This window comes from Psammomys obesus, unplaced genomic scaffold, assembly GCF_907164565.1.
Source record: "Psammomys obesus unplaced genomic scaffold, mPsaObe1.curated_primary_1811, whole genome shotgun sequence".
NCBI classification, from domain to species: Eukaryota; Metazoa; Chordata; class Mammalia; order Rodentia; family Muridae; genus Psammomys; species Psammomys obesus.
The window spans coordinates 10,101,544-10,170,243 of record NW_026592510.1 but is presented as its reverse complement, the minus strand read 5'-3'; the positions used below and the strand labels follow the sequence as shown (position 1 = coordinate 10,170,243).

General features: G+C 42.6%; 1 protein-coding gene across 2 annotated transcripts; it reads right to left on the bottom strand.

Annotated features, from left to right (window-relative positions):
- Positions 1–31,540: 31,540 nt before the first annotated feature.
- On the bottom strand, positions 31,541–66,852 carry Pum3 (pumilio RNA binding family member 3). Of its 2 annotated transcripts, none has more exons than XM_055614084.1 (18): positions 66,799–66,852; positions 64,017–64,108; positions 62,778–62,996; positions 60,798–60,933; positions 60,159–60,234; positions 59,377–59,470; positions 58,575–58,641; positions 57,397–57,571; positions 56,094–56,197; positions 54,688–54,766; positions 52,357–52,455; positions 51,515–51,568; positions 47,560–47,640; positions 41,123–41,265; positions 40,249–40,471; positions 37,751–37,838; positions 35,366–35,456; positions 31,541–31,802 (listed from the first exon to the last, which is right to left on the bottom strand). In XM_055614084.1, the coding sequence occupies exons 2-18, from the start codon at positions 64,099–64,101 to the stop codon at positions 31,670–31,672; spliced, it is 1,947 nt and encodes a 648-aa protein (XP_055470059.1). In that variant the 5' UTR covers positions 64,102–64,108; positions 66,799–66,852; the 3' UTR covers positions 31,541–31,669. The 2 variants fall into 2 exon arrangements, with proteins under 2 accessions (XP_055470059.1, XP_055470058.1); XM_055614083.1 differs by lacking the exon at positions 66,799–66,852 and adding an exon at positions 66,600–66,767.
- Between the last annotated feature and the right edge of the window lie 1,848 nt (positions 66,853–68,700).

The following is a 68,700-nucleotide window of genomic DNA, read 5'->3' as shown; positions in this document are numbered from 1 at the left end:
AGAAGAAGAAGAAGAAGAAGAAGAAGAAGAAGAAGAAGAAGAAGAAGCTGGTCTCTATTCCATCAGTGTCAAGATTAGCAAACAGACTTGGGGATGAAACTTGGATGATTTGCCTAGCGTATGAAAGGCATGGGACATGATCCCCAGCAATGAAAGTGTGTGTTGGGGGGTGGGGAGGATAGGGAGGGAAGAGAGCAAGTGAATGAAAAGGTGCTGAAGAGCCATTCTAGATCAAGAGACTGAAAAAAACCGTGATGGTTCCCCCAGCCCCCACACACACACAAAATGTAGAGCACACTTCCAAAAGATGATGACATTAGAAAAGAGTTTTTAGAAAGTAATAAAAGGGCTGGAGAAATGTCTCAGTGGTTCAGAGCACTTGCTGCTCTTCCAGAAGACCTGAGTTTGGTTCCTAGTACCCACACGGCAGCTCACAACTATCTGTAACTCTAGTTCCAAGGGATCTTATGCCTCTGGCCTCTCTAGGCTCCTCAACTCACATACACACATCCACATGCAGATGTACACGCCTATACATAATTTTAAAAGAAATAAAGTGTTTCCATGATATATCCCCTCACCCTCCTACCCTGTGAGGGGTCAATAAGATACCTTATAGAACCAAGAAATAGGTGGCGTCTCAGTCCTGTGCTTCTCAGCCTCCAGGGTGGGGAGTGCTTCCTGTTGTTTAGAAGTTTCCTGTATGGGATACTTTGCTATAGCAGCCTACATGAAGAAGATAGAAACATAACAAAAAATGCAAGGTCTGATTCCTGTCAGGACTTCCGGACTATAGAAAAAGCAGCATTGTGAATGGAACTGGAGAATATCACAGTGGCTGAAGCAAGGCAGACACAGAAAAGCAAACACCGTTCCAAGCGTTCTCACTCACAGAAATATGGGATGAAACAGGGGTTAGCAGAGATGGTGAGGGGAATAGAGGGAGATTAGGAGGAGGTTTGAAGGACTGGGAAGGATGCTGAGAGAAAGTAGTAGGGGCGCCAAGAGCAGAAGGGTGGAGGTCATAACCAATACACGACGTGTACATATACAGAACAAACACGCTTGATTCTATTAGTCTGTACAATTAATGTTAATTATAACAGTGAAGAGCAAAAAGGCAAATGAAATGTTTTGGGATAAAGGGGCATATCTCCACAACTTTAAAGTGGTTTAAATATGCAGCTCCGTTTACAGAAAGGTGGATAAATAAGTCTGGCAATACAAATAGGGCAGTCCCTCACAGTCACCCTGCCTGTAGAGTAGGAGGGTGGGACAGTTTTTCCTGTAGCAGGGGCTCCAAACGAGGCTCCATTGAGTAGATAAAGAAGGGAAAAAAAAGATAGATTACAGGAAGTTAAGACTGTAAACATATCAGGAGCTACACCAACTGCAGACATAATGAAGTGGAAGAGAAGCAAGCAGACAACGCTGAAAGTAAGAGGGAAGACGGGATAATCTCGGTGGAGATGGCAGCTACTGAATCAATGAGAGAGAAACTAATGACACAGAGGCAATCAAACTGTGTCATAAGTGGTCACTTAAATTAGAAATTTCCATAGATAAAGAGTAGAAAAATGCACAAAATGCATACATATATAAAACAATCTTCAGATTAATGGGGCAAGCCAGAAGCAAGGACATTTTGGATATAGCTTACTTCACCATTGATAATTAAAAGCTTAACATGCAGACAGAAAACAAGCCTTTCAGAGGCTGAGCTTTAGCCATGCTCCAGACTTCTGGACAGCACAATTTTAATACCAGAAAATAGGGAAGATTTTACAAAGTCCTGAGGAAAAGAAAGTGTGATTTGGTGATGTCATATCTAGCCAGGAGGTCACTTCAAATTTAAAGCGTGTATTTCAATACATGAAAGAACTCAGCAAGTGCAGGGCCAGTATATAGTAACCTGAAACCAGTACCCTGCTAATTTACAGAGATAGATGCTAACAGAACTCAAAAATGAAGACACAGAAATGAGACTAAAGACCTTATCAGATTCAGTGAGTACCAAAATAATAACAGGCAGTAATGGGAATAAGGGCTGTAGACAGAATGGAATGGTTATTTATGTGACAGCAAAATATACAGTAGTAGTGAGTAAAGATACATATATGCATGTATGTGTACAAACATATAAACACACAGGAACAAATGTAACAAGAGCAGAGATCTGTAGCAGGGTAGCGACAAATGTAAATTCAAATGACATGTTCCCGTAACATAAAGGCAATTGACTCAACTGAGAAAGACCCCTGAAGGAGGGGGGTCAGTGGGAAGGGGTGAAGGTGGTGAATGTGAAAAAAATAAGTTAAATGTGTGTGTGTACGTGTGTGTGAAAATGTCCTAATGAAGTCATTACATATGCTAATAAGATGCTGTTATAGACCTCTGATGCCCATGTTTCTTATGATTACTTTTTAAAACTTAAATAATCATTCTCTTATAGATAAAAATTACTCAGAAGTCTAATTATTTTTTTTTCTTATTTAAACTTTTCTGCTATTTTGACAGGCTTTAATATTTTTCTTCTAAAAAAAATCACATAGAGCAGGATGCTTTTAAAAAATATCGTTACCATTCAATAGACTTTGTCTTCAGATTGCCTGTGTTTATCAGGAAGTGTTTGACCAAGCTGGGTGTGGTGGAGCACGCCTGTAATCTCAGCATTTCTTTGGGAGGCTGAGGCAGAAGTACCTTGAATTCAAGACTAGCATGGATACACAGCAAAGCTGAAGCCAGTCTGTGTTCCAAAATAAGGCTATATAAAATAGATAAATAATTAAAAATTCAACCAATATTAATAGTGAATATTTCTGAGCATCATGTTCTGGTGATTATTTTTAAGCATTGATCTTTGTGCTACCCTTAGTTCTTTGTATTCTCTACAAAAAGCATGCATTTTTTTTCTTTTTGTTTTTTTTTACTAAAACAACAAAATTGATTTTCCTTTAAAAGAGAAAAATGCCTGGAAATACATGAGACGAGATGTTAAGCATGGGAAATCAGTATAAGATGAGTGTTTGTGGCCATCAAGTTATTATTTACAGTTTTTTAAGCAACTTTTTTTCATTTCAATTTGTTTTATTATTTGTTTTGTTTTGTTGCAACAGTGTCTCACTAAACATCTCTGGCTGTCCTTACACTCACTTTATAGACCATTCAGCTTTGAACTCAGATGTCTGCCTGCCTCTACCAACTGAGTGCTAGAACTGTAAACATTATTAGCATGTACCAGCATACCTGACTCTATTCTTTACAGTTACTTCATTTATTTATTTTTTTGAGAGAAACAGCACATGAGAGAGAGACAGATGAGAAAAAGAAGTTTGAATGCTGAAGATGGAATTCAGTGGTATGTATGAAACCCTTGTTCAATCCCAGTACCACACAAAATGGGGAAAAGACACCCAAACCCCCGAATTAGTTTCTGTTTCCAACATTTTTCAGGAAAAGATGAGTAGGCCCACGCACCCACATTTGGGCCAGCATAACTTCATGAACTGCTGGGCTGGGCACTGCTAGCTCTCTAACGCTGTGCACCTCACCATAATTCCGCTTTTGGTTTCAGGCTCCCAACACAACTTTCTGATCATAAATGGACTCTGTGTGTGGTTTCCCTACAGGGAGAAGATGAACAGATGTTAAGCATGCAAGGGCAAGCAAGACCCAGTTTGTCTTGTTCGGTGCTGTGGCCACAGCATCTGGTGCTCGGCAGACGCTCTGTGACTTTTTAGAGGCTGAACCTCGGCTTTGATCTGCTTGAAAGTTACACATACCTAAGGCAAATCAGTAAATTGCCATTCTGGGTTACTGACTGGGCTCTGCTTCCACCCGCCTCTCTCCTCTCTGAAAGATTGACCCTCTGGTCAGTGACAGGATTATGACTCACAGTTTACAAAGCTGCCAGCCCAGGAATTTTCCTGACAGAGCCAAGGTCATGTCTCCCTGGAGCGGGGGTTTGTCTGCAAGCTGGAGTACCTCGGAAGCTTTTGTTTTTGTCTCACTTCTCAAACTGCTGGGCAGGGCACCAACTGCCAGGTTTACTCTGTGTGTGCTTGTTTATATAAGATAGGATAACTTCTTTTTATAATTTTAACTTCTCTTTACTACTGTTTGTGACTGAGATAAGATAAAAAGTTTGTTTGGTTTTTTTTTTAACTATGCTTTTCTTGATTTTGGTCTATTTGAATCTCTTGACCAAGTGGGAAGGGTATCATTTTGCTACTTCAGGATCAAATCAAGAATTATGAGACGACTCCAACAAAGTGGTTTTTGTTATTGTTGTTAGTGTTTTGTGTGTGTGTGTGTTTTTTTTTTTTTTTAATTTGGAAGTTGAGGGATTGAGCTTGTGCTGAGAGACAGAGCAAGAGGGCGAAAGTGGTTTGTTGGAGCTAATGAGATGGAAGTGGCACTCTCTGGGAAGAGAGAACAAGCCTTGTGCGTCTGATAGCTGCTGCCTGACCTGAGTCTCCGAGGGAGGGTGCAGAAGGGCTAAGTGGTGTGGTGCCTAAGTGCTGCGCTTCAGAATAACATTAAAGGGTGAGGGGCCACTAAAAAGATTTCCCTGAGTCCCCTGGCCGGGAAGAGTGTCTTTCAGATGCCTGAATTATCTATTGGTCCAGTCAGAACCTGTGGCAATAGAAATGGCCACCAAATATCTAGAGCAAAGCTCCATTCATCAACTGGTACCAGGTACACTAAGGATTTGTATGTTGGTTATTTGGTAGCAATCCCCAGAGCCCTGATAACGCTAATCTGATGAGAGGTTGAATTTTCCTCAGAAAACAATCGTCTTACATTTCTGAGATATAGACATATCCTTATGGGCGGCCAAGAGCTGGAAAAGTGTTATGTTTGTGGTTGTTTTTCCCTCTGCCGTGTTTGCAAATGTTTTCTACTTTTACAGTGTCAGTGGTGGTATCCTGTGTCTCCCCTATGCTGCCCAACTGGCCATGAACCATACCCAAGTCCTGCTGAAGGTCAGAGCAAAGCATCCAAGGACAGAGAAGGACTCCAAGGCTGATCAGGCAAAAGTAAAGAAGGACAGACCACTAAGGAATATGCCCACATGGCCCATACTGACGCAGTGGTTTCTGAGGTACAGACAGCCGTGACAATGAAGGGAATGACTCAAGAGTATGGCCCAAGGAACAAAAGCTCTAGACAAGGCCTGAGTCCCCTAGATCTACAGAGTGTGTCTGCAGTGATAGACAGGTGTGAGCAGCCTGTGAGGAGCCCAGACTTACCCACACCAATGCTGGAGATTGTGTGAGCTTTGCCACCATGCCTGACCATCCCTCAGGGGCGGATAGACAGCCTCCTTGTGCGGATCAATGAGGACAATGGTCAACGCAGCCAGTTTCCAGAAAGTGCCTCTGCTGTGGGCAAAAGCTCTGTGTAGCCAGGGAGACCCACCATGTCAGGGAGGGCTGCCCTGAGGAAGTAGTGTGGCCTGGGCAGGTGCTGCCTCCTCCTGTGCCCTCTGACATACTGCAGGCTTCTGCCACTCCTCCAGTGTTTGCCTTTCCCTGACCCTGCATTCCTGCCCTGGCTCCTCCTGAAGTGCCAGGCCAGGCACCTCAGAACCGAACCTTAGCTGGAGGAGTGGTGGTGTCCTGGTGTTAAATTTGCACACGTACGTGGGTGACATCTATGGTTCTGGGCCACAGCTGGAACATGGCAGGCTCTGCTTTGTCCTCTGCCTGTTTCACGACATATTTACAATTTTTTTTTTTTTAAAAAAGCTATTTAAGTCATTGATTCCATGTGAATATCATTATGTAAATAATATTAGGGCTTTGGTTTTCAATTGGTGTTGAAATGGGGAGTCACTTCAGGGTCTTGAGCAAAAATGTGATGATCTGATTTATTCATAAAAGGATTACTCATGACACTAATTAAAATAAATTGTGTGGCTCACAAAGAGGGTGAGGAGGGAGAGGATGGGGAGGGGAGGGAAGGAAGGGAAAGAGAGGGATGCCCATCAGCAGGAAAATGGCTGTTATGCCAGAGGCCTGGGAAGGATTTTAGCAAGGTATTACTGAGTATAGAGAAGGCATATTAGCATCTATTTTAATAAGACAAATAACCAGCCAGCGAAGGAGGAGAAACGACAGGTAGAGAAAACCATGCTGTATCTTCTTGGAAAGCAGACATGACCTACCCCCACTGCATCTTTTTTCTAAACTACACGTGTTTGTGTGTGCTCCCATACCCAGTGATGGGGAGCGGTCCCCAAGTCTCTGGCATGGCAGGCAAGTGAGCAATGGCTCGGAAAATCTAATGGAAGATCTGTGGTCAATAGGCTCAGGGGCACTGAAAGCTGAGCCAGGGAGGACACAAGCTGGCATACACTACACAGAGTGAATTTTTAGATAATCATTTTCTTCCTAATGTCATTTACATAATGATATTCATACATAATTGATAAAATCTGACGAAAAAATCCCTATTTCTAAAAGTGTACTATTATTATTTACAATTTATTCACTTTGTATCCCACTTGTAGCCCCTTCCCTCATCTCCTCCCAGTTCCACCCTCCCTCCCTCTTCCTCCCCTAACCCTTTTCTCTAGTCCACTGATAAAGCAAGTCCTCCTCCCCTACTGTCTGACCCTAGCTTATCAGGTCCCATCAGGATGGCCTGGATCCTGTTCCTCTGTGGGCTGGCTAGCTCACTCCACCAGGGAAAAGTGATCAAGGAGCAGGCAACTGAGTTCATGTCAGAGACTGTCTCTTCTTCCCTTACTAGGGAACCCACATGGAGACTGAGCAAGAGGTCTAGGTCCTCTCTATGCACTGCCTTTAGATGATGCATCAGTCTCTGCAATCCCTGTGTTTTATTTTTTTTTGTTTGTTTGTTTGTTTTGTTTTGTTTTTTACCTTTGTTGGTCTCCTTGTGGGGCTCCTGTCCCCTCTAGGTCCTTCTATATCGCTGTTCTTAAGACTCCCTGTGCTCTGTCCAAAGTTTGGCTATGAGTCTCTGCATCCACTTAGATCCCCTGCTGGTTGGAGTCTTTTAGAGAGATCTGTGGTAGACTCCAGTTCTGTTCCTTCTCTCCTATCGCTTCTGGTGTCTATCCTGTTTTCCCTTCTGAATGAGAATTAAGCATCTTTCCTAGGATTCTCCTTGTTTTTAAAATTTATTTTAAATAGGAGAGGAGGTATGACATAGGCCAAGCCCAAATATGGCCTCTTTCTTTTCTTGAGACTTCATCAGTAACCAGTGGATCTTGAGCGTGTGTGTATGTGTGTGTGCGCACACACACACACACACAAACACACACACACTTCTAGACAACATACTGCTAAGGATAGCAATTAGTTTTATCAGCTCTAAATTACCAACATTAAGTTACTAACAGGAAAACAAGCCAATTTCTCTCTCTTCCTCTTCCCCTTCTCTTCCCAGAAGCTGGGGACAGGAGAAGTTTGCTCTTCTATGTCACTCTATGAGGTGCCATAGAAACAGTTAACTAGTGCTTCTCAGGAGCCACTGTTTCACTTAGGCTGTGTCATGGCAAAAACAGCTCCACCAGTCAGAATGTTTAGCTGAACTTCACTGGCAAGGTGTCAGTTAAGAGAAATGAAGATCAATGGACTCAGCAAACACATTAGCCTTCTTTCTCCTTCCATTGTGCTGTTGAATCAGCCATGTAAATCCTTTGAATTGCGAGTGGATGATGACTTGGTTAAATCCACAGCTATGGATCAATGTCATCTCTCCACATTTTACAAGAGGCTTTTGTAATGTCACTAACAATCTCATTGGTGTGCAATGCTTCACTCACAAACACCGTTTGAAACACTCTCATTCCATTTTGCAAACAACTCTGAGGGAGAAATGCCTTCCCTGGCTCTATCTGGTAGAAAAGACAAGACGGTTAAAGTGGCCTGCCCAAGGTCATAGCGTCAGCATGTAAGAAGGAGGGAGGGCCCAGAATCCCTTTTAAATGTTCCTTCCTGGCTTGACAGCCCAGAGGCTTGGTTTGGTTTCCATGTTCATTCCTGAAGGACAGCTGGACTAAGATTTGGGAGAGGAAGAGCTAACTGTATAGGTGGTGCTCAAGAACAGGATTTGGAGTATCAGGGGTATGGCGAAGCTCCTAGACTCCTAAATCTCAGTCAAGGATGAAGCAAGCCATCAGAGATGGGGATGAATGCGCACCCCAGTGCAGTCCTTCAAGCCCCGGAATGCCTCAAACAGATGAAGAAAAGGAAAGAAACAGGAATCGAATCGTTGGCTGGGCATGATGGCACATGTCTTTAACCTCAGCTCTCTAGAGGAGAAGCAGAAGCAGATGGATCTGTGAGTACATGGCCAGCCCGGTCTACATGTCAAGATCTAAACCAATCAGGGTCTACAGAAGAGCCTCTCTGAGACGGGAGTGGATATCGAAAGAGACAGAGAGAGACAGAGACAGAGAGCATCAACAGTGAGTAAAATAATTTGTAATGGGTCAGCTATTAGTAGTTGAGGTCTTAGAGCCTGTTCCTGCTATATGCACCTACACATAATCATAGCAAGCTCAAGGAGAAGAGCCTTAGCGAGGACTTCTGGTGGACTGAGTAGCCCATGGACCTACTGGAGAGCTGAATCCTTCCGGAGAAATTCTAGAAATGAAAGAGGAGTCATAGGCAATGTTAAGAGGGTGCTGTCCAGGTTGGAAATTGACAAACTGAAGGGCTGACAGGGAAGGGCACTTGGCAAAGGAGGGGGAGAAGGAAATACATCATCTCTGCAGCAGTATGCTTTTATCAAAGGGCTATAGAAAATATTGTTTCTGTTGGAATCAGTCTGAAGATTGGAAGAAGATCAGTTTCCTTAAGCAGAGCAGGCCTCTAGAAATATTTGAAATTGAGAATCTGTTGGGGGAAAAAATCAGATACTGGCAAAATTATAAAGAGGAAATGGTAAGGTTATACAAAACTGCAACTCCAGTGGTTTCTAATTTTTCCACTATGTGCAGAACATTTGATGACAGTTAACATACTGGTGGATGCAGTAATGCATACATATTATATTAGCACCTGAGACACTGAGGCAGGAGGATTTGAGTTTGATGCCATTCTGGACTCTATAAATGAGACTCCATCTTAAAAAAGAGTGAGTGGGGGAAGGGAGGAAGGAGACGCTAACGACTGGATGAAGGAACATTGCAGTTTCCAGAGTGGGGAAAAGGAATAGAAAAAAAAAAAAAAAAAGAGTAGTGAGACCATTGCTGTAAAATCAAAACACTAGCCTGGACTGTTTCATGGGTGGTTTGCCGTTCAGAATGAAAGTGATCTTTAGGAGCCAGCATGGATTCCCAAAAACTCAGCCATGGTAAAGATAAAATACTCTCATTTCTTTGTCAAACATGATGAATGGGCTGACAGAATGATGCAAGATACTCGTTATCCTTTTGTTTTTTAATTTCTTCCACACAATATATTTTGATCAAATTTCCCTCCCTCCCACAACTCTTCCCAGATCCTATCCACCTCTCTCCTCACCCAGCTTCATGTTCTTTCTCATTCTAATGAAACAAAAATCAAAACTCAAAACAAATGACAAAAACCAATAAAGACAAAAAAAATTCCAATACAAAACAAAAAGCACACACACAAAACGGAATTCATTTTATGTTGGCTGTGGAGCCTGCCTGCCCTGGAAGGCGGTTGGTATACTCAGTGACACTCCACTGGTGAAAACTGATTTTCCCTTTCTCAGCAGAACTCAGTTGCAAACAGTTTCTTGTTTGGGATGAAACCTTATGTCCATTTCCCTTTCTCAGTGCTGGAATTTTGCCTGGCTTAAACATGTGCAATTTTATACATGCTGTCACTGTGCCTGTGAGTTCATGTGTGTATCAGCCCTGTTTTGTCTGGAAGATGCTGGTTTTGGAGCCACCCACCACCTGTGGCTCTTACAATCTTCCCTCCTCCTCTTCCGCACAGATATCTGAACCTCGAGGGGAGATGCTTTGCTGAAGACGTCCCATTTAGGACTCAGTTCTCCAAAGTCTCTCAACCTTTGCTCACCTGGACATCCTTTTATGTCGGACTTAATGAAAATGAGCTGGCTGTAAGTATGAACAGTTAGATGTGGGGCTTGCTAGACTTTCCCAAACAGAACTGGTTGAAGTACCCATGCCAAGTTGCTAACAGAGGCAGGTTTCCTAATTGATGATTTTGGCTTAGTCTTGGCAAACAAAACAAAACAAGAAACTAGAACTTGACAGATTCACCAAAAGGTAGTATCTTGAATCGGCTTATGAAATCTGACGGCTGCATTTTCAGAGTATCTGCAAGCCCGGAGGCATTACGTCATAGCTCATGTTCTCACAGTGGGGATGTGCAGACTACAAAATTGGAAAGCATGACACATAGGTCTTTTTCTCTTCCCTCCCAAAGAGAACGGGTTAGTAAACCTTTACGAGCACACCACTCCACAGAAAAGCGGTATGTTAGGTCTCTTGAGTGAGGCTCAGATTCGTTTAGACAAGCAGCACCCTACCCCCAGAAATTTGTTCCTCCAAGTAACTTGCTAATGACAAACTTTTTTAGAGACTGTTACTGGACTAGCCCAAGGATAAAACATCCATTGTCACCCAGCCAAAAGTTGAAAACTATTCTTATCTCCCTGAATTGCTAGCTGGAACCATAAACAAAATTCAAGGCTTCCCAGGTCGGCATGACCTTAAAATTCCAAGCCAGTCAGCCACAACAAGCTCGTGCAGTATTGCTACCCTAAAAGGAATGTGCATTTCAAGTAGTCAGTCATGGCAGACAACAAAGCCCTTCATCATTCGAGCATACTCCATGGGTCATATCTACTGTAAGCTGAGCTTATGAACACTTGTAGTTTGGAATTTTTCTGGATTGTAGTCTGTCCTTATCTTATTGCTGCTAGGTAAAGGGCTCTTAGTTTTTGTTTTTCCAGAGGAAGGAATTCAGCAGAGAGAAAGAGAGAGAGAGAGAGAGAGAGAGAGAGAGAGGCTCTTGAGAGATACGAAGAGAGACAGATAGAAAAACAGAGAGAGAGAAAGAGACATAGACACACAGAGACAGAGACAGAAAAAGAAAGAGAGAGACAGAGACACATATACAGAGACAGAGAGAGAAAGAGAGAGCTATCAAGCAGAGGTTTATTTAGCAAAGCACATTCCAAACAACTCAGGAATGGGCTCACTCGGGTGGGCAACAGTGAAAGATGTTGGTCTGTTTTCAGAGGCTTTAATGACTACTTACACGGTGGATGGTATATCCACTGGGGTATAATGATAGCTTTTCCCTCTCGAATTATGGTGGAATGAGTCTCCTTCTTAGGAGTATTTCTTTTCATGATCCTCTTTAAAGGCTCATAAAAAGTGGTCAACACCAAGGTGTCTGAGCTGAAGTGATGGCTCTGCAGTTAAAAGTATGTACTACTCTTACAGAGGACCTGAGTTCAGTTGCCTGCACCCACGTGGTATCCACAGAACCACTCCAGCCCCACGGTATCTATCAGACACTTCCAGCTTCTGTGGGCACCTGCGCTCACTCACATACACACAAACACATGCACACACAAACACACACACATAATTAAAATTAAAACATTACGTTTTAAAGGAAACCTCACAATTTAATAAGGCAGTGCTAGTATTATGAGTTCAGTTGATTGATATGTTAGTTACTTTTCTATTACTGTGATAAAATGTCATGACCCAGACAACTTAGAAGAGAAAGTGTTTGATCAGGCTACAGTGTTCAGAGGGCTACAGTCCATAGTGCCAGAGTAAAAGCACAGCAGCAGGAATATCTGAGAAGTGACATCTCGATCAGCAAGTAGGAAGCAGAGAGAGGCGTGCACTGGGAATGGTGCAAGCCTTTTGACACCTCAGAGCCTACTTCCTGATCCTTCCCAAACAGCTCCCCCAACAGGGAAACAACTACAAGCCTGTGGCAGCCATTCTCATTCAAACCACCACCATTGAGGACAGGATTTTCTTTCTATGGAGCATGATCTGCGCTGGGAAAGACCCTATGGATTTTTCTCTCCTTGTTTATCACGATGTACCTAGTCACTCAAGGAGCTGGCCAAAATAGAGTCTGGGTGGGGCTGAGGCATGCCCTACACACCTGCATAGGAGACCCTCCTCCCTCCTTTTCATGTCTTCCCAGTGACCTATGTTCACATCCTCACAGTAAGTTTGGTCTAGATTTTGTTGTGAGGTAACTCCTTCAGAGAAGGCCTGGACCCTTAAAAGCCTTTAGAGCTGGCAGCTACATGGGGAACGTGCCCAAAACATGCAGCTTTGAGTCTTCACTATTCTTGGTTTTTAAAGCACAAAAACCATATCCTGGGTTGACACACTGCAGTTAACAAGAACAGTTAGCAAGAAGTGGAAATCAAGAAGCCGAAAAGCAAGGTTAGTACATTTAGGGACTTTCCTGGCCGCATCCTGGGACCATTGACTTTGCCTTTGTTCCTGTTTAGGTGGATGGACTAGATCTTCGTTCTGGTTTTGGCAGGTGTTGCTGTCTACAGGCTAGGCTTCAAGGTCTGAATGGACTTCTGTCATGGTGTCAGTTGTGCTAAGGTCTGTGGGTCAGTTGCAGTTTAAACACTAAAAACTGGAATTTTGTGCTTTTGAAAAATTCGTAAGCTTTGCTAAGAATCATTTGGAATTCTTGTGGCCATTTTGGGGATCTTTCCCTGAGATAAAGTAGTTGTTTATTAGAAGTGCCCTTGAGAAAATAAGTTACAAAAATCCACCCACCGCCCACCCAACACCCCCCCCCCAGCAAACCAGGGGATGCATTGTTTAGTTGGCATATAATGATTTCTAAAAGAATTACATTTCACGTTCTGACCCTGGATGTGACTGAGGAAGCATGGCTGAAGGCTCCCATCTCCCTGCAGTCATGTCTAAGTCAGAGTCTCCCCAAAAGCCCAAACAGCTGCAGAAGCTCTTCATCTCAAAGCTGAGCTTTGAAACAACCAATGAGAGGGTAAGGAGCCATTTTGAGCAACGGTGGCCACTCACCGGCTGTGTGGTAATGAGAGATCCAAACACCAAGATATCCAGGGGCTTTGGATTTGTCACATATGCCACTGTGGAGGAAGTGGATGCCACTATGAAGGCAAGACCACACAAGGTGGATGGAAGAAGAGTTGTGAACCCAAGAAAGCCATGTCAAGAGAAGATTCTCAGAGACCAGTTGCCCACTTAGCTGTGAAAAAGATCTTGGTTAGTGGTATTAAAAAGACACCACAGAGCCAGCTGCACTGTAATCCCAGCACTCTGGAAGGCCCCGGGCAGGTGGATCTCTGTGAGTTTGAGGCCAGTCTGGTCTACAAATCAATTCCAGGACAGCCAGTGCTACACAAAAAACAAAGTGCTGATAAATTCAAGGCTAAAATCAGATTGAATGCAGTGGGTGCCCTCACCTATTCTTTATTTACTTCTATTGCCTTATTATTTTGAATATAGTTATCCTTCTGGTTCTTTCTCTTTCTGCATGAACTTCTTCACACCAAATGTCATTTAAAGTAAGGTAATGAACTTGAGGTACCAATGTAAACAGAACTGAATGAAACATTGGTCTCAAGACAAATTCTGAGCCATTGAAAAGTATTTTCTGGACCTGATAAATGGTCAAACTAAATATACAGTCAAATTTGAAGTTCTTTGTGTAAGCTTCAGGAATCCCTGATTCTATCAATCTATCTATATGATAGCCCTGGATTTAGACTGGAATGGTCCCACTAAGACTTTGTAGCGATCCTATGAAACATGTCTCCAAGGATGGATGAATAAGAGGTAGACAAATAATAAAGTACATCTTTCTTTTTTAAATCATGTTTCTTTCTAGACAGGGTTTCTCTATGTAGCCTGTCCTGGCTGGAACTCACAGAGATTTCCCTGCTTCTGCCTCTCTGAGTGCTGTGATTACAGGCATTTAGGCCTGGCTCAGGAAATCTTAAGAACATTATTAGCTCTTTTTTTTAAAGAATATACAGTCCAGTCTTCAATGCACACACACACACACACACACAATCTGCTGTGTGCTATCACATGTACTTAGAGGAAATATTTCAACAGCACTGTGGTCTTATTGGCTGATCTGATGAAGTGGTCTTGTCGTTCCATTTTGTTAATGGACTATATACAGAGATAAGTGATTGATTCAAGAAATATTTGTTAGAATGAATAGTGACTTCCCTGATAGAATTACAACATTTAGCAGAACGTTTTGAGAGGATATTAGGACAAAAGAGGAACCACTGTCAAGCAAATTGATGAGTCTATATTTACAACTGTTCCAAGATATTTGCTCTGATATTTTCACCTCTTGTGTGTGTGAGATGCAGTATACATATATGTATTTGTGTATATAGGAACAAGTGTGTGTGAATTCAGGTATATGTGTGTATGCATGCATGCCCTTGGAGGCCTAAGGTTGAACTCTGGAGTCTTCTTCCATCACTCTTCCTCTCTTCTTTAAGGCAGAGTCTCTCCAATGAACCAGAGCTTTCTGATAATCTTGCCTGCCGGCTTCCTCTGAAGATCCATGACTTTGCCTTTTGAGCAATGGAACTGCAGGTGGGCCACCATTTTCCCTCCATATTCACATGGGTCCTAGAAGGTCTGAACTCTGGTCCTCACATTATTTTGTGACAAACTCCTTAACCATGCAGCCACATCCCAGCCCATTTTCTCAAACTTGAAAAAAACTTGTAGATGATACCTCTTTGGGTGAAGACACTTGTTTTTATTACAAACAGAAAGAACACTGATTCTTAGACTGCCTCTTAAAACCAAAGCTATACAAGAACTCACTCTACAGAGATTTAAATAACAAGGTGATCGGCCCTTGTACCAGTCTGCAATAGTACTCTCTAGCCTGACCATTATAAACAAAAGTCAAAATAAAACAAACAAACAAAATGGACAAGAATGGAAGTTTGCAAGAGATGTTAGAGTTGAAAGTAAAACTGTAGAAAACAAGTAACAGGACAGGAGCCTACCACTGAGGGCCTCTGAAAGTCTCTACCTAGCAGTGTATCAAAGGAGACACTGAGACTCATAACCAAACCTTCAGCAGTGTACAGGGAAGCATATGAAAGAAGGGGGAGTTAGTATGACCTGGAGAGGACAGGAGCTCCACAAGGACCAAATATATCTGGGCACAGGGGTCTTTTATGAGACTGATTCTCCAACCAAGGACCATGTATGGATATAACCTAGAACCCCTGTTCAGATATAGCCCATGGTACCTCAGTATCCAAGTGGGTTTCCCTAGTAAGGGGAACAGGAACTATTTCTGACAAGAACTCAATGGCTGGCTTTTTAACACCCCCCCCCCCAAGGGAGGAGCAGCCCTGGTAGGCCACAGAGGGGCACTTTGCAGTCAGGCCTGAAAATACCTGATAAAACAGGGTCAGATGAAAGGGGAGGATCTCCTATCAGTGGACTTGGAAAGGGGTAGAGAGAAGCTGAGGGAAGGAGGGTGGGATTAGGAGGGAATGAGGGAGTGGGATACAGCTGGGATACAAAGTTAATAAACTGTAACTAATATTAAAAAATAAGAATTTAATTAAAAAAAGAAAGTAAAACTGTTAGTCCAAGATCTATGCATGTGGGGTGTGTACATGTATGTATGCAGGTGTATGTGTGTGCTGAGGCCAGAAGGGAATATGTCCTCCTCTATCACTCTCCAGAATTTTTTTCAGAGCTCAACAACTGGCTAGAATAGCTTGCTAGTGAGCTGTAGGGATCACTCTGTGTTTAACTCTGTCATAGAACTTCCCAAGATAAAGTTCAATTCTCCAAAGTGCACTGCTGAGGTCATGGTGTCAATGCAATAGGAATCTGTGTGTTTCAGGAAGGAAAGGATATTGTCCAAGTTTTCTCTAAAGTAGTGATGGGAACTCCAATGGTGCCTAAGATGTGAAAAGGCCTGTAAGTCCTGGGCACCAAGTTTTATTTGTTGGCCTCTCTCATCTATAAGCTAATTTAAAACCAGCATTCAAAAACCTCTCCTTTGAAAACCATGACACAGGAAGCCCTTTACTAAATTTAAAATGAGTTCACAAAATCCTCCCTTATTAGGACAGACTTCCCTGATTATGGGAGTCTCTTAATAAGCACAGTGACAGAACATGTGGAATTCTTCGTCAGACTCCTAAGAGTGTCTTAATTTGATTTAAACAACAGCCATTCAAAACGGCAATGTTCGGGGGTCAACGTGCAGGAAATAACCGTGGTGTTCATACTGTTCCTGATGGGTGGCGCTGGCCTCTCTTAATACTATTCTCAGTACTACCTTTTTTTCACCCCCTTTTAATAATGTCAAATACGAAGTTTTCCTAATCAAATACTTTGAACACTTGAGTTTTGCTAGGGCATTTCCCCCTCAAGTCTTTAAATTAGAAAAAAAAAAAATCACTTGTCAATATATTTAAGCTCTTTTAAAAAAACACTTTAATGATGCTTTTCTTTAAGCAACACCTAATGAAGTAAGCAATTAAGACTCAGCTGTGTACTAGGAGAATCCTGGATAAACTCACTGCTCAATAAGGAGGAGCTACATGTCCTCATTAGAAAACAAAGTGGCAAATTTCTATCAATAAATCAGAGCCTGTAGTCCTGAATCTGAGACCTGGACAGTCATGCCCATGTATTCTAATGGAGACATGACAATAAATTGAACTGGTCAACTGATTATGTCTCAGATGTGGGGGGCCTTGGCTTGGGTATGTTTCACTCTACCTTCCTACAAGTCATATTGAGAATCATCCTTGAATGAAGTTGAGAAATCTTAAAGCTGTGTTCTATTTAACCACTCCTGGAGTTTAGTATTCAGTTGTTCATACTATACTTCACAAGAGATGTTAAATCACCAGAAGGCTAATGAGGTCGTACTCACACTATGTCAATAAATCAGGAATTGTAGCCCTGAATCTCAGAGACTAGAACCTCAAGTTCATTTATTTACTCTGTTTAGCGGAGAAAAGCTAATTAGCTGATGTGTGCATGAAAGTTTTGTTACTGATCTATGTTATCATAGAATAGCTAAGTCTAGTGATGACCAGTCTGTCCTCAGGAAGGCAAGGCCACCTAGGAAGAGAAGGCAGACCCTCTCTTCTATATTTGTTTTTTGGGGGAGGCTTTTATTATATATCCTTGGCTAGCCTGGAACTCATACTGACCAGGTTAGCCTCAAACTTCTATCAATCCTCTCTCCTCTGCCTCCCAGGTGTCAGCATCATGGGCATACGTTACCATAATCAGTCTTCAGAGTCCCTTTTCCTAAATCACAGTATAACCTGACACACTAACACCACCAAAACAAGAGGGCATTGTTTTACTCAGGGTGTCTGCTGCTGTGATGAAACACTGTGACCAAAAGCCACTCGGGATGAAAAGGGTTTACTTTGCTTACAGTTCCGGATCACAGTCCATCATCAAAGGGGGTCAAAGGAATTCAAGGCAAGAACCAAAGGCAGGAGCTGATGCACAGGCCATGGAGTGTTATTTACTGGCTTGCTCAGCCTTTTTCTTTTTTCTTTTCTTTTCTTTTTTTTTAAATAGAACCTAGAACTACCAGTTCAGGGGTAGTATCACCCAAAATGGGCTGGACCTTCCCACATCAGTCACCAAAAAAATGCCCAACAGTCTTGCCAATAACCTTAGATCTTATGGAGGTATTTTCTCAATTAGAGTGCTGTTTTCTCAGATGACTTCTAGACTGTGTCAAGCTGACATAAAAACTCACCAGCACAAGCATGCTCATGGTTTGGTGGCTTGAAGGTGGCTGACATATTCCTTTGCCTTTGTTTTTGTTTTTTTTAGAAATGTGAATCAAAAATATTCACAAGTTGGGTATAGTGGCATACAACTTTAATCCCAGCACTCTGTAGACAGAGGCAGGCAGATCTCTGTGATTTCAAGGCCAGCCTGGCCTACCAGTGAGTTCCAGGACAGCCAGGGCTATGTAGAGAGACTGTGTCTCAAAAAACAAAACAAACAATTTCTGAGCCATGCTGCATAGAGGATGACTTGCAAAACCCGCCAGGGTCACAAGGCTAACACAGTATTCTCCTGTTTTTTTTCAGTCCCAGATCTTACGACAGTATTGGTCACTCCAAGGCACCATCTATTCAAATCCAGTATGGCACCCTCAGAGATTCACTCCTCATGCAGAAACAGAGAATGAATTCCCAGAGAACAGAACTGAGAATGGAGGCAGAAGGCACAGGGGACCTTCTCAGCTGAGTGAGAGAAAGGACTTTCTGAATGGATGGGGGCTCCTCAGGAGACAGAGAACAAATTCCCTCTACTTGGGGACAAACAGATGAGCAGCTATTCACACAGGCAAAAAGGAGAGGCCATGTAAGTCCCTGCCATGTGGTTCTAACCTGACTGTATGTTCAGGAGAAAACAGTCTCACATAAGGAGACTTTAAAGAACTGTGTTCTTGCTATGGCTATTTCCCAATAATAAATCCCACTGGAGCACTGCCTGCATGATGCTATTTAGGACAGTTAAGGGAGATTTTGGAATGACTGCATTGCCATTTAAATTCATTATCTAATGCTAATTAAAATGATCTGTTTCTCTGTCACCGAGGAAAATCTTGTTAGGGAAACTGATGAACTGCAGCAAGTTGTTAGTGAGCTGGGAACACATGCTCACAGAACTGCCTGCTGAGCACATGTGAGGGAGGTTTCACCTGCCCCTGGCCTTTGGGAGCCATCTGGGCATCTAAAGAACACTCCACTGCACAGCAGAGCTGCCTTTAGCTCTCTAAGCCAAGGACTTTGCTTTCAGCCACCCAACCTCTATGGACGGCTAGACCAGTGGTTTTCAACCTTGAAGCCACAGCAAATTCATCAAGGGTTCTTTAATATCCTGGGTACCAGATCCCCACCCCAGCAATTACACAAGAATCCCTTATAAATAGGGATGAGTTTAAGAGCAGGAGGGATTGAACACTCCTGCATTAAGAGGACCCTGTCATCCTCTATTCCCAGACCGAATGCGGGGAAGCCAATGGCTTTTTTCACAACCCACCTTCAGGTTCAGGCGCTGGCTGGGATGCTTAAGCTTCACTGTCAGTTCAACTGGATTTGGGACCATCTCCTGGGAGACTCACTTTTGGGTATGTTTGTGAGTGCGTTTCCAGAGCTGCTGAACTGAGAATCACCCTGAATGTGGTCAGCAGCATCTTATGGGCTGAGGTCCTAGACCCAATATGAGGGGAAAGGCGCAGCTCAGCAGCAGCACTCCTGTTTCCTGACTGCAGAGGCGTGGGGACCGGCTGCGTCATGACACTCCTGTCACCAAAGCTAGAGCTGTTCCCACCACCCCATTTTCCCCTCCCTATCAAACTGATCCATAATAATTTTTTTTTTTTTTTTATCACAGAAAGAGAAACAGAACAAGCACACTGGCTATCGTCTGACCGGACACATACCACCGGGAGTATCCACTAGGCACCAACTGCCTGTCTTAGTCATCTTTGTCCATGCCTAGCACATCCACGGTCCTCCATGCACATTGGATGCATAAATAGTGTGGAGGTCAGCAACTCAATTTGCAGTTTGCTTTGGCTTTCTGCTTCACTTCGAAGAACATTTTAGCCATTTTGCTGTGCTTACTTTACTCATCAGAACAAGAAGAGGGAGCTATAAACCGTCAGTCACAAGAGATACTTTGTTATTGGCAGGGCATCCTGAACAGGGCAGTGGCTTAAGTGAGAGAGGAGTTACTTCCTATCCTATACAGTCTCCGCTTTCACTAGCACCATCAACATCACCTTGATGCTTGTTAGAAACGTCAGTTCCTATGCTTCAAACCAAATGTGTACAATCAGAAAAGTCCTGGGTAGGATACAGAACTCTTTTTATTGAGTCCTCTATGGATTCAAGAAACACCACCCAGTAAATTTGAGAAGGAGATCATAGCAGAATCAAGAAGCTGCCAGGGACCTGTATTTCTTTCTGCTCACCATTTTCACCACCATGTATGAGCTTTGTCCACGTGATCCAGGGTGGCTGCTCGAGTCCAGTGATCACAGCTGGGTCTAAGGGAGTAAAACGGAGAGAGCTCACCCAACTTTAGCATGACTTTGGGTTAGAACCCAGTACCACATGTGTGTACACCACACACATGAAAAAAAAACCATGCATACAAACAGACACATACATATCGCACACAGATGTATACCCCCAACACAAACATATGCATAATTACACATGCACACCAAACGCACATGAAAAAGAAAAGTCAAGGGCCTATTTCTGGGGTTACGAGAGTAAACAAGTTGTTTCTGTTGAAGCTAGTCATCCAGCAGTGGCAATAAGGAAAGCGAACCTGTGCGCAGCCTATGTATGGAGACGGTCCTTAATTCATTATGCCATGGTGTCTTGGTTCTTCTTCACAGTTCTATGGGGAATTGTCATTCTAATTTTAGGGATTTGAAAAAGGAGCTCAACAAAGTTGTTTTGTTGCTATGATAAAACTCTGACCAAAACTGACTTGTAGGAAGGAGGGAAGGGTTAATTTGGCTTATATACACATCACAGTCCATCACAGAGGGAAGTTGGAACAGGAACTCAAGCAGAGACCATGCAGGGATACTGCTTACTGGCTCTCTTAGCCACTTTTTTTATACAGCCTAGGCCTATCTGCCCAAGGCTGGCACAATTCACAGTGGTCTGGGCCTTCCCAAATTAGTGTGCTGACTAGTTTTATGTCAGCTTGACACAAGCTAGAGTTATCTGAGAGAAGGGAACCTCAACAGAGAAAAATCTTCATAAGGTTGGGTTGTAGGCAGGCCTGCAGGGCATTTTCTTAATCAGCAATTGATGTGGGAGGGCTCAGTCCCTTGTGGCTGCTGCTACCAATAGGCTCGTGAACTTGTATGCTCTAAGAAAGCAGGCTGAGCAAGCCACAAAGAGCAAGCCAGTAAGCAGCAGTCCTCCATGGCCTCTGCATCAGGGTCTGCACCCAGGCTCTGCCCTCCCTGCTCTGCCTGCAGTTTGAATTCCTTTCTTATCTTCCCTGCATGGACTGTGACTTGCAATATCTAAGTCAAATAAACCCTTTCCTCTCCAAGTTGCCTTTAGTTTCATCACAGCCAATATTAACCCTAAGTAAGACAATTAGCAATTTAAAAAGTCTCACAGACATGCTGACAAGCCAGACTGATGGAGACAATCCCTCAATTGAGGTATCTTTTTCCCCAGGTAACTTTGTTTCAAGTTGGCAAAAACTAGCCAGCCCAACACCTGCCCGTGAACGGAAAGCAATGGAGATTTACTGAAAGCATGGAACTGAACATCATCTTCAAGCATGCATCCTTAGCCTCACAGCTATGGTGGAAGAGATGAAGAGGAGGTCCTACTTGGTGCTTTATAATAAACCTCATTTGCAAGAACATCATGACTTAGCCAAGGCTCCTCCCACCTACTCTGTAAATGCCTGGAATGTTCTAATACAACATTTCCAGAGAGCTCTGTAATGGTGCCTGCATAATGAGGAGGGTGGTGCTAGTACAAGGGAGTATGGAGTCTGGACTTTTGTGGATTTAGGATCCTTCTTTTGAAAAGAAATGTTAAATCATGAACACAGTGGTAGCATGGACTCTGAGCGATCCCCAGGAAGGGCTTAATTGGCTTTACAGCCTAAGGCTTTCTTGTCCGGCACTGTCGGCCTGACAGCATCAGGGATACCAGGACCATCACAGTCAGGGACTCAGGGACCCTTTTACCTGGAAGGAACACTGGAGATGACAATGCCGAGTGGTTTTCTAACTTTGGTTTGCTGCTACCTAACTCTATATCTGAGTACATTAAGTGAGGTGGGAGTCCATTGTCCCATCCCTGCCAATATTATCTGGCAGAAACCATAGCTTCAAGGATCAGGTCTGAAAGCCACCTGATGTGTCTGAAGGTTTCCTTCTTATGGTGGACAGAGTGAAAATCCAGAAAGTCTGGCTAACTCAGCCTAAGTCACATGCTTATGTGCTGGGGGAGAGGGCCTAGAACTCTTGTCTACCCACAGATCTCACACTGTACCACAACACTTTGACCCTTAGGCCGCACTTCAAAGCTCTGTATCAAGCTGTTCCCCACCTTATCCCCAGAATAGGGCTATTACTAGAATAAGTAGAATAGAATTACAGCAGCATTACCCCTTCTGTGGGAAAAGTCAGAAAACCTCTCACTCACTGTGGCCCAGGAAGAAGGTGGGTATTCCTCCTGAGCCTCATCACTGGAGGTTACTGCCTTGTACAGGTCTTGTCTGCTCTTACCTCACACTGCACCACTGCCCTACATGCCTGGCACACACAAGAAAGGCAAGAGGCAGAGAAGAAAGCCAGTGGGTGGCATTGGCTCCATGAAACATGAAATACCATTCATCTCTAGACAGCTAGGACCATAGGCCCTAGGACCCCTCAGGACATGTTGAGGAAGTCCACATGCTCACTAAAGTATGCCCTGTGTGGTTTAAGTCACCCGTCAAACATTTACATAATATACATAGTAGAAAATGCAAATGTTGTGCAAATAATTACTTTTTACCCCTTAAGAAAAAGCAAAAATGTCTATACATGTTCTGTATACATATTACATATGTGTATATGCATGCGTGTACATGCCGGGGTGCAAATATTCCTGGTGGGGGTGGGGGCCAGAGGTCACTAACAGCCATCTTCCTCAATTGCTCCATCTGATTTTCTGAAGTGGGGCTTCTTGCTGCACAGGAGCTCAAAACTAGCTGGCCTAAGAGCCTGGCCCCTCCTGTCTTGGCCCCTCCTGTCTTCACCACTCCTCCCCAAGCACCAGGATTTGCAGGATGTCACACTCAGCTTGTCATGTGGATGCTGGGGGATCTGAACTCACGCCCTCATGTTTGTTCAGCAAGCACTTTACCATCTGAGCCACCTCCCCAGGTCCTGTGACATTACAAAATATCTTTTCTGAGGCTCAGGATGTAGCTCGACTCTCAGGGTGCTTGCATAGCATGCATGCGAGAGGCATGCTTTTTATCAGCTGGCTAGTATTCCCTGGGTCTGTGCCCCAGCAACACAGTCAGGGTACGGTGGTCACCCTGTATTCTTAGTCCCTGGAAAGGAGAGGCAGGAGGACTATAAGTTATGGGCTAGCCAGAGATACATGATACAGCCAGAAAACTATTTTTGATCCTTGGTTGGCTGAATCTACATTGACAGAGAGCTGACTACATGAGAATAGAGATAGACTATAATATGCGTAGAGAGGGGGAAGGGAGAAAGGAGGCACGCAGACACTTGCTTTTCTTACTAGCTTTCATTTTTATTGCTGACTGACTTAAATATGAGCTGCAAACTTATTCCTCCCCACTTGCTGGGACTTAGTGTCTTTTTTTTTTTTTTTTTTTTTTTAAATCTGTTTCTGGTCTTGGGCTTAAGTAGCTTCTCCAGAGAGATATTTTAAGTTGCTCTTCATTTTCATAGTTTGCTTGTTGCCCACTTGGGTCCTGAAACCAATGTTCCCTGCTTTTCTTGAGTCAAACAATTCTACTGTAAGTTGTGTATGGGCAAAGCTCCCTGACTTAGGTCTTCTAATAAAGGAGAAAGTCTCCTGCTTTTCTCAATTGTAAAACTTCAAGGAACAAATTTCAAGCCAGCAGGAAGCTTCAATGTTCCTCAGTGTGGTGGTTTGAATAAGAGTGGCCCCCACAGGCTCATGGATTTGAATGTGTGGTTCCCAGCTGATGGACTATTGAGGAAGGATTAGGAGGCATGGCCTTGCTGGATGAGGTGGGCTTGGAAATTTCAAAAGCCCCTGTCAGGCCCAGGCTAGCTCTTTCTGCTGAGTGTGTGTGGATCACATGTGAGCTCTCAGCCACTGCTTCAGCTCCCTGCCTGCCTGCCTGTTGCCATGCTTCCTGTCATGATGATCATGGACTAACCTTCTGAAACTGTAACGAAGGCCCCAACTACACAGTAAAACTGTTCAATAGGCTGCCTTGTCGTGGTGTTTCATCAAGGCAACAGAACAGTAACTAGGGCACTCAGTAACTGAAAATGTCACTCTTAAATATTTTCTTCAAAACAAATTTGAATGTGACCTGAATGCAAGAAAATAGCTTTCTTAGCTCATCAATACCTGAACTGCAGTGGGAAGTTTGCTTTTTTTACTTGGGGATTAGCTATTGTCTGGCTATTACCCTTTACCAGGGCCAAATATTGTCTAGGTTTTGTTGAACCAAAATGTTGCATAGTTACACCTACAGTACCAAACACACAATCTACAAAACACAGCATTGTAATTTGAAGAAAAAAAAAAAATCTTCCATCCTTATACAAGCATACACTGAATCGCAGAGTTACATACAACTTAATACAAAATAAGTGTGATAGTATAGTAAGCTAAAATACAGCGGATTGAAATCACACACACGCGCTCACACACACACAATGAAGGTCCTAGAACGAGATCACATGGGTAAATTCTACCAGCCAACTGATCTCATTCATTCATTCACTTATCAGTTTCTTGAGACAGGGTCTCTCTGTGTAGCCTTGGCTCACTTTGTAGATGAGGCTGGCCTCGAACTCAGAGATCCTCCTGCCTCTGCCCCGCTGAGAGCGCTGCGATTACAGGCATGCACCACAGTGCCGGCATGAAGAAACATGATCAAGATCACCTGCTGGCCAGGTAGCAGGCCCCTATGGTAGCCACATCTCAAAGGAATCCAAGGTTATTTCTGCTACAAAACCACCACCTGGGGTTCTTCCTGTCCTGTCTCTTGGCACTGACTCAAACTTGATCTCTGGAGGCCAAGACTACAAGGCAACTGCAAGGCCTCACTTCTCTGCTGTACCTACACCTCCTGAGCCCAGAAAATGACCTCATGTTACCCCCTTTCTCTTTTCCATGGAAACAGCTTCCCTTTCTAACACATCTAGCTCTGTGCCATCAACATAATGGAGTTGATAGACTTCACCAGGTGTTGTGACAGGCAACAGCTCAAGGTGCTATTTCTATCAAGGTCATTTGCATTTCAAAAGAATTCTATTTGGGCTCAGATCCCCAACTCCTTGACTTCCTAACCCACAGGCAGAAGCGACTGGAGGGGATTGAAGATCTGTTCTTACCTTAGACAATAGCTGAAGCAATGATTGCCTAACTCCAGCGACTCCTGCATGCAGGCAAGGGAAGGCAGAGGTGTTCTGCTTCCAAAGGCTAGAGAGTTTATTCCACTTGCAAATCACAAGTTTCAAAGTTGTCACAGGGCTTTTTGAATTCATTTCCAAACTGCCAGTGATCCTACCTTTATGTAGGAAGCCTGGCCTGTGAACGACCCGGTTGGGCTAGGTCTGTTTTTAAGTGCTTCACATACACAAACTCATTTAATCTTCACAAAGATGGGGCGGTGTGCATTACCTTCAGCTCATCAGTAAGAAACTGAAGCTGAAGGTGCACAAACTTCCCAGGGTCAACCAAAGTGCAGAGCTCAGCTTCAAGTTGTTCTAGGCTGGTGCTCCCAGACCACATCTTTTATTGCCCCTCATTTCACCTGGTTTTCATCTTCAAAGCGGTGTGATCTGTGTGCAAACACGTTTCAGAGGCCATGCTGTCTCACCCTGCTAACCGCTAGGAAGGTCCAGCAATAAAGATTTCGACTGAGAGGTTATTACAGAAAAGCAAACCAGACTACTGCAGAGAGAACAGGGAATGGTGGAATACTGTGCTTTTACACCCTTGAGCCCACGACTCTGTTACATATCACCAAGAAGCAGACACCTATCAAATATCCATCATGTTCATATGTCACTGTTACGATGGAACTGACTTACTATGGCGAAATCTTAAATTATGCAGAATGGAAGTGATGGAGTACAGTAATACCTATGCAAGCAGCTGCAGTCCAGGGTCCAAGGAGCCTGGGATTCTGAGCAGGGAGCATCTTTTCAACATTTTGCTCAGAGCAGCCACAGATGTCAAATGTTCTGGATTCTGACTGGACGCTACTAATTAAGTGGAGTACTTTGTCCACCAACCAATGTCTATTCCCCAAAGATTTCGGGGACCAGAGCTCATGACTCCTAGGTTGGGGCAGGTCATCCGATGGCAAGGTGTCAGATGGACAAACACACACGCCCAAAAGGCTGTTATTTCCAGCAGATCCATGTATAGAATTGGCTTATACACTGAAATGCAAATGGCAGAACGGTTGATCTGGTAAGAAAAGCAGAACTCCTATTTGGTAAATGATTCCCAAAGCGCATGCTCCTTCAGTGATGCTAGTCTTTAAGACTCCCATCTCTGCCGGCTGTTGATGGAGCAACGCCATGTTATGTGTATTCACCAGTAGATGCGCGAACAGGGCTAGAAATATGAGCTTCAAGCACAAGACAGGTTCTACTTAAAAGAAGAGTCTGTTTTCAAGCAGCTGGAAGTGATCTAAAATATCTAAATTATTCATTATGTGTAATTGTAGTCATTAAGAGCACGAAGTCTGACGATTTTCATGACCTTACCAGACCGCTATCACCTCCCACCCAACTACTGAACACACGAGGCAACAAGAGATAATCACATCTTCCCAAGAGGTAATTAAGAACAGAACATGGGCCACATTTCGTATTCCCACATCTTTGCAGCTCTACCCATCTACAGGCTTAACAAACACGCTTACTTGTTAGGTAAGGTTTTGTAAACGACTGAGACATTTTCCTGTTTATGAAAGACCCCAAAGCATCATTCTTTGACAGCTCTGGGAGCAGAGGCGTCAGCAGTGCCTTCCAAGACACTGTTTAGAGTACAGTGTGTCTGCTGGCTAGAGCACAGCACAGCCACTTTGCACTACCCATAAAATGAAGACAAGAGAAACAGCACTCTGGGTGCGACCACACACGTGGAAATCCGGAGAATTCATCCAGACACAGTGCTCAGCTCCTGCAAGCGTGACCTAGATGGTGAGGGAAGACAAACAGAAAAGCTGGGATCAGGTGGGCTGTGCTCTCTGATGGAGAAGCCGCAGCACCCGGGGAGCTCAGCATGTTTATTATAGACAGCTGAACAGGGAGATGGGGTTATTACAGTTTAACTAACTAGGAGGAAGGTTTAGCTAATCACCCTAGGAGCCCTCTCTGGGAGGGCTCTGCAACTCCCACAGGGCTGAGACACTGGCATCACTGACATGACCACACCCATGTCAACAATACACTCACGAAAGATTCTTTCATTCTCTACAAGATAGGATAAGGGGTTTGGGGGCACTTTGGTCCCCTGGCTAAGTAGCATCATGTTTACGTAGCTGTGTTTTGCTTTTGCTTTCTCGGGTGGTTGGTAATGGAACTCCGGGCCTCCTGCATGCTAATTCTCTACCATGAAGCTACTTTACCAGCCCGAAGTGGTGGAGTTTACTGTTTAGTTTACTGTAATTGACTCCATATAAACTGATGTTCTAAGACCCTGTGTTCTCTTTTACTCTTTTTATTTTAGTCTAGGCTGGCTTCAAATCCATGATCCTCCTGCCAAAGCCTCCCAAGTGCTCAGATCACAGGCATGCTCAGAAAAACCAGCCTTCCTTGTGTTCTATTCACCATTATTCTGCACATATACACACACCTCTGTAAGATTTAACTTAAACAAATTTACTCATTTAGTGTGCACGCATGACATAGTCATGTTACAGTGCATGCATGGAGATCACAAAGCAATCTGTGGGAGTTGGTTTTCCTAGGGCCAAGTTGGTCCTAGGAAACTTGGGTTTTTGGGTTTGGTTTCAGATGCACACTGAGCCATCTTGCTGGCCCAAGATTTACTATCAAAAGAGATTAACCTGTTCTAACTAAGATGCGATCTTTATAAAATTTCACTAAAAATATAAAAAGAAATGCTGACTCCTATCTTAAAGAGCCAGTCTTTTGGGTTTGGTCATGCAAGAAGCCATGTCCTCAGCTGAGTGTAGTGGCACACATCTTTAATCCCAGTACTCAGTAGGCAGAGGCACACAGATCTTTTAAGTCTTAGGCCAGATGGTCTACATAGTGAAATTCAAAACAGCCAAAGCTACATAGTGACACACTATGCTTGAAAAAATAAAAAACATAAAAAATAAAAAACAGCCATGTCCTCTGAGCCCCATTATGTAAACACCTACTACATCAGACTTGAAGAAATGGGCATCCCCTTCCTCATGGTCAATGTCTGACTCCTATAAGTCGGTACACATGTGAACTATGATCAACTCAGTTTTCTGATTATGGAAACTCTCAAAAGCTTTAAGCTTACCCATGGAAGAAAGCAAGTCTTTTAGGAAGCCAGGTCTATGGTTTTCATACTTAAAGCCATTTGAAAACTGCTGTTTACAAACTGCTATATCATCTCCGTTCCTTCCATGTACAATGCAGAACTCAGCGTAATGGTATGAACTCACAGGAACAAGGTAAACAGGACTCTACATTTTGTAAACTAAGTTTTGTTCCTAATGCTCAATCCTGGGCAGTGCCAGAGGGAGAACAACTACTGAGACCTAAATTGGTCCTTGAAAACCTGGATGGTGCTGGCTGCAGGTGGATGGCTTAGATCACCAGGAGGCACAGCAGGGTTCCAGACAAAAGGCCCAGTGACATCTGGAGGACCGCACTGAAATAGCAGAATGCCACCCCGCTGCCCACAATGCAGTCAATAGCAAAGAGGACAAGCTGCCTTCTTCTCATGGTCTCACAGGTCTGCAGTATGTATGGAGAAAAAAAAAGTGTCCAATAAAGACCAGATGAAAAAGGAATCAGAAACGTGGCAAAGCAAAGTAAAGCACCCTCCATAAATACAGCATTCCAGGAGACAGATATCATAGTGTAGAGATAAGAAAAACACTTCACTGGAGAGGTTTGGGAGGGGCAGAAAGAGGAGGAAGTAACTCACCAGGAAAGCCAAAGAACTAAAACAAGAAAAGGAAGACAGTTCAAACCAGCATTCACAGATGGGGGTGAGAGGTTAAAGGTTAGACCCACAATTAAAATACAAATAAACAAAGTTCCTAAAAGAAATACCAAGAAAGAAGGGGAAGGAGATGAAAAACCAGATGTGATATAGCTCTGAGAATGAAGGAGTTGGCTTTCCTCATTTAAATGCAAGAGATGCAGTCATATACCTATGCATGTGATCCTGGAATGAAGACACAAGAATTTAAAAAAGCATATCTCTCTCATCAACCTGAAAGCTACCTATGAAATTTCAAGATGGCACTGGGCTCATGTTGCAACTTTACACATTAATGGCTCTAAATTCTGTTATAAAATTAAATTCAAACTATATTTATGAATTCTATATCCAGCTAAACTGTCTAAAAGTCAGAGTAGAGCTTCAGACTTGCCAGCACTCTATTTCACTTTCCATGAATTTTGTCACAGGAAGTCTATCAGAGACTGTAACTCCCTCAGGTAAGAGTGTTAAGAGAAATGGACTTTTCACGGGAGACAATGGAGCAGGAATTGTGGGTGTGCAATTCTCAGGACAAACAAAACATTAATTCTCTCCAGGAGATGGGACCTCAAGTGTTGGGCAGTGTGCAAGGGTAATAGGATTCAGAGCAGAGCCAGCTCATTGGGCTGCAAGTTTCTATAGATCCAATTTACAACCAAAATGGATATAAACGAAAATGGAAGTCTACTTTCCCATGTCATCAGGAGCTCAAGGTTAACACAGCTCCATTTGACTTAGACTGCAGTTCATTACCATGAGTTCTGCTATGTTTCTAATAGTGGTAAAGTGGCAATCTCCAAACACCCTGTCCTCATGGCCCCAGCTGCCAGGCAACTGGATTGTAGATCTGAGTTCTCAGAAGCCCTCCCCAGCAAATCCACCTTTCTTCCAAGATTCCCTAGCTGGACTCTGTCCTTACCCCACTACTGCTCTCCTGCAGAAGACTCGAAGGAAGTATGCATGTGGCTGGATGAGTAACTGCACACATGTGACCCACATGGGACACATCAGGTGGGAGATGGAGTACCTCGAGTGGACACTAGAATAACCTCAAGGAACCACACCAAACAAAAGAGGGAAACAGCTGTAGGGGAGGCGGAACTGCAACCTAGGAGAAGTATTTCATTCTGGTGAGAAGTTCTGCGGGGAGGAAATCTAGAAATAGAAATGTAAAAACCCAAGTAAAATAAAAATGACAGTGACTAATTATAGAAAAAATAAAATGGGAGTGGGTACAAAATGGCAGTATGTCATGATTCAACAACTTATGCGGAACTGCTTTAGCACAGATACAGCTGACGTGGGGCGAGGAAACAGGAGAATGGTGAGGTTCTCAGCATATATTTCCTGCGGCATGAAGTCACAAGTATCTAAATGTATATATTCAAATACACAATAAAAAGCGTGTTTAAAAATCTGCCAGAGCTCAGAACTCACATCATTATGGAGAATTCAAGTTAGGGGTTTAGAGGAGATGCTGCTTTTGCTACAAGCTGCATAAGAATGCTTTTCAAATTGTATTTATCTTTTCACTCTTAAAGAATGAAAAACATAGGCCCCCAACTCTCATCTCTCTGAATGGTCCTTTCTATGGAGAACTCAAACCCAAATCGTGAGAGAGTAATCACACAGAAGCAAAATCAAATTCCCCATTTTCCTCCTCACTCCATGCCCACCTTCCCTAAGAATCCACCCAACAGTGACAGTTGCCAAGCCACTGGAGAAAGCTTAATATACCCCAGCAGGGGAGGGCGGCGGGAGAGTCCCAGAAGCCACCTCAGGAGATCCGGAACTGTGAAGTCAGGACAGGTAAGGCACAACCAACTGCATAAGGCCTCATAGACAAGGTGCCTCATTACATTGCACACACGTTTTCAGGGCTCTGCTATAAGAGCCCATGTGGTCCGCAAACCTCCAGCTTTGCTGAGAGCCAACCAACTTCTAAAATCCAAGCATCCTACCTGCACTCAAACCTCTACACTCTAACATATTTCCACACGTCCCCCCCTTTACTCAGTCTATAGGCTATGATTATTTTAGGGACGGTCTCAAGGGAGAATGCCCTATCAGAAGGTATTTACCTCCAAGGCCCAAATGCAGAGATAAGACCTTTCCAGCAACTTTGACTTGGGCGGAACCATTATCTCCTAATTCCTCTAGGACACTGTCCTCCATTTGTGTGCTGGACTTACCAGAGCAGCTTTCAAAGCAAACCTGATTGAACTCAGTCTGCATAGCGGCTGGAGAAGCCACTGTCCCCACCACAGGCCAACATGGCCACAGGCTGCCTCCATGGCTTCCTGGAGTTTAGGGCACTTTACTGTTCCTGCCACTTTCTCCGTATGACTTTTTCATGTACTTTCTGTCATAACACTCCCCTAAAGTCCACCGCCTCCAGGAAGCCTTCTCAGACTGCTGCTGTCTCCTTTCCTGAATCAAGCCATTTAACCATATTGCACACAGCCGTGGGCCCATCATTTCAGTCTGACTGCTTACCCTTCCACATTGCTGCCACACTGAGATCTGTGCAGCGCTCAACCTGACAGGTCAGACAGTTGACATTAAACAAAGGGTCTCTTTTAGAAAATTTTATATAAATAGGTCCTTTAACAAAGAATACAAGCATAAAGTGTCCAGTTACAGGCATGGTGGATCCTGCCCTTCTCCCTAGGACAATGGGTTCCAGCCTGCTTGTCTGGTACGCCTATGCAGTCAGCTTTTCAAGCAGAGTTTCGACTCCTTTGCTGGTGCTCTTGGTCTTTTTCAAGGTAGGAATCAGGCTTTTCAATCCAGCTTTGACTTTGTTTACAACTTCCTGGTCACAACTCTGCAGAAGGCTGGAGAGAGGAAAAGGATTGAGAAACTTCATAAAAACCCTGAATCTGCAACACAACTCACACCTTCTGTGTAACTCATTCACTACTGAGCCACCCCCTGTACTTTGTACAATTCATTATATAGATTTTTAAACACTCACCAGATGAGAGCCACCAAGATGGCCCAGCAGGTAAAGGTGACTGCCTTCCAAGCCTGCTGACCTGAGCTCCACCCCCCGACACCATGTGGGAGAAGGGGAGAGCTGACTAGCATATCTTGTTCCCTGTTACTCATGTGTGCTGTGTCAAGTGTGTGCATGCCGATGTCCACACCCACTAAACCACTAAATAAACAAATAAATATTGTTTACAAAATAAAATTTCCCCAAATGAATGAGAGCCCACAGTCTACATTCTGAAACCATGGAAATGCTTTATAATCTTGTGGGTGGAGCCACACTCCACCATTGACATTGGTTAGCTTATAGCTGACTTGCATCCTGCCCTACAATTGTTTGGCAGGTGTGGTCGTTTGAAAGAGAATGCCCCCAGCTGCTCATGAACCAAACATGAATGCCCCACAGCTGCTCGTGTACCTGAATGTTTGGTTCCCATCCGTTTAGGGAGGATCGGGGCTGCAGCCTTAAGATTTCAAAAGCCCATGCTCAACCTCTGTCTCCTGTTTGTAGATGAGATGTCAGCTCTCTGCTACTGCCCCAGCACCATGTCTTCCTGCGTGCTACATTGTTCCCCGCCATGACCATCATGGGCTTACTTCTGAAAATGTAAGCTAGACCCCTCCCTTTCCTTTTATTAGTTGCCTTGGTCATGGGTGTCTCTTCACAGCAATAAAACAGTGACTAAGACAAAAAGGTACTGTCTTATCGGGGTGACAATGCCAAAAGCAGAGACCCTGTATTTCACTCATTTATGGACACTGCGGCATTGTATGGATAAAGATGGCCAAGGAATATTTTCTACATAGGTGAAGGCACCCCAGTGAACAGGTGTGGTGGGCAAAGTGTGAGAGGAGAGCTGAGTCTTGGTGATCTTGTCACTGAACTCTGAACCTACAACATGCTGTGGTGCTGAAGTGGAGGACCCTTACCTAAAGTTTTGGCCCTGATTTGGCTAGAAACCTGCCTGCTGCCAGTAACTCAGAGCATTGTGACTGTCTCAGATGCAGTTTTCTGGTCTGGAGAATGGGATTAAGAACAGGATCCTCCTCCCACTCCAGGTTGTTTGCTTTTGGTTAGAGAACTGAATCCGGGTTCTCACACATGCGGTACAGATTCCACCACTGACCATATGCATTTAGGGCTGCACTCTACTGCCTAGTTGAGCCACACTCCCACGAAGCCCATATTCAGGCACTGAGCTAGAGCCCCAGTTCCCCAAGGGTTGGTTTTAAGCTACAGGTTGATGCTTAGTAAACACATAATAAATGTGAACTGTTAAACAGGGCTGTAGGCCACTAGGCCAAAATCAAGTTCTTTAGGATTACAGGTAAATGGCAACCTCTGAAATACATTCTAGAAGATCACTTAGCATTTTTAAAGGCCCCTGGTCCCAGTAACTTCCATCAGTAAAGAGGAAGGTGTGCTAAGAGGAGCGCCAGGCAACATCCAACAGCTCATAGGAGGTGCCAACAGGTGCTAGTAGAGCACCCTGAAATGAACTGGTGGCTCAGTGACCTGTTAACACCCTGCTAAACAGCCACATACCACACAGTATAGTGCATGTTAACAGCTATTAAGTATGTGCTACACACAGACATCGTAAAAGGCATTCTACATGCCTTGCTTTCATAAAAACTTTCGGGTTATTAACTTTTTGTTTTATAACTCAGAAAAGCCAGAAAAGCTCAATGACTCTCCAGGCCACACTGCCGGTGGCCTGTGCTCCAAGGTGCGAGAGAACTGTACTTCACAAGCGATGTCTCAACCAGCACACACGCTTTCTCTTTCCACTCAAAACGCTCTTTCAGTAATAGAATAGTGACTTCGAAGAACAAAAAACAAACACAGCATTAAATATTCCCCAAAGAAACCACACATACTAATTAAAAATGTAAACTGGCAGGGAATTCTGGCAAACACATGCCATTCAAGTAGTCACCAAACAAGATCACTGCATTTGAAGCCACGTAACAGTTCAACTTCTGTTTAGCACCTCAAATACTATGTGTCTCCACACAGTTACAGGCAGAGGTCCACAAGAAGCGCGCTGGGTCGTTCTTATGTCTGCGATCTATCCAAGGGAGCACTGACTGATGAGCAAACTTTACACATTAATTTCATGGCATCAGTGAAATTTCCAGCTAGTTAAGCAGAATGAAAGCATGTGTCAGTAGGCATTAACATTCTAAAGGCCTGGTAGAGAAATGCAAGACATAAAAGTTCCAGTCGTAGCTAATGGGTTCTGACTCCTGAACATCATCTGGAATATTAACTCAATTTACTAAGAAACAGACAGCCTAGTCTACATACAAAAAAAGATGACTGACTTAAAATGAATTCTCAAGCATCTACAGTATATCAAATTGTATATTGGAATATTGAGCCTAATGACTGCAAACAACACAGTTAAGTTGCACAGCAAGTTCCACAAGTAAGGTGGAAGCTTCAAACTGGAGTACCCATTTTCTCATTGTTGGTAAATGTGCTGACTGGTCACTGGGAAAAGGAAATGCCTCCATCAGATTGCCCATGGATCACTTTATTGTTAACTTATGTGAGGGTCCAGAAACACGGTGGCAAGTACCATCCCTGGCAGGTGGGCTTGGCCTAAAAGGTAGCTGAAGGTAAACCCGGAGCAAACTAGTCAACAGCATCCATGCACAGTCCCTGCTCCGTGCCCCGAGCTTTTGCCCTGACTTTTCTCAGCAACGGGGTGTGACCCAGGAGCTGGAAGATAAAATAAACCCTTTCCTCCTCAGAGTTGTTTGGCTAGCAAACAAGGACAGCAACATAGCAGAAGAGAACCAGTATCTGATTCAAACAGCATACAGATGTTATAAAATGAACATTTTATTAATGAATCACCAAAGACAAATGAGAGGAAATGAACTATAAAATTAGGCTTGCCTTAAACAGCTCTGTGACACTTTCCAGAGGCATACAACTTACTCATTAAAAAAACTAAAAATAAAAATGTGTGTATATATATGTATATATACACACACACACAAATGTAATAAAACTATGTACATTGTAAATGTCAAAATTCTGTGACCTTTGACACTGAAAAGGTGACAGTTAAATCTGAGGACTAGAGAGCTACATTTGCTTTTAAAGAAAAATTTAAGTCCCATCATTTCATTTGTGTGTGAGTGCACAAAGCTCCTTATGCAGCATGCAAGCGTGGGTCAGAGGAGAACTTGCAAGAGTTAAATCTCTCATTGTGATCACGTGGGTTCTGGAAGTCAAGCTGGGTGGCAAATGCCTTTGTCTCACTAGCCCCGACATGTACTTTTAATGTTTGTCTAGACCATGAGTGATGGAGCAATCCCACGTTACTGGGAATAAATGCTACAAAAAGAGACAAAGGTGAAGAAGTGTGTGTTGCACGGTACACCCACCAACCTGGAGAGAATGATGGCACCTCGATTGATGCTGGCCCAGGACTTGAGGTTCTTCATGCCAACATGCTCTACAAGGGTTTTTGCAAATGAACCTGTAAAGTAGACTGGTACTTAGTGAACATCACATACACACCCCATCCCTCACCCCTGGCCCCTTAAGCCTGTAACAACAGAAAAGTTACTGACACAACTCTCTCCTCTATACACTAAAATTCTAGTACAGACCTAGTACTATGTTAATTCAGCCAATTTCCTTAACTCTGATGCAAATTCCAAACTATTTTTAGCAATAATTACCCAAGAAAAAGAAATTACTTTTAAAAAGCTCACTGGTCACATCTGCCTTCCTTTGTAATATTTAATGATTTAACCTTGACCTACTCAGCAAGTCAATGTTTGACAGTATCACTTCACATGTAGCACAAATCAGTTCCCCTTGCAGAAAAAAATTAATGGCTAGTGGCTAAAGAATGAGCAGTTTGGGTTACTCATGGCAATTTCTCTTTACAGCGTTCTCAGAGCCATAGATGGAAAATAATTAATGCCTGTTGTCTCAATTCTGAAGGCCAAGGTAAGAGGACTGCCATGACTTTCAGGCTAGCCAACTTCCTCCACCCAAACACTGCTTATCTTTAGCTACTCCACAGTGTCGGCACATTCACTGTGCCCTCTGCATGTGTCTCATTCTCAGCCAGTGGGGACATTCTAGTGACTGGGATTAGGTGCAGATGAAAGAAAGGACGACCTACGTCGACTGCAAAAGTCTCAAGTAGGTACAGGGTGCATATAATTAAATCAAAGATACCTGTGAAGTCCACCCAGCCGTTCCTAGTGAATGGCAAGCAGCCAGCGAGGCTGCTGGTCTCCTGAAGGTGATTAAGACAAGCTGTTCTGTACTATGCACATTTCTAGATGTTGTCAGTGCCCCAGTAGGGTGGAATCTAAGGCTTCTGTTGAATCTGGGTGATCTCACTGCCTGGACCAACAGGACATGGCAGAAGTGACATGAGATGACCTCTGAGGACTACACATACAAGTGCTTTGTTGCCTTGGGATACTCAATCTCAGAACCAAGCACTGGGGCTGAGGAAATGAGTCAGTGAGTAGAGTGCTTACTGCATCCCTGAGCTCCAACTCCTCCAACCTATGGAGGTGGTCATTACACACTCACGCCTATACTTCCAGTGTTCCTAGGTGAGAGGAGATGCGGAAACAGGAGAATCCCTCGAAGCACAGGGCCAGCTCGCCTGGCACTCGGGGCAACAGACATCAAAAGACAAGGCCTCTCTCACACAAGGTAGAAGAGGGCTGACATCTAAAGCTGTCCTCTGACCTCCACACATGTACCACAGCATGCCTATGCACGCGTGCGCGCGCACGCGCACACACACACACACACACACACACACACACACACACACACACACGTGCCACAAACAAAAATAAAGAAGAATCAACCACCATACTGAGTGCAAGCCCAAGCAGTGCAGTAAGAGGAAGCGAGGCTGCTGGTTGTCAGCTGACTGACTCTGACAGCCTTGTAACAACTACTCTAACAATGGTGGGCACACTCCACCTCAGCACTCCTCAGCATGGAGCCTTGGGAGGTAAACAGAGTCAAGCACCACTAAACCCCAAAGGACGGCTAAGCAAGCCACTAAGCTCTGAGGTAGCTTGTCACACAGCAACACATAACCCGGACAGACAGACACACTCATCTATGCTGCAGAGCAACAACCACTCCTAGCCCAACAGCCATGTTTTTGAGCTTTCAGCATTTTTATTATGAAAAAAAATCATTAAAAAATTTCTTGGAAATTAACAACTTGTCTAACTCACCTAAACTCTGCATTAACTTTTTCAATAATGAACTGGTTGCTTCACTACATATTTTCTTCAATATTAAAAGCATCTTATTTAAAACTTGCAGAAAAAAAAAAAAAGTCCTTATTTTAAAACTTCAAAGTGGGTGTGGTGGCAGGGAGGCAGAGGCAGGCAGATCTCTGTGAGTTCAAGGTCAGCCTGGTCTACAAAGCATATATAGGATAGCCAAGGCTAACACAGAGAAACCCTGTCTCAAAAAAACCAAAAGAAAACAAAAACTATAAAATACAATTTAGAGTGAGAGGTGGCAGTGCCGTCCTGCAGTAACAGCCTGCCTGGCCACACACACAAATCTGTGACCTCACCTTTCCGGCCACTGTAACACCTAGAACTATGTGCACGGTGGGCAAGCAGCCTAGCACTCAGCTACAGCCCAGCCCTTGAAATTTAATCATTACTTACAGGCATTTCTACAGTTGGCAAATCCCACCTGATCCTAAGTGTCCAGTATAAAGCATAGCAATTCACGTTAAGATAGACAAAAACAAGCTGCACAGCCTACCTTCTCTTCCATTTTCTTTCATCTTTTTATCTTGCTCGATTAACCACTTGAGAACTAGATGTCCTGCAGGATGCTCGGCAACGTGAAGCTACAAGAGACCTCAAAACGTTACTTCACAAGCTACCATCTGCATCTGGTCTACGAGCCTGTCTCCATCCCATGTATAGACATATGCAGTTAAAGTTTTGCAGTTTTAAGAAATCTTTACCCAGAATGCCCATCACATTCCCAGGGAGCAACAAGCACAGCTACGTAGGAGATCACAGCCCCAGCAAGGCAGCGCAGGGACTGATGAGTTTCTGTTTGCACAGCACTACACAATGTTCATTTAAAAACCAGGTGAATCTGTGAACTCTTCCCATGGTAACACATTGTTCTGAGATTTAAAAAAAAAAAAAACCTCTGGGGAGAACACCACATGGTGTTTAAATGACTCACTACAATGACCTAATGAGCAGGCCAAGAAAACATTCTGCAGCTTACTTGCTGGCCTTACCAACTGTTCCCACAGTAACAGCAGTCACCCCTCATTGAGTATGAGAAACAATGAGAACTATGTCCACAGAGAGCAGTATTTTGTCACACATTCATCTGATCTGCTCCAGGAAGCCAGGCCTGAGCTTCAGATCGCAACCCGTATTAGAGATGGAAAGAATCATCGTGCTGTGAGAAAGACGCTGGACTGTTTACTTAACAGGTAGCCCCAACCTGTTTCCTGTAAAAGCCCCACTGTGTTCTCAGGGCCTACATCCTCAAAGGCTTTAAGCAGTCCTGGCCTTCTGGTCACTGTGCCAGAGATTGGTCTGGAAGCAGATGTGACTCAGACTAATTCTAGCTAAAGACTTGGCAGGAAAGCCTGGCCAGAGACCATCTTCCAGCCAATAGGAAAAGGCCTCACTGGCTTCCCTTCCTGCCTGAGACGCTGATGTGAGGAAATGCTGAGGCTATGGAAGCTGGCTATGCCTAGAACCAACACAGAACCAACATGTGGAAAGGTGGTAGAATGGAAGAGCTCAGCAGGGGAGGCAGACCGTGCCCCAGGGCAGCACAACCTTTGCATTGTGGTGATTTAGTGCTGCTGCGTTTTTTTGCAGCCTACGTATTGCTGTCAGAACTACACAGGTCCCTGGGTCTTAAATAAAATGCAGGTGTTAGCATCCAGCTAACATAAAGGTATACATAAAAGTGACATGCACATGTCTCTCCACTGGCTTCCAAACTCTAAGGGCAGGGACCCTGTCATTTCATCTTTTGAATATCTTTTTAAGCATTCCTGACAGATTTATTGCTTTTTCGATTAATGAATGAAAGGCTTAGAACTTGAACAGCTTATTTTATATCCTTGAGCAATGCCAGGGATCATAATGAAAGGCTACTGTATTTAGCACATAAAGGCTTTTGTGAGACTAAGTGACAACAGAGGTCAAAGCTTCAAAAAAAAAAAGAAAATGGTGGTTCCCTGTAACCAGCTGCTAGTTCAGTGCTCCGTGAGCTTACAAGCCAGCACAGGACAAAGGCCCTGTGTGAGCAGCCCTGGCCTCCTTCTTGTTGGCCCACTGACTTCCAACCAGGAGTCTTGGGCTCCATCCCCTTTCCTCAGGGCTGCAGTCCAGTCTCCCCACAACCCACATTCTTATCTATGGTTTTTGTTTGAGCTGCTAACCCTTCAGGACTCAGCTCAGCTCTTTCCATTTCCAGGAAGATTACCTGGGGACAAGCTGGGTATTATAACTTCACAGAACCAACAGTTGTCCTTCATAGTTTTTGTTTCAGTATTAAGTTAAATAATTATTTTACTTAATTAAACAGTGTGTCTTCTAAGAAAGGCCAGCTTTTGGGGTGCTGCTGAGGACAATGCTATCTTCTGTTTAGCACTTACCAGATACATGCAGTCAGTGAACTTAAGATGCAATGTAGACTCAAACCAGGCCCAGGAAAATGCAAACAAGAGTGATCAGAACGCCAAGGATACTGTTTGTTTGAGACGGCCTTGTCTAACTCAGGCAGGCCCTGAACTCCATAGAAAGCGGAGGCTGGCCTCAAACTCCTATTCCTCCTACTTCTATCTCTCAAGTCTAAAACCCAGGTTTGTAGGTATGCACCTGGCTGAGCAGGTCTTTTTTAATGAGGCAAAATTAGGAAAGACTTCTTGGAGAGGTGTGGGCCCTGGGATGAGTTAGGGTTTGCATTCCTGGAGCACAGGGCAATGTACAGAAGGACAGCACTTCACAGCGGAGGAAGCAGCTGCCACAGCAAGCCTGGACTACTCTGGAAAGGCAGTGAAGGGCCAATCGCAGAGAGCCATGAGTCACAGCACGTGTCTTTTGGCACTACAGGACCACTGCATTCCTGAGAAAGATGAGGAATACCACTATGGCACTCTGAACTGACTGTTTTTACATGCGCTACTGGAATTACTGTTAACACTCTATAGTCTCCATGACTCGGGATTTTACCAGCCCTCTCTCCTGCCAGTACTATAATCAACAGTACATCACCTCTCCATCCTTGCCACCAGGATACAGTTCTGCTGCTGCCAAACCTGCGATGGCATCCATGGCAGGCTGAATGTCTCCAGGAACAGTTCCCAGGATGCCAGACACCAGCACACATGCAGATTTATCCAGTACCAGCTCTTGAGCATGGCCTTGCAGGTAGCCCAGCAAGGCCGGAGAGATGGATTCCAAGAGCTCACGCCGTCGGATGGCGGTGTCCTTCTTGCTGTTGGAATACATCAAATGAGGAGGTAAGATGAATGGTCGATCTTGTTATTACAAACCTCTAGGAGCTCATCACAGCCCAAGGCACCATCTAAAGTAATTGTCTGTCCTTCTGCTGAACAGGCGGACAGTGAATGAGTGAAGGCTGCAAGCTGGGCTTCATCTTCCATTCCCAGGCTGTGAACACTATCTGGCATAGAACAAGACTTCAATAAACGAAGCCATTTTCTACACTACAGACATAAGCAAGTAACCCTTCCAAATTCAGCCATCTTAAACCAAATAATGACAAATCATCATGCAAGACTGGGCGTGCTTAGAACACTTTATAGATAATGTTCTCAGGACATTAAAATATATGACACCAGGCGTTTTGAAAGAAAAGCAAAACAAAAATCAAACTACACACTTGAATGCCTACGGTATGTCAGGAAGGAGTGCAGGGGTGTCTTTGTGCCTGATACTGCCATTTCCTTTCAAGGTAGAATCTTGAGACTGTAAAACTACAGGCTTAACAAGGGACCCACCAAAAAGTTTTAGAGAAACAGAGGGAGAGACAGAAATGTCTGGGGGTTTCTTGGGGTCTGGGCTCCTCACAAAGAATCAAGCATGGGCGGCACAGCAAGGCGCCAAGTCATGAGCTGGCCTTTACCTGTGTGCGTTGCCATCACCCTTGTGCAGAAGCTCAATGATCTCTGGGACCGTGTGGGCAGGGTCTCTGGGACTTAGCAGGTACAGCAGGACTTTCCTTCCGTATTTGTCATTTACTATGCTGGGTAAGGAACTGATGATTTCCTAGATAATTAAAACAGAAATCTGCATTGTTATTTACACTCTCAAAGTTCAGTCGGGACTTGATGGGACTGAAGAACACACCGCTGGCTGTTTATTTCACTGAGTTCAATAGCGAATGTGAGGTTAATTCTGATGTGTCTTATTAAAATGCAAAGAACGCACTGAGAACATAGTTGATTCACTACTGTAGCCATCATTATTGAACAACCTGTTCGTATTAACTGATCAAACCCAAGGCATTTTAAAAAGTTAGAAGAGCTACCTCCATTCATCATGAGGACTGTTTCTTGGGCCGCTAGTACTAAGGACAGCACCTGCTGTGATCTGAGCAGACAGTCAATTTGCAAGAGCACTTAATGCAGCATGCACCTTGCTGAAGCACATGCCTCAGAACTTCCCTGCTGGAACACGAGGGAGGACGCTGCTCTCTTAATCACAGAGTAGATGAAGGCTGAGCTGGCTGCTTATTCATAGCAAACGGAGGCTATTTACTACAGTGAAAAAGACAAGCATGGGGAGACAGGAAAATAAACCCAGACAGACTCCAAGAGGGTGCACTCCACACTATGTGAGGTTGGCATCAGCATACCCGGTGGCTAGAAGTGAAGTGACAGGTGACACTGCCCCACCCCAGCTAACACCTAGGTAAATCTACTACAGACAGTCACTGAATTCCTTTATTTAACTTATTTTATTTTTAGAGACAAGTTCGTCTAGGCAGCCTAAAAGGTCTTGAGCTCAATGCCAGGGTGACCAGTGAGCCACAATGCCCCCAACTGCTAACAGAAAAAATGAAATGGAAATTCATCCTTTACTTTGTTATATTTTTGCTTCCTGTGACAACCTTTTGAAATGTTCAAATCCACACACAACTAAGCCTAAGTTACCTGGAGCAACAGAGAGAACTCATTCACTTGCTAAATTGCCAGGATCAGAAGCAGGCACCTGACTAGTCCTGATCCTGACTCCGTGTCTGTCAGAGCTAAAGAAAGTGCACACCCTCCTCTGAAGAGAAGAAGTTCGCTTAAGACGACAAATATTCAGGTCTGTTAGGTACTTTTTTAGGAACTGAAACAAACAAAAAAATTGTATATAGGGATTTTGTCTACACGTATGTGTATGGAGAACATGTATGCAGTGCACACAGAAGACAAAAGAGGGCATCGATGCCCTGGCATTACAGTTACCACATTATGAACTGCAACATGGGTTCTGCATATTGAACCTGGGTCTTCTGGAAAAGCAGGCAGTGCTCTTAAGCACTAAGCCAGACTGGCCCAGTCTGCTTTCAAAAACACACACACAAACCAAAAAAAAACCCTATTTACTACTAAATTAGTGTTTTTAATACAAGGGATTAAACCAAAAGGTCAGGTATCAACCACAGGATCACAATACAGTAGAAATCAGAATTGCATGTTTGTTGTTAAGCAAATCCCAGGCTTCCCTCAACTTCTGCACTCGTCTCTGCACCTCTGATACCTTGACGGTAGCTAGCGCTGGCTGCATGCTGAAACAGAACCAGACACTACCGAGTGCTGTGCATCTACCAGGCTGAATGACCGTCCTCTCAACACTATGTCCAGGTTCCAGAACTACAATGCCCATCCTGCTCTCCGAATTAATTACCTCGAAAGAAGCAAAGGTCACAGCATGATTTCCACACAAAACACAAAGGCTTTCAGAAATAGGTCTAGCCACTTCAAAAATGTGTCTATAATTTCAAAGACACTGGGAAATAATGTGAACTTAAAATTTCAGTAATAAAAGGGAAAACAGAGAGAAAAGAAAAAATATACAGAATTTATTAGAGTATAGAGTTCTTTTTATATAATTTCAAGATAAACAAGCCCCAGAGAAGCATTACTATCTTGCTTTTGATAATAAGATATTTAAGGACCCAAACATAGGGACCTACAGTATGTCCTCAGCATATCTAAACTGATGGCTTTTCATGGCATAATGGGGAAAGGTAGGAGGCACCAAATCACTGATAGACTGCACTGACAGGCCCCATACATTAAGAACCACTGTCCTGGCACAGCCAGTATGTGTAACGTCTGTAATAGACACATTCAGTTCATTGGCCCTGACCAAGCAGGGCCAATGAACTTGGCATTAAGAGGGCTAGTGGTTCAAAACAAAGGTCCACAGAGGCAATGGAGCTAGAATGTACACACATTTTCCCTGAGGACAGAGACAGAACAAGCAACAGAACTTGAGACATGAGCCTGTAGTAAACACACTGCTATGATAGGTTACATTAGGGAAAGAAAAAAAAAAAAAAAAAAAAAAAAAACACCTGTCAACTACTTTAGACACAGGGAGCTAAAACCTAGCAGAATAGGCAAGAGAACTAATGGAAAGCTAAAAATGAGTAGACAAATAATAGACACCAACAGAAGAACTGAGGGAAGGCTACATGACTAGGAAGCCTGAGTACTTAAAAAATATGACTTTATTCCAAAGTCTACCTTTTGGCTGCACTCAGGGCATTCACTCTCTCCAGGCTCAGCTCCCCTCCCTCTCTATTGAATACCTAGCTCATCTCACTCCTGTAAGCAGCCGGTCCATGGGCATTCTAAGTTTCAAGTACCATCAGATCACAGTTAACTGGTAAATATGAATGAAAATAACCTAAGGAAAATCTCAAAGGAGAGGTAGATATCGCTGAGAGATCAGAGAGCACCACCTAGCAATGGGGCTTAGGACACTAAGAGTGTTTAACAGCCTATAATTCAACCTGACATTTTGGTAAAGTCAATTACTCTCAAAAGAAATCCCAGCAACATTGGGGTTTCCTAGTGCCAAGGTGGGAAATACTGTCACAGGACTCCATTGCTTAGTTTTGACTGTCAAATCTGACACAACCCAGAATCATCTGGGAATAGTCTTACTGAGGAATTAGCAAGATCAGGATGACCTGTGAGCAAACTGTCTTGCCTGTTAATTGATATAGGAAGACCAGTCCATTTTTGGGAAACATCATTCCCTAGGTAGAGTGTACTGACTGGTATAAGGAAAAAAACTAGCTTACTACAAGCAAGAATCTACACTTTTATTCTGTCAGTGACGGCAGATGTGATGGTTAGAGTTCTTCCCCTGAGTTCTCTACAATAAAGGGCTGAACCTGTAAATTGTAAGCCAAATATTTCTTCTCCAAGGTTGCATTTTTTTTTAACTTGGGTTTTATGTTATTTTTTAATTAATTATTTATTTATTGGGTTTTTTTGTTTTTTGTTTTTTGTTTTTTATTTTTGCAGCTATAGAAATGAAACTAGAACACACACATGTGATTAAGAATTTTATGGAATAGCAAAACCCAATAAAAATGAAAGCATGATTTTTGGGGCTTCTCTGTTTTATTTTGTTTGCTTGCTTTTGGTTTCCAATGCTAGGGACTGAAGCCAAGCCTCTTCTGTGCTGCCCAAGTGCTCTACCAACAAACTACATACAAACTCTTCCCAAAATAGTTTGGTTTTGGTTTTTGAGACAGAGTTTCGTGTATTCGAAGACTGGCCTCAAAGCTGCTCTGTGGCCAGGGATAACCTTGACCTTCCTATTCTCCTGTCTTCACCCTCTTACTTAGATGCTGGAATTACTAAAAGCCTATACCACCATGCCTGGTGTATGTGGTGCTGGGCATGCAGCCCATGGCTTCACAGATACTAGACAAGCCCTCTACCGCATACACTACATATCCGAGGTCCAAAAATAGTTTTTAAGATTGTAAGAAACACTAACCACCATGAAGCTAACAAGTAAGCTTCAGTGTATTCACTAGTCGACCACTTCCTATTTGGCACTGAAAACAGCAAATGAAATACACAAAGGTGAGAAAATTATGGACCATAGGTGAAATCTTGCCTGGGCCCACTTTCTACCCATCAAGTTATGTTTTTCCTCTCTTCTCTTTTTTTACATTGCAAAGCATTCTTTAACAGTATAAACAAACAAGACAAACCAAATATAGCTCATAAGGCCCCAAATCATTACTCTCTAGGGCTTTACAAAAAAGAAGTGAAGCCTCAACTCTGTCCAGTTTTACTTTTTTAAGTTTTTTCAAACAATAGTATCTTACTCTTCAGCCCAGGCTGGCCTCCAAATTCATGGCAATCTTCCAGTCTTGGCTTCTCAAGTGATAGGATTAGGGGCGTGAGCTGCTATGACAAGCCAGGTTTGACTTCTTTGTGTCACGTGATGGAAGACTAAGTACTCGGATACTGCTCTTTTTGACTTGGATAAGGCATGTAAAATATACATTAATACTTGTTCATTCTCATGCAGCAATTGGCTCGCTACCCCACACTCCTTAGGAGCATCGCTATCAAACGAGCCAGAGCACACCAGAATACATGGATCACATTTTATTTATAAGTATGTTCATTGTGGAAAGGGAGTAGATGAGAAACAGCTTGAATTTAGTTTCAAAGGTGAAAGAAAGGTGTAGCTGAGCAGGATGAGATTTCAACTTGACATTCTGGGAAGTTGAAATCTATGGATTTCATCATTCTAGATGCCCTGAATGGAGTACTTGGCAATGTGTAACTTTCCCTGGCTAGTTTTAAAAAGCACTGCAACAGAGGCTTTGGTGGATGGGTGGGAAAATACAAGAGCAATGACCACAGCTTTATCACTAACTTTGGAGCTTAATGATAGACAGAACTGGTAGAGCATTTCTCACTGAGAGGCATGTCTGTGAGAGCTGCCCAAAGTTAGTCTTTAGGAATGCGGGTCCCACAGCTGTGGGTTTCAAACAGATAAGCAAAAGAAATGAAAATGGTTTCAACAGCAAGTTGAAGTGAGATAAATCACTAGAAAAGACTAACCCCGCAGATAATTCTGGCAAGTCTTGAAGGGTGATTGTTTCCCTTGAAATCCATTTGGAACAGTAATGCACATTTTCAGTTTTGTGAAATATTACACAAAAGCAAACTTTCAATAGGCCAGCCAGTTTCCATTTTTGTGAAATAGCTTTATTCATTGCCAATTCTACAGCTTCACATCTCTGTCACAGGAATTAAAAACAACACTATTGCTTGGAGTCAAAGGGTACTAAAGTCACAAGGAACATGTCAAAATACTTAACCCGTGACACAAAATCTTGCCAACTCGTTCCTTCCCACAATCCCGTCCCCACAAAAGTCATCACAACTTTAAAGTAGTCAAGAACAAATTTGAAAAGTGACAGCAGGGGCTTGAGAAATTCACAAATGGGATTTACAGCTGCCATCTAGGAAAATAGCTCCCTTCCCCCACCAGGGATAAATTTGTAAACATCCAGCTACCCTCACCCTGGACTAGAGCGACCACAGCTCCCCAACCTTAAACACAGGCATTTCTCTGCTGACACTGTAGGAGTCTCATTTGTCAGTAAGTCTTTTCCAAGGCTCCATTCATGTGCAAACACAACAGCTTATGCGATTTTTCAGGTGAACAATTTGTGTTTACAAAGACTAGGCAGTTTTCAAAACATTCCAGTTTTGGTCACCATTGCCAATACTGCAATTTCTCTTCTCCACTTGGGTAATCTCTACCTTGTCATTCAATATGAGTACATCCTACATACAGGGAAGATATGGCTACACAATCAAACTGACAAAAGAGGAGGCTCACAGAAGAGAGGGAAGACAGACAGTTCTGACTACAATGTCTCCTTTGGAGTGGCCTTTCCAAGAGTTCTGCAAGTCAAGTACAGAGGTAAAGACACTTACTCAAATATTACCATCTAGGGATCACTGTTTTAGAACGGAGTAACTGCTAAGAGGTAAGAAGGAAGTTGATATTTCATTTAGCAACACCATTTAACATGATTCTAGAAAAGCTTTTGATGATGTTACAAGCACAACTGAGTGAGTTTTGGTGCTGTCACCTCCACTAGCGTAACCTAGTACACAGGAAGGATAGACTGGATGACTGCAGAGGCTTGCTTGCCCACAGGACATGTGTTAAACTGAACAATCTCTAAACGAGGCAATCACCAGCCAAATCCAAGCACAGCTTTGCTAAAAAATAAACCCAAGCAACCTTAATCCAACGTAGAAATGACTAGTCTGACTTTAATCGTGGTCATTTAGGTGTTTATAACAATTGTTATCGAGTTACAAGGTTGCGGTTCACACAGGAACAGAACTGACCTCTAAATTAATATATAACCAAGGCAAATAAATGACTGGTCATAGAAAATATGCACAGAAAGCACAGATCAAAGTGATTATATAACATGTGTGAAATTAAACTCCAACACCAGCCACTGGCCAATGTAATCAATTCAAGCCCATCCAAATTACTTACAGATATGATTATCTGCTTCACAAGCTTGGTATCATCGATACAATCAAAAGCCGCCAGCAGAACCAAGTGAGAGTACTGGCCCTATAAGAAAGGGGAGACAGAAAGGTTAAAAACATTGCAGAGAAGGCTGCCAAAACGGTTCTTGTGGGTAAAGGCACTTGCTGCCAAGGCTGATGATGGCCTGAGTTCAATCTCCAAAACCCACATGGTGGAAGAACAGCTCTCCCAAGTAGTCCTCTGACAACTACACATGTCCTCTGACACCTATCACCCATTCCCTACCCAATAAACTAGATGACTTAATAAAATAAAAAATTTAATGAGACAAAGTAAGAGCAAGCCCTAGAATGCTGAACATAGCATATACATTTAATCCTAGCATTTCTGAGGCAGGTAGATCTCTGTGAAGAGGCAAACATTACCATGACACAGTCAGAACCAGCCTAATAAAGAAGACAAAGAAAAAACAAACAAACAAACAAAAAAGGTGTCCCTCGTATATACCGTACCCATAGTCAACCCTAACCTCATGCAAACAAGGTGAATCAAAGCCACTCAGATAAACTAGCTAATTACAGTCTAGAGCTAAGGTCAGTTTAGAGAGAGAGAAAGAGAGAAAAGAAAAAAGAAACACAGAAGCATGTCATCAAACAGTCCAAAAAGTAGGATGCAACATCAAACCACGCACACAGTTAAAGAATGGCTACTTGAAAATTTTAAATGAGACAATTAAATGAACAATTAATTGCTGGGTGGGAAATGGATGCATACATAACTACATAAACTATTCACTATTTAAATCACCAAAAAAATGTTATTTCAGGTATGAATATATATATATATATATATATATATACACACACACATTCACAAACACATGTAAACAGAAAATTCTAGAAGGCAAAACATAGTCACCCCTGAGTCAAAGACTACAAATTATTTTTATTGCATTTTGTCCAATTGCATTTACTATATATTGTCTAATTTCTTTGAAAATAACTGCATATACAAATATCAAAAACAAAACACCAAGCCATGTACAAATATTAGACCAGAGCTGGACACAGGGGTGCAACCCTATAACCCTAGTACTGGGGAGAGACGGGAAGACTGCTCTAAAATCCACAAGTTCCAAAACAGACAGATAGACAAACATTCCCTCTAAATCTACAGTAACAAAAACATGCAAACTATATAAAACATAGTGACCATGAGAACTAGATCAAAGTCACTGCTTTTAAAAATACAAATCAATACACACAAACATCCTGTGTATCTACAATTAGCTATTAAAATTGAACTGTTCCTATACTGGTGTCTGATACTGCTTGGGGCGTTGGAGGAGCCCCTACACAACTGTAAAACCCAAAGAACCCAGATTTCAGAGTTTATAACATATTCCAATGGGATCTCAGACGGCGTGCCTTGGGGGAGAGGGAAGGTTTGCTTTAATTCAGGAGAACCAGGGCTGAGGAATATGAAAGGTGCTAAAATTTCAGTCAGAGGCAATGAAGAATTTCCTAATCATGTCTGAAAAACTGGAGGAAATAACTAGTCTAAGACACAAACTATATAAAACCACATATCAACTAAAAACAGAGAAAATATAAGTCCAGCCACAGAAAAGACAAGTGACTTTAAATGCATAAAATGCTTTAGAGAAATAATAAGGACAAATCATAAAACAATGAAATGCATGCTGTTATCTTATAGGCAAGGGTAAAACAAAATATCAGCTGAGGAAAAGCAGGCATCTTTACACTGGCTAGAATGTAAAGTGGTTTGCTTCTTTGGAAAGCACTTAGCACCATCATTACAACATGCATGTACGATCTCACCCAGCACCTTTAGGTGTAGGGATTTATCTTGGACAGGCCTCCACAAAGTTCACACACATACAAAATGTTTGCTGGAATACTACAATTTAAAGACTCTGGAAACAACTTGTATATCTAACAGAAGGGACTGGTTTTGTGACGACCGGTAGAGCCATGCAATGGAGTACTGGAAAGTCATTGTGAGTGTGGCCAGCTCATGTGTATGTATTGAAAAGTGACTACTGAAATGATTGAAGGAAACGGGATAGTGCACACAATTTCTATACAGAAACTGGTCCACAACTCAGTTCAAAATGCAGACACAGTAGTGATGATCCTTTCTGCTGAAGTTCCGCAATCATTCCATATTAATTATACACTTGGGCAACAGGCAACTCCACAATGACATCTGGAAACTGAACATGCTTCTCTCAGCAGCAAACACACAGATGATCTAATAACACCTTCATCTGACATTCAGACTCCCATAAGTACTCCAAAATAATTCCATTCAAGACACTAAGGCAGACCTAATCAAGGCCTCAGAGGAAATCTCAGTAATATTGGAATTAAGATTGAAATAATAAAATAAAAATTAAAAAAAAAAAAAAAACCCAAACCCAACAATAACATTTGGGATTCTAAATAACCGACAGTTCAAATCTACTGGGTTATATTTGTTTATCTCCACCTGCAAAGGTAATTCTTGAACTAAAATGATGTGTGATCTCTAGGCACTGTTGCCAAACTAGGATAAAGGCTCTCAAAAATGAATTGGTCAATTACATCATGTAGTCAAATTCTAAAATTCTTTTAAAGTCTAATTTTATTATTTAAAGAGTCCCTTCCTGTGGTTAAAAGCACTGTCTGCTCTTCCAGAAGCTCTGAGTTCAATTCCCAGCAACCATGTGATGGCTCACAACCATCTACACTGAGATCTGATGTTCTCTTCTGGCATGCAGGTGTACATGCAGAGAGAGCACTCATCCATAAAATAAATAAATCTTTTTTTAAAAGTGCCTTACTAATAGTTTAGATAGAACTTTCTATTAGCATCTTGTTTTTACATTACTCAATGCTAATTTAAGAATTTCAACTACATGTCATATGGAGACTTAAGCAATAGGGAACTGTAAATGGAATATTCTTGTGTATCACACTTACAGAAAAGTTAGCTGTCTACCAAATGGCTGCATACGAACTCCTGTCACTCCCAAAGCCACAGCAGACGACCTGCATCATACGGCACCTGTCCTGCCTTGGTCTCAACAACACTTGCTGAATTAAGAAGTATCTGATAAATCTACTGAACTATATAATTAAAATTACATGACTACCACATAAAACCGATTTTGAGCATTACTTTATAGTGCTAGAACGGAAAATTACTCACCATCTACAAACATACAAACTTGTAGTATTTTCACTATTGTGTGGATGGTAATGTAAGTGTGTGCGCGCACACATGCGCACATGTGAGCCTGCCTTTGCCCGCACGTGTGGCCGCCAGAGATCAACTTTAAGTGCTTTATCCACTGAGCTATTTCCCACCTAGAAACAACTAATCCAGTAAAAAATCTTTTGTAGCTAATACTAATTCTCCAACAGATTGCAAGGAGTTACAATATTGAATGTTTAATAGCTCAACTTTCATGACTACACTGTAAATTTATGCCAAGAAAAGACAAATTTTAACTTATTAAGATTCTGGTGGTAGCAAAAACCAGTATCAAGTTTCTGAACTATAATCTCACATTATTTACTTAGATACATATACGGCTTAAACAAGCAGCTGAATCCCATGTTTAGTTACCATGTCTGGAGACACTCATTAAAGCAGGAATAAATACCAGTCTTTATACATCACAACCAAATAGGGCGTAGGATGACATGCAGAGAAGGGGCGTTTGCCCAGAACATAGGACGTCCTTTCTTTGATCTCTAACAAAAAACATATACATACACATACAATTCATAAAGAGACAAACTGTAGTATGACCCCTATTTTTGTAGAAAGTAATCTAGAAAAATGGACAGAAAAAAATGTAACAGACAAATTTTCGGTAGTTTTCAAATCTCCCCAGTGGACAAAGTCCTCGGCTGTCACTGACTTTCAGAAGCAGCTCTGTTGTACTCACATTGGCCACCTTTTCAACATACGTCTTCATTGTTTTCACGATCACTTTCCTGTCCTAAAAAGAAAACAACTGCCTCAGTAAACTTTTATTTATACATTAAGCTTTATTTCAAGCTAATATTTTATGTATTACATTTTAATCAGCATCGCTGCTTCATCGGTGAAATGAGAAGTTATAAAGCAGAATGAAACACAGTGCAGTGTGAGCCAAAAAATCCCTATGAGGAGCTCTGTAACCTTCAACTTATATCACGCCATTTAGGCACATAGTTTGTGGAACTATGCAAACGTAGTGAAGTCACCTCTACAACCACCTCTCTCCTAATGTCTGACAGTCCTTCAAAAAAAGCTAGCATACGGATGTGCTTAACAGATGTTTGTGCAATAGTTAAATTTGCAGTACGTAAAACCCAGATCAAATACAACTACCATTAAAAGATGGAATATGTAATATTCTATGATCAAGATAGGTGGTCAACTTTTTCTCAGTACTTAATACACACAGGAACCAAAGGGTGCATTAACTATTAATTATCTCTTCCTTCTTCCCACTCTCAATACGTCCATTAAATGAAGACTAAAAGAACAGAACACAGGTCCCCAAACCCTCGTAAGCCAAAGCTGAGCATAAGTGTGTCAGAGGATCTCTTTCTAACCTTCAGGGAAGCCTTGGGTCTCTACTGAAGAGGAGAATACAAGGCCCAGAAAAGATGCCAAAGCCCTGGGATGCCCTAAGCTTCCAAAAGATAATGCTTATGTACAACAGGGAACCAAAGGCTACTGAATCAAAGCTAAGGGGTCATCAAGACCAGACTACAGGCAAGCCATGGCTCAGACACTCACCTTGGGGGTACCATGCCACAGGCAGTGCATGGCCACTCTGGCGCCATCGTGAGTGTGGGCTAGGTACACCACTGCTTCCCGGATGGCTTCAATCAGCTCCTAGAGAACAGAGGGGTCAGTTTCAGATTTTCCCTTGTCTGTGTACATGAGAACAGGGCAGAGAATGAAGAGGGAGCGCAGGCAACACAGCAGGCTTTAATTCCAGTCTTTTCCATCAAAAGCAGCAAATAACGTTGCTAGCTAATTTCTAACAACATAATGGATTTTTCCCTGTATCTATGTTTACAAGTACTCACAGGTGACATGTGATATATTCTAATGAGGGCAGAAACAGAAAGCCAGGGGGTAGCGGTGCTAAGGGAGTGTTTAACAGAACAGCTGGGGAGAGAAAATGCCCTTCTAAATGTGTATACAACAAATACAACCAAAAATCATCCTGACTGAAGTGTCTGAGTTTTAATTTAGCACAGGACTGGATCTTCACAGGTCATATGAATTGTTTACCAAAAAAAAAAAAAAAAACTCAATGAAATCTCTGTGCTAACATTTAGGATAGGTCTTTACTCACAATTAACGTTTATGTTAAAAAAAATTAATTTCTTATTTTTAAAGTATGAGTACCCGGGATATAAACGAATTCTGTAACCTAATAGCTACAGGGATCCCAAATTAAAATTTTAGGTAAACAAATACAAAGTCTGAAAAGAGGAAGGGCTGCATTTCACCTGAAAGTACCATCCTCCCCCAGGATGAATCTTAACAACAGATTTCAGGTCACATATCTCAACTGAAGAATTTCTCCAAAAATGCTCCACAATAAATGGGGTGTTTAAATCATAGCTTCCCCCTTCAGGGCTTAGGGGACATTGCGGAAGAAAGGGCGGAAAGTTTTTAAGAGCCATAGCTTAAACATCCCAGGGCAAACAGTCTTCTGGACGGGACTGGGCCAGACAGGACCACTGCGTCCAGGAACTCATAGCAGCTGTGGTGGCCAGTCAACATTCCAGCATGGGGGAGGGGCGGCACTGCACAAGCCCCCAAACAGCTGCTCGCTCTTAGTATGGCCAGTGGATGGCCCCACAGCTGTGAATATATGAGCAGCAAAAATTGAACTCCAAGGGTTACAATTAAAAAAAAAAAAAAAAGACATAAAATTGAGAGAAGGTGAATGAATCTGGGAGGAATGAGGGGGAGAAATGGGGCTTAATATGATCAAAACACATGTACATGTTTGAAATTCTCAAAGAATTAATAGAAAGCTGTTGGGCTAAAAAGTAACACTGGTTCCAGTTGTGCCTCCAAGATCTCTGGAGAAGGGCATGTCATTTTACACCCATTCCAAATATTTGCTGTGACTGAATGCTGCCTTCTCCTGTCACTGAAACACACTAACCACGAAAAACCCCTAAGATACTGAGTTCTGTAGGGAAGAGGAAAATCCCTAAGAGAGCAAGTGCTGTTCTTCTGGTCACAAGCTTTGGAGATGAGGAGCGGGTAGCTGCAAAGAAATTATTCTACATGTTAATTGGGCTTCAAAATCCCCAGCAATGTGTGACAGGCATGTTTGTCAGGAGAAACCAGATGTGTTCTTTCAGTCAGCCCTGGTGATTAGAAAATGAGAGCAAATGAACAATAGCTCACGACTTGATGAGGCAGGCAAAGTTCAAGGAACTAAAGTGTGAATTCTCATTTGTATTCCTACTGCTGACTGGAAGGGCAGCGCAATTACCTTCACTGGTCCTCCACCTTCCATCAGATAAGGTCCAGGCGTTCACGGGCCATTTAGTTTTACATTAAGTATCCTCCCTTAACCTTTTAAAATGGGCATTTTTTTTTTTTTTAATTTAAAACTATCAGAACACTAAGTAATCCTCCAATGTAAGTTACCTTTCAGATTAGATTAGCTATAGAGGACACTCTCTGGATTGTAACTAAAATGTAAAAATTCAGTGGCATTAATAAAACTGGGGTCAATTCTATTATTTTCTGGGGAGGGGGAGGGCATTAAAGAGAAATATTTAGGGGAGATCTGTTCAGCACCTGGTTAGAGGGTTATCTAAGTGAGAAAGGAAGGAACCCTGACATTTCTAAAGAACTATGTACATCAGGGTACCCTTGCAGGGTCCTACATGGCTTTCCCTATACATTTTCATAGCTTGTTTTGTTTTCTGAGACAAGTCTCACACCACAGTCCAGACTGGCTTAGTTACTATGGAGCTCATGCTAACCTCAAATTCATGATTATCATCCTGTCTCAGGCCCCCAAGTGCCAATTATCAAAAGTGTGTGCCACCATGCTAGCTTTACAAAAAACAGAAACCACGAACTTACTGATCGAAGTTTTGGAGGTGCATGGGTAAAAAAGTCCAAGAATACTTTATGAACCAGTGAGTGTTTAATCACAGCCTCCCTGGAAACAGAAAAAACAAACAAACAAAAAAATCAGATTTAGCAAAAGAGCCACCCAAAGACAGGTACCCCATCAGTCCTAAAATCTAAACGAGTGAAGTGGTTTTTACTAAATACACTGTCATGAATCAACTGCATCTTTCAGCCACACTAAGACGTTAAAAAAAATTAGGCTGTGACACTGGGTTAGTGTCATCATAACCGAGACCAGGATACAAATTTCCAGCTCTACAGTGAGATGCTCTAGTCCTAGCATGTTCGACCCCAAAGTCTATCGGCCGCAGGGCCCCCACCTCCAAGTATTGGAGATTTTATTAAAAATTCACATGTACACCAAATTCTTAATAGTGATTTCCTGTCAAGTATTCTTCAAAATGTCTTAGTTCCAAAAATAATTTTAACAGCATTACAATTTGAATGGACTGCAAAAGTGCCACCAGCAGTGACAACCCCTACTTAACCTATGCCTCCTATTGCGATGTGAGGGGAATTCAGTTCAGTGCAGGCTGATGTTCAAGATCAAGGACCTACATATTCACATGCAAACACACTGCAGAAAGGGATGTTTTCGTCCTCTTCTAAGGGCTTCGCAAATATTAGCCCATTTCATCTTCGTAAGACTCTACAAAGATGTACTATTATCACATCAATTCCAGAGGCCCAGAGTTGAGGCTTAGAGAGGCGAAGCTGTTCATGCTAACACTGAATGTATGGAATCACACCCATCCGGCCTGTTCCCAGAAGCTGTGTACTCAACCATTTTGTTAAGGTACCAGAGAGATGAAAGCAACAAGCACAAACTTCTAAACCAATAGTGCAGTTTAAACAATTAACTGAATTTATAAAGCTATTAAACACACAAGGGTTCAGTATAATACTTTATTTTGGAAAAAAAAAAAAAAAGTTTTATCACTTTAAGGAGGTTTATAAAGCCGGATGATGGTGACGCATGCCTTTAATCCTAGCACTCGCAAGGCAGAGGCAATCAGATCTCTGAGAGTTCTAGACCGGCCTGGTCAACAGAGTAAGTTCCAGGATAGCCAAAACTATATAGAGAAACCCAGTCTCAAAAAAAAAAAAACAAAAAAACAAAAAAACAAAACAAACCAAACAACAACACTATTACAAATTAGTCAATAAGATACTACATGAAGAAGAACAATGTCTACCTATATCATCAAGTATGGTTTCAAACAGAATGTTTGATCCTCTTATTTATGATTCATTATTAACAGGAGGGAGGAAACACACGCTCTTTCTGGCAAGCATTATGTAAGATGTGGCTCCTTCAAATGCCTCTTTCGATCTGTTAATAAAAATCCTCTTACTTTTGAGCCATTGGAGTCAGAATCTGCTTCATTTCATCCATAATAAGCTCTAGCTTTCCCGGCTGCACTTCTAGTACCTTGTCCAGAGTTGGGTGATCTGCTGACTGAAAACAAGAAAAATCAACCACTTCCAAATGTAATCACTTCAGAACAAGCCAAGAATTATAGCCATGATAAAGGAGTTTAAAATAAAGTTGAGATGTTTCACATTTATAAAACAAATGTGTACTATGCAGCAGAATAATTCCTTATGATCGGATTCCCTGTCTATACATCTGCCAGTGTGTGGTCATTCCTGTGGAGGACTGGCCCTTGCAATATATATAAAAACATGATATATCCCCCCAAGAATATAAAAACGTGATGACGCCTAAGACTCTCACATAGAACAGGAAAGTATTTATACATAACCCATATAATCCTTTGGCATATTTTAAATCACCTTAGGGCTACTTATATGACCTAACAAAACATAAATGCTCTGCAAATAGGTATTTTACTATATGGTTTACAGAACAAGGAACAAAATCTATACATATCCAATACAAACTTGTTTTTCTTAATGGTTTTGGTTGGTTGAGTCATAGGATGTGTAACCCATGGAAACTAACCAAATCACCAGGCATCCAGTCTTACTAAGAACCTAGCATGTACCTAATCACAAATCCTTGTCTTGGTGTGTTATATAGTTGGCTGGCTATTCCCAAAGCTGTGTGTCACAACAGAAATGCTGCAGCAACTCAACTCAGGAACTGAAGCTAATGGGGGCAGCCCTAGTCACTCCACATGCTTTCCCATCACTTGTACACCCATGTCCCGGAGTCTGAAATAGGTTTTAGTCCCATCACTGGCTGCTCTCAGATTCAACTTCTACCCTTCATCCAATGCCAGGTCTCTAGTCCCCTTCTTCTCCAGGTCCAACCCAGACAAAGTTAAGGCCAAGCTGGAAGAAACATGACAGAAGGGAACAAAAGGGAGCCCAGCACACCTCAGCCAGATCTGGCTTCAGAGCAGGTACAAAGCTCCGCTCACTACTGCTGTCTTTAATCTCGGACTGGCTGCAGACAAAGAATGCTGAGGCACCACACACAAGCAGCTGAAAGCGACAAACACAGCCTGGGCCAAAGGGGATTTTCAAAGGCAGCATTCTGGAGGACAGGGCATAGAATAAGCACTTGCTCCTACTGCAGACATATAATCCAAGAGAACAAAGTAATCAGACACATCCTAAATAAAGGACCCTGAAGCTTAGAGACCACACAGAAAAATAAACACACTGGGAATGAACTTCTAGAAACACCACCTTGTAAAGCTGAAACGTGTTCCCATAGAGCTCTTCTGTCAGCATGTTCCTCTGTTCCAAAATCGCTTTGTCATTGTACGCATACTCCACAATGGCCGATGCCTCTGAGTGCCTCAGCATCTTCCTCACGTGACCTTTAAAGCTTCTGATTATCTCTGCAATCTGTGGTTTGTTTCTGAAGTCAACAGAAACATGGGAAAAGTAAATGACAGCAGGAGAAATCTGGGTGACAATAAATCTAAAACTTACTTCTCCAAAGGCCAACTCACTAATGCTTGTTTTAGAGAGGGCACGTCTACCCAAAAAAGCTTGTGAGTGGGCAGATCAACTTCCCTGTGTTTTTTACCTCAGCGCCTAGAAGACAAAGTCGGCTGGACTCTTCAGTGAGAAAGTGTGGCTCTGCTGACCAGGTTCTTTCTTATTTTATCTTTGGCAGTACCGAGGATTGAACCTAGGACCTCATGCATGCAAAGCAAATCCTCTACCACTAAGCTACAGCCACTGAAGTCTTTAACTTCTCTGTGCCTCAGCCTCTTCATTCACAAAACTGCAACACACTGCTGAGAGAACTAAATGAACTATGATTCATGAAGAACTGTGCCAGTACACAGAAAGTGCCTTCGGAAGTCCTTCAACTAGAGCACAGGGAAAGTAAGGGAAGGAGAAGGTAAGAGTTCAGGGAGTAAACGAAAATAAAATAAATTACAATTTTCTTTACAACAGGATTTATTTTAAAGCATTTGGGGAGCTGATAACAGCCAGGAGTGCTTAGGAAAAAAATCTTGCCAGTTGCATGTCATGTATTTTTTGTTGCTGTCATATTCTGGCACACTCTCGCACCCAAAAGGCTGTTCTAGACAAGTACCAACTGTACATCATTAAGAAAATCATCCTACCCTGACATGTGCTAACACAATGACCTGCCTCAGAGTCTCTTTATCTGTCCCTCTCAACCTATAACCCTCTAAATACTAATAGCCTAAGTTAATTATTCCAATGCTTTGTTCTATAACTTAAATATATAAAAATAGGTCCTTAACAACGGAGGTCATGTGCCCCAGGAAGAGCACAAGTGTCCAGAGGTGATCACTAAGACCAGAGAGTTTAAAGTAACATTTGCTCAAAAGTGGAATCCACAAAGCCAAAAGTTAAGAACCAAACACTTTATGATAACTTACCCATACATGAGAAATTTCTTAACAATATTCCTGGAATATTTGGCTTTACTTAATTCAACCAAGTCACCTGGTGGGGGAAACAAAGCATCTCAAAGATCTGCCATCCTCACTGCAGTTCTCCAGAAACAGAATAAAACACGGCCATGACTCTGGAACACGGCTAACTCTACTTGTCCCAGGCAAAGAAGCATAGCAACAGAAATGATCTTGCAGAAAACACGGAATTATTCTCTAGTATATTCTCAGCATTCAAAAAAAAAAAGTGACTTTATTACAAGTGATAAACATAGTGCATATTAACTATAGTGAGAATTCTGGTTTCTTTCAAAACACAGCTATGTTATGAGAATGTTTCTGTTTTAATCCCAGGTGTGGGATATGGGGCTGCTTCAGATTGTCTACAGTCACTAACTATGGTTTGTCTTGTACTCTAGGACAGGCATCATTTGTGCCAGCGGAGGTAGTTTACATTTGGAATTCTGGAGGCTCTTGCAGAGGGGCTGGGGATGCTCTGAGGAAGTGACTGCTGCTCCCCCTGCTGCTGCTGCTCCCTGATGATGCTTCTGCTCCTGCTGTTTACTGGAATGTTGGCTGCTGTTTGGAGATATCCTACAGACAAAGATTACACTTGCCCCAAGGAGTTCAAAGTAGTCTAAAGAGACCTACGCCCCCTTCCCCCTCTAACCTTCTTGCGAGTCTACCCAGTGTTCGGCGGTTGGAAGGCAGTGGGGTAGAAAAGGGTGGTAGACATAAGAACCCAATAAAGTGACAACAACAAAAATGCAGCTACAATTAACACTACCTTGCAGTTCTTCAAAAGCTTGCTTCCTCTGCTCTTCATTCCCATACTGAATGAAGCACTGGATCACGCGTGTTGAGTCATGTGCAAAGGCAATCTGTAGGAAAATGGTTGGAGCTTTCTGAACTCAAAATGTCTGCACAATCATGTTTCTTACTATTTACACAATTTTCAACTTAACCTGCACCTAGACTGCTGGAGACAGAAGTATGATTATTTATATGGCACACTATTATTTGGCTGTGATTCCTATCACATTTGATAGCTGAAATAAATGCAAGACTCAGAAACATTCTACTACCTTTCAAATTCCAATGAACATTAACAGGTAATAATGTGGAACTGACCAATCCCAAAGTATTGCTGCATGGATAACCATAACCACAAACAAATAATGGCAATTATAGGTAAAAGAAATGCTAGAGGTTGTGACTTTGGAATCCTGTCACAATCCTATAGCACTATGGCCCCTCAATTTGGACTAGCATTTCTCATCAAAATCTGTTGCTCCAAAATCTGAAAATTGTGAGCACTCTCATGAACACAAGTGACCATGAGCTGCAGTCAAACTCAAGCCCGCTAAAAATATGCAAGGACACCCGAGGCAATATATTAGGTATTCATGAAACAAAAGAATTTCATTTACACTTAGGCCCTAACACTTAAATAGCACCTGTGCACAACACTGGCCAGGTCCCCTGTCACAAACAGCAACTACTCTTCCCTCAGAGCAAAGGCAACTTGGATTTTATTTAAGTTTGGAATGTTGAGCACAGTCTACTCACAGTTTTAATTTTTCCTTGAATCAACTTCTGCAAATCACTCATCAGCTTCACTCTCTTTTCTTTGTCACAATCTTTTCTGCAGAAGCATAGATGAAGTTATTTTAAACATGAAAACCAAACACCATGCAATATATGGTCACAAGTTCAGTGTGGTTTTTCCTTTGAAGGCAGCAAACCCCTGCCATTAAAATTATTATTCTGGAGCAGGCAGACAAAAGTAATTTTCTCAGAGGCAGAAACTCATCTCACAAGGTATAATTTTATGCATCAATCTAAACCTTAACAGCCAGAACTTCAGAAGCAAAGAAAAATAATAAAACAATCTCAGATGGCAAATACTTAAACATCTCAACACCTAGCTGATAAGAAACTCTCCTTCATTTTCTGAGAAATCTTTCAGGATAGGTAGCAAATCCATTTGACTCTCTGCATTTCCATAAAGCTATTTGACACTATCCTAATGGTCTCACACGTCTGCACTAGACTGACAGCCACACGCTGCTGTGACAGGGGGCTGTGAGTAGGCAACAAAGAAGCAGGTGCTGCCTCTGATGTTCAGATGGCCCTTCTCTTTGCAGGGCACACCTCTGTGTCTCCCTGGTCTCGGAGGCACTATTAACGACAGGGAAGTGGCAGTACCTTCTCAAGCTCTCCCAAATGTGCTTTGCTCGGACCACAATGTCGTAGTTGGTCTTGTCGCTGATCTGCCTGCTCTGCTTCAGCTCTTTCTTCTTCTTTTTGAAGTCATCCCATTTGGGTTTCTTGGCTGCTGACTCTAGATTCAGAGTTGATTAGTTTAGCATTCCCCATACTATACACAAACACAAATTTAGTACTGAGGACAATCACTAGGACCAATACTCATTACAAGGAGAAAATATAATTTTCCAGATATTTACATTTGACAATTTTTAGCTAGTCTTTACATTTAAAAGTTGTCTAAAAATGATTCATTCAATAGCCTTTTAAAAGAAAGGATCTCCCTCTGAAGCACAAGGTGGCCTCAAACTCAGTAAGTGCATGTACTACCCTGGCTGGCCTGAGCTCAACCATTTTAATGGCTTATTATTCCTAACAGAATACCTAGTAAGAATACAGACAACTGGCTTTAAGTCAGAGTTTTCAATGGAAACAAATCAACCCAGATTGAAACAGGAAAAACTACTTTAGAAACTCATGTTTAAGAGCTGGCAGTGAAGCTTACTGGGAGAGCACTTGCATGTGTGAGGCCCCTTGCTCAATCCAAACATCAAAAATAAAACAAAAGCAAAACTCCAGTGTTCTGAGAGCTGTCATGCATTATTTAATTCTTAGAGTGTGAGGTGGACAGGATTTTAATCACTACCCCCAGGGTAGGAAAGCAGGTATCACACATTTAGTTCCTTGTTTACAGCCATCTGGTAGTAGAAACAATATAAATATGATGGACAGAATGGAATGTGTAGGTCAGTATAAAGAAGCTGCTTGCTTGAGACCAACAAAGGACAAAGCACAACAGGGCCACATTGTACAACTGAGCAAATGCTGGGTGAGAAGGGATTCCACGTATACCGTGAAGAGATTCACATTTCATTTCAACAACACACAGAAGCCCCAGGAACACTTTTCACCAGGGAGCAATTTGTCCTAAAAGAATTAAATGACTAAATCTATGGGATATGTACTACACACCCAGAACTATTACTGAACATGAACAGTCAAAGAAGTTGATTGTATTAGCCTGGCCTAAGCCCCAGCCTATAAATGAGAGCACAGTCTATAAATCTCCTACTTCACCACAGCTGACACTTCAGCAGAACACCCTGGGTCTTTAAGACCAGCTTCCATGTTTAGTTGCACCTTTAGTTGTACTGTTACTGATTTAAAAACTATACCTATCTTCTAACACAATGAATAAAAAACGTTGGCTGGGCATGACAGTGAGTGAAGGTAGATCTGTGAATTCAGGACCATCCTGGTCTACATGATGAGTTCCTGGCCACCTAGAGCCACACGGTGAGACAATGCTTTAAGAGAGAGAGAGAGAGAGAGAGAGAGAGAGAGAGAAAGAAAAAAGAAAGAGAGAGAAAAAAAGAGAAAAAAGAAAACCCAAAATAAATACCTGATGAATGAATGAACAAATACTCAATTTGGCCTTCAGAAAGAAATGTTTCCACCGGAGGAAAAAATTAGCTTAATCCCTTGGCTAAAAAAATAAAGCTCTTTAAGCATGAGAAAATGCTTAAAAATATGTATTTCTAGATTCATCTTATGAGTGTTTTGACTGCATGAGTGTTGTGTGCTCAGGGTCTGAGGAGGTAAGAAGAGGGCATGACACCCTTGACCTGGAGTTATGAATGGTTGCGAGGCACCATGAGGGGACTGGAAATTGAACTCTGGTCCTCTATAGAGATCTTAACCACTGAGCTATCTGTCTAGCCTAGAATGAGAAATTTTAACAAGGAAAAATGCTATTGGTTACCTAAGCCATTCTGTGCTTTCTTCCCTCACACCAACATGCTGCCTGTGTAGGAACAAACACAGGTGGCCTCAGACACAGCGTGGAGGATGTGTGCACCACAGTTCGGTCACCACTTGGCACAGGGAAGCTTCTGAAATACCTCTAAGAGCCACACTTACCATCACTTTTGCCATCTGGCTGGAATTTCCTCTTCTTGTTGAATTTATTTGCCTTCTGGAATTTGTCCTTCGGTCCTTTGCCCCCTTGTGGCTTGTTCTTGAACTGCTTCACACCCTTTCTGCCAGGTTTTGTGGCACCTTTCTCAAAGTGCTTAGATGTGACCTTAGGCCCGCCTTCCTTAGTGACTTTCTTTGGGAAAGTCTTTGAAGAACTAGAATCTGGTGGTAAAAAGGAATACATATTAGTTCCCTGATTCTGAGCCTAACTCTCTGGTATCTACTCAAGTACATACTGCAGAGAACCAGATGCCCTTTAGTGCATCAGACAGCCTTATTCTCAAATATACATTAACCCTTTTCAATAGATTAGAATTTAAATAATCAAATCAAAATTAAAAGAAAGCATTCTGATTACAAAATTGTAGGATAGGTTGTGATGTAAACCTTGGGAAGTAGAGGGATTCATAACAAACCATAATTTACCTCCTAGAAACAACCACTATTGTTAGCTTGGCATACTTCTGCAGTTTCATGCATATGCTAGAGGTTATTGACTTTACCGTCAGTATTTATACAAAAATCTTAATCAATGGTTCAATAAGAACAAAATGCTCACTACTGAAGTTAAGAAAGTATATCATAAAAATGAATTAAAAAAGTATTTCTGAAGATGTCTAATTTTGAGAAAAATCTTGAAGGCTATAATAAAGTTATTTGGTTAAAATTTCTGGTCAAAAAGCTTACAGATAACTAACAAATAGGATGCCAATTGCAACAGCTATGCCTTAAGACCATTACAAGAGAAAGTGTAAAATTGCGTAGGAAACAGTGACCTAGCTAGGCCTTGATTTTTCTACTCTGCAATACTGACACCTGATGGAATAACAGAGGCATCACCATTTGAAATTCAGAAGGCAAAAGATGTATATATTGGCCAGTTCCAGCTCATCAAACATTAAAATGAATTGTTTAGTGAATGAATGTTAATACCATGAGGTCACATCAATTGCTGACAAATGAAAATTTCCCAATTACTCCGGCAATTTCGTAAAAGCTAAAATTCCAAGAGGAACAGGTTAACTTGTGGACAGCAGCAGTGGCCTCTTTCTCCCATGTTTACTGTAATCTGAGCCCATGAAGAGGGTGGCACCTGCTACAAACCTCTTCCCCATCACCCCTCAACCACAAACTTCTAAGTAGTCAAGACTTGGGAAGCACACTTGGGCAAGGCTCTCTTACCACTGTTTTTATGAAATTTACTCTTTCCTTGTGATGTCTGTGGACTCTTTCCTGTAAATTTTTTCTTCCCTTTGACTTCCATCATAGCACCTCTGGAAAACAAAAGCCAAAACCATAAAGAATCACCGACTTGCTCATTCGGTAAGGGTCATTAAGTAGTAACGCCACATGTAGCCCTTGAGTTCAGAAGCAGTGTAAGGCATCCAGGCACAACCTGGGGCTCTCAAGTCCACCAAGCACACAGTTACCGCTAAGACATCAAAACCGAGGGCAAAAAAAAGATCCCAGCACAAGAACTCAGAGCATGTGTACACACTGGCTAGTATGTAAAACACCTGGGCACAACAGCACAGGCTAAACATAGACTGCTTGTAAGAGGAAACACCATGTCTGGGAAGACTTGTGATGAGTAATGGCAATGTTGCCATTTGATTCCTTGGCATTAGAAAGCCTGGCACCAGCAATATGGGCCGAGGCTACACTCAGGACACATTGCAATTTAATGAAAGAAAACACAATAAAACTAAAACAAAGTTTGCTGGCCAACTGTTTTAGAGGCAGCCGAATGGCTTGCTTACATCAAGGGATCTGCCTAACATGTCACCTGTCCGGTTCAGTGAGCAGAGGTAACAGACACATCCCACTAACCTACAAACTCTGCACAAAGCAGAACAGAGATGGATACAAAGGCAAAAGTCACCAGGCTCATGTTTACATTTCTCAAAGTTACATGTTCACCCATTTCTAAACGACCTATAGAGTCACCTGCAAGAACTCCTAGACAGTGTTGCCATATTAGAAACTTTCATTCAAGAATTAATTACTTGCTGCATGTGTTGGATTATACACTTGTAATCCTAGCACCAAGACTGAGGCAAATGGATCACTGTGAGTTCAAGGCCACTCTAGGCAACATAAGCTCAAGGCCAGTCTGGGTTACATAGTGAGATACTGTTTCAAAAATCAAAACAAAACACAATAGGATTGATTCCTCAGGACACTAGAATGTCTTGGGAAGGAAAAAAAAAAAATGGCAGGGTCCTAGGTTAAAATATATTTGAGACTCAGTAAATTAAATAGCAATAGTAAGTAAGTGAAGGTTTTTCAAATTCTTTAATTTGCTACTATAAACCACCCATTGCAAAGGCTGAAATGTAGAAGACTTCCCAAGTCTGGTTAAACCACTTTCTTCAGGAAACACTCTGGAAAATGCCCTGGGTCTGATGCCCAGCACTGCATAAAGAGGGTAGAGGGATGTGTGCCTGTAATTCCAGCATGAGAACTGCTCGGCTTCCTACTGGGCATTTCAATTGTAAAGGCAGTTTACCACTTGGCAAGACATTACATACACATATGCATTTCTGCATATAGGTTTCATGTAAATATCACATGCTAATCAATTGTGCTGTTGACCCTCACTGTAGTTTCTAAAGACACCTTTACTTACATATTCTGTCTGCATATTCTATTTTGAAATTATATGCCTTACAAAAGAGTTGTAAAAAGATATTGAACCTATACATCTTTTACCCAGCTTCCCCTATTGTCAACTTAAAGACAGTGTAATGAAACTTAAGAAATTAACAATAGTATAACATAAGGTTTATTTGGAAATCAATTTTCCCATTCAGGTCCTCTTCCTTTTCCAAGATACATTTACTTTGGCCATTACATTTTCTTTGTATTTTGCAGGTTATGTCCCCTTTGGGGTTTAAGATTTTTATTAGATTGAAGTTATGCTTGGGCCAGGGGCAGCATGTGGTAACAAAGAAGCAATGTTCTCACAGCACCAGATATATGGGTAGTCATGATTTACTCCTGATGATGTTAAATAACCCTGATCACTTAAAGCAGTGTTTGCCATGTTACTTCACTATCAGATGACAAGAGCAAAGACGAGCAAAGTGGGTTTTACCTAGACCTACAGACCTGTGTCCTCAACACTTGACTATGCATATAACTGACATCTTATGCTTAATGTCTGGAACCTAATCCTCTGCATTTCCAGTGCAAACTACCATCTTTCTCTCCTTGCCTGTTCTTGCTGAAGCCAATGGGGGATCATCTACTCAACTGCCCAAAAAGAAAACCGGGGCATCGCTCCTGATATTTACTTTTTGGTGTGTTAGTCATCTTGAACCCATCAGTAACTTACTCTGCAATTCCCTTAAGAACACTTCTACCTCTACCATCAACACTCAATGCAAATTTTCTTTAAGAGAATCAAGGCCTGTCACGAGCCTTCCAGTTTTTTTTTTTTTCCTAATAATTCTCCACCTTTTTATATGCATAGGAACACAAAGAAAAGTGCTTTCCATTCCACAAAAAAAAAAAGAAACTCGGCACCATGGCTCCAAAGTTCTACCCTTTCCTTTATCTTGTCCGCGGTACTCCTAACTCCCACCTCCGGGACAGCCTTTGCTTAACATACTCCCATCATAATTTAGATCTCGATTTACGGATCCCGTCTTCAGTTTTCCCTGCACTGCTCCTATGGACAATGCCTGTCACAGGACGGGCGGGCTGTGCCTCGCATCGGCCCGAGTTGGAAAGCGAAGCTCGTCCCTCTAACTCCGCACCAACCAAAGAGAAGGGGCTTAACAACCCCTCTCGCCAGGCTCCCGCCAATCCCTCAACTCCGAGCCACCAAAGCGGCCACGCAGGCTGTCCCAGGTGAGAGTCTGCAGATGCTCGTTCGCCTACGGCCCCGCAGACCCTCCCGGCAGAGCGGCCGGCGGAAGCTAGCCCGGCACAGCCGCACCATCCCCTCCGTAACACTCACCACACACGTGCGGCAGCCGCTCGTGGAGTTCCGCCACCTACCGCCGCTTCCGCTTCCGCGTTTTGCCCCGCCCCGCGACCTCTGACGTTCTCTTCCGCCACGGCGTGGGGTCAAGAGGTGGAGCTTAGAGGGGAAAACGAACTCTGTAGTTTCTATTGGTCCATTTCGCCACATCTCATCTGTAGACGCGAGTGCTGCTCGGGTTTTGGCCCTTGCAGGGATCCGTCCGGTGGGAGACTAGTCAGTGGCGCCGAAAAGTGACGTCAGAGCCTGCGGACTCTGGGAAAGGCGCAGGTTCTCGCGAGAGCCGCCCAGTTCCTGAAGGAGTTAAGAGGCAGTTCATTCTGCCCTCCGGATCGCTGTTGGATTAGATCTCTTGTTACGGGGCGTTCGTTCGAGTGTTTTTCCGTCAGTACAGCCTGGAGAATAAAAGCTCTACCAGAGTCGGCCTAGTTGCAATTTTGTTTCCCAGTCCCGGTGTCTCCCATATTCCCCACTCTAGGTGTGAATCGCTGGGCAAATTAACACAGTAAGCGGTTGTGCAAAGGCTCTCTATAAATGTTTGGCGTTTTTCACGTCGGTCATGCTCGGACATTTTGCCACTTACCACTTCAGAATATGTATTTAAGGTATTACTCCATTTCGACGGGGAAGCGATTGAGGTGTTAACCTTGGTCGTGGGGGCAGCAGAGATGCTTAGCTGTTTCTGCTCTTGGAGAGGACCCGAGTTCCATTCCCAGCACCTACCTGGCGGCTCACTGTTAATCCAGTTTCAGGGGATCCCACGACCACAGAACACTCAGAACACCAGAACCTTACTGCCTAACAGTTATGAAATGCAGGTGCTGACGGGCAGGGCTCCTTTGAAGCCCTAAAGAGTGAAATAACTTTGCAAGCGTCTTTAGCATCTGGTGCTCCAGGCGGTCCAGGCTTCGGTCCGGGCTTCGGTCCCTGCATCTGCCTTCCTTTCCTCCAAATCGTTTGTTTTAAGAATGCTTGTCATTGTGTTAGATAGCTCGCAAATCAGCTTCGACCCCAAAGTTCCCTGTGGACCCTGCCTCTTGAATCTTTGTCACCTATTTTAAGGAAGTGGAAAATACCACAGTTGATCCTTCTTAGAATTACAGTGTGAAAGGAGGGCCTTCAATATTTGAAATGTCATACAGTTACAAGAGGCTTATGAAAATAAATTCCATAAATACTTCATGAAAAGAATGGTGGAGCAGGGCTTGATTGAAACCCGTCAAGGAAAGGCTAAAAATATCCTGATAAAGTATGGATATTTCACTATTTAGTTTTACTTTAATAATAACTTTTAAAAAGCTTCAGTTTTCTAACGAAAAAAAAAAAAAATGAGACCTGAGTCATACATCTGGCACCGATCAAAAGATAAAATTACAAAAACATATTAGATCCTCCAGAGTTAATCCAAATGGGCCTGTAAATCATCTGGACTGGAGAATGCATCTCAGAAAGCTATCTGTTCTGGAAAGTTACAAAAATATGGTAAACCTAAAGGCATGTTAAGATGGGAGGCTAATTGTCTCCTCAATGAAACGTGTGCTTACGAGTATCCCTGAAGCTTCTCCTGTTAGACAGCTGCTTACAGACCCTCACTACTCAGCCTGCCTGTTTTTCAAAATTACAACTGATAATAACTTTTCCACTTCCCTTTTCATATCTCCCCACTTTGGATACCAGGCCCAATACTAAGTCTGATTACCTTTGCTCCCTGGATTTTTTTTTTTTTTTTTTCTGAAAACTCCTCTGCCAATCACCATGTACCATGTGCTTCAAATTCTGTTATTGATCCTGCCTGCTTTCTTCACCAATAATTTGAAAAGCTTAAATTTTTCCTTACCCAGATCCCTCTTCCCAGAAGCTGTCAAGATCTCTAGTTTG

What these genes read in the sequence shown, in the direction of transcription:
- Pum3 (XM_055614084.1), bottom strand. Translation starts at nt 64,101, where the DNA reads ATGATGGAAGTCAAAGGGAAGAAAAAATTTACAGGAAAGAGTCCACAG. An exon ending in CTGGTGGCAAGGATGGAGAG is followed by an intron (nt 37,839 to 40,248) that starts GTGATGTACTGT and finishes GGTCTCTTGTAG; the next exon opens with CTTCACGTTGCCGAGCATCC. An exon ending in GAAAGAAAATGGAAGAGAAG is followed by an intron (nt 35,457 to 37,750) that starts GTAGGCTGTGCA and finishes TCTACTTTACAG; the next exon opens with GTTCATTTGCAAAAACCCTT.